At 40.1% G+C, this 72089-nt stretch overlaps 1 protein-coding gene and 1 long non-coding RNA gene across 2 annotated transcripts; both read left to right on the top strand.

The window, feature by feature from the left end:
- Positions 1-30644: 30644 nt before the first annotated feature.
- LOC133818255 (uncharacterized) lies at positions 30645-34936 on the top strand. The gene is made up of 4 exons (XR_009885851.1): positions 30645-30828; positions 30918-31013; positions 32524-34213; positions 34292-34936. It is a non-coding gene; the product is annotated as an uncharacterized LOC133818255 (long non-coding RNA).
- Positions 34937-55876: 20940 nt separating this feature from the next.
- On the top strand, positions 55877-57702 carry LOC133814547 (uncharacterized; the record flags this gene model as incomplete). Its single annotated transcript, XM_062247494.1, has 3 exons — positions 55877-56001; positions 56468-56985; positions 57551-57702. Coding segments are annotated over exons 1-3 (795 nt in total), but the record flags the coding sequence as incomplete, so codon positions are not given.
- Between the last annotated feature and the right edge of the window lie 14387 nt (positions 57703-72089).

Raw genomic sequence — 72089 nt, 5'->3', positions numbered from 1 at the left:
TGATAACCTCGGCTGTGGCGGATGAGCAGGTCGCATATGTACACTCTGACCCTGAAGCTCTCCAACTCATGGCTGGTCAAGCTTTTCCTTTCCTTTACCTACACTATTTAGCACCCGTGAGTCAGGGCTCAACAAGAAAATATAATCATGCTTATAAGCAGTACATTATCAGATCACAGATTCATAATTAGCATGCCTAGCAACAATAACCATACTCATGCATGCAATCAATCCAGATGAGTGACTATAGAGTCACACCAAGGCCTATTTCCCAAATACCCAGTATAACCAGCCTTAGAGGTGGAAAGGCGGGTCTGACGCTTAACATTTCAGATGACCCTAAGGGAGGCCAAGCGTATATCTCGCTACATGGTTGGGTTCACCCTATCGGCTAGTGTTTAGCACAGCATTGCCGATCTCGACTCCTAAGTCGAGCCTTTAAACCCTCGAGTTATAAGCAGAGTCTCTTAACCTTTGACTGATAAGTCGAGTATTTTAACCTTTGACTGATAAGTCGAGTCTTTTAACCTTTGACTGATAAGTCGAGTTATTTATCTATCATCGTATAAGTTGAGTCTTTTAAAAGAGATATGTCCTTGAGTATTAAGCTAAGCTCTTCATCAAATAGCATAGATGAATCCTCAGCTTATAAGCTGAGCTTCCCAATCAGATATAAAGACAAGCAGTTCTTACATAAAGCAGGTAAGTACAACGCGTTTAACATGTTTAATAAAACATTCTCAGCAAAATAATAATCTTGTAATATAACTGGGCCATGCCCTAAACAAATACCGGGTTGTAGTTTTCTTACCTCAAGTCCTGAGTAGATAGTGTTTGACTACCCCTGAGTACGGTCCTTTCCTCCCGAACCTAACGGTTCACCCTAGTAACAACCATAACAATGAATAACTATCAGGAATTGAATTAATAAAGGCCTCCGGACCAAGTCCTAGCCTCCGGGACCTTGCATTCTACTAACCTGGGTAGTAGAATCATTCCCGAGCCCTTAGGTTTGGGTTCCGAGCTCCCAAAACTTAATTTTTCTGATTTCCCCTATTAGAGTCGCGACTCTTCCCAATTAGGGCTGCGGCGCAACAAGTCAGAGAGCCCTGAGCCCAAAACCACAGGGCACGTGCCGAGGCGCAATCTTCCTAGTGTCGCGATGCCAAGACGATTCGAGGCATCTGGTTATCCCTCTAAGTTCCTAAGGGTCGCGCTGCCGAAGAACAGAGTCGCGGTGCGACCTAGAAAACTCAGAAAACCATCGATTTTAAGAATCTTCAATCCTCCAAAAACCATCCTAAACACATTTTTTTCACCTAATTTCGACCATAATAATGGTCCCACCAGCTTAGAGTCGTCAAAACTAATCTTAAAACTCAATCCAAACCTCATTAAACCCAAAATTCAGTCAAGCTCTAAAATCACTTGAAAAAAATAGAAACTCAAACTCAAGAACTAGAATTACCTCTGTTAAACGTGTTTCCCTAGCCTATTCCTAAGCTTCCACAGCTTCCAACTTGCCCTTAATCCCTTTAAATTCAAGAGTTCACAAAGAAACTCACTTGAAGAGATAGAGAGAGAGAGAGAGAGAGAGAGAGAGAGAGAGAGAGAGAGAGTGAGTGAGTGATATGTTGCTCTGTTTTCCCCTGCTTCCTGAGGTAATAACCTCAGTTACATACTAGACTAAGGGTCCAAAAGACCAAAATGCCCTCAAGGCAACTCTCTCCTCTCAACGGCCCTGAGGGAAAAAACGTCAATACACTCCCGTCTCACATAATACTTGAAATTCCCAGTTAATTTTTCTAAACCCGGAATATTACTAACTCTCCCAAAATATGAAGCATACTCTCGTGAGTCCCGGTAACTCACTGAATTACTGAAATGTCCATTGGCTCACCCCGAGCCGGGTATAAATCTTTCGTTGTGACTAAACTGCTATCCTACTCGAAAGGAGCAACTCCTGCCGAATATCTTAAATATATCCACATACTAATGTGGTCCTAATCACATAATACCATATAATTATAATTGGACCCCCAATGGGTGAAAATTACAAATATGCCGCTTTAAATAAAAGTGGGCCTGTTTCGCACATTTAATACACCTAAACATGCATAATCAACTATATAATAATATAACACATGCAATTCACATAATCACATCAATATCCCATTAATCCAAATAATATTACAATATTTCCCTCCTAGGCCCCTAATCAAGGCACTAAGCCTTATTAGGAATTTCGGGACATTACAACTATCCCCTCCTTATAGAAATTTCGCCCTTGAAATTTACCTGAATAGTTCGGGATACTAGTCTTGCATGTCCGACTCTAATTCCCAGGTCACCTCCTTTACCTTGTTGTTCCTCAATAATACCTTAACCAAAGGTATGGTTTTGTTCCTCAATACGTTGTCATTTCTATCTAGGAGCTGGACTGGTCACTCCTCATAGGACAAATCTTTTTGTAGTTCCAGATCCTCATAACTCAGTACATGAGTTACATCTGACATATATTTCTGAAGCATTAAAATATGGAATACATTATGAACCCCTGACAATGATGGGGGTACGACCAACTTATAGGCTACCTGGCCAATTCTTTCCAGGATCTCAAAAGGTCCCATGAACCTAGGGCTCGGCTTTCCTTTCTTTCCAATCCACTTCACCCCTCTCAATGGTAAAATACGGAGGAAAACATAGCCCCTAGCCTGGAACTCTATATCTCTACGCTTGGGATTAGCATAGCTCTTCTGTCTACTCCGAGAGGCGAGCATTCGAGCTCTAATCTTCTTAATAGCCTCATTGGTCCACTAAACTACTTTAGGACCCATATATTTTTGCTCACCCATTTCATCCCGATGGATGGGTAATCTACATTTCCTACCATACATCATCTCATAAGCGCCACTCCAATAGTTAACGGGTAGCTGTTGTTGTAGGAAAACTCAATCAATGGCAAATATTTAATCCAGGACCCTTCAAAGTCCAACACACATGCTTGCAGCATGTCCTCTAATATATGTATCGTCCTCTCAGATTGTCCATCTGTCTGAGGATGATAGGTGGTACTAAACTTCAGTTGCATACCCATAGCCTTCTATAGACTGCCACAAAACTTGGAAGTAAAAATAGGGTCCCAGTCTGATACAATGGACCTAGGAGTCCCATGAAGGCACATTATTTCTTTCACATAGAGATTAGCACACTGATCACTATAAAGTTTGTCCTCACTGGCAAGAAATGGGCTGATTTGGTATATTGATCCACAATCACCCATACCGAGTTATCCTGACCCACTGTCCAGGGACGAAGTTCATAGTAATGTCCTCCCATTTCGACTCAGGGATACCCAAAGGATGTAATAGCCCTACTGGTCTCTGGTGTTTAGCTTTCACCTGCTAACACGTTAGGCACTTGGCCACATATTCAACTACATCTTTCTTCATCCCAGGCCATCAGTATAGAGATTTCAAATCTCGATACATCTTCATGGTGCTTGGATGTAGCGAGTACGACATAGTATGAGATTTATCCAGAATCTCTCATCTGATAGCAGAGTCCATTGGAACATAAATCCGCTCCATGTATCTTAGTAAACCCATCTCTGAGACAGTGTAATCCCTATCCACTCCAGCTAGGATGTCCTCTCTGTGCCTCGTCAATTGAGGATCATTTATTTGCCCTTCTATAATCCTCTCAAAGAAAGTAGACTGCAAGGTGATGTTAGCTAATTGGCCCACCACCAATTCTATGCTTTCTCCAGTCATCTCCACTGCCAACTCTTTTGATATTTATTTCAAGCTAAATAGTTATCCCTGACCTCTCCGGCTCAAGGCATCAGCCACCACGTTGGCTTTCCCTGGGTGATAAAGAATCTCATAATCATAATCTTTCACCAACTCCAGTCAACATTTCTGTCTCATATTAAGATCTCTCTGGGTAAAGAAATACTTCAAGCTCTTGTGGTCAGTGTATATCTCACATGTCACCCCATAAAGGTAGTGCCGCCATACCTTCAAGGCAAAGACCACTATTGCTAATTGTAGATTATGCGTAGGGTACCACTGTTCATAATCCTTCAACTATCGTGATGCATAGGTAATCACCTTTCCAGCCTGCATAAGGACACAACCTAACCCTTGTTTTGATGCATCGCAGTAAATCACAAACTTCTCCTGGTCTAAAGGAAGACTCAGAACCAGAGTAGTGATCAACCACCGCTTCAACTCCTGGAAGTTTTTCTCACAACTATTTGACCATACAAACTTCAAGTTCTTGCATGTCAATTCTGTCAGTGGTGTCGCAATCTTTGAAAACCCTTCCACAAAACATCGATAATATCATACCAATCCAAGGAAAATCCTAATCTCTAAAGCACTCCTTGGCCTTGGCCAGTCCCTGACTGCCTCAATCTTAGGTAGATTCACCATAATTCCATCTCTGCTGACTATGTGACTGAGGAGCGTCACCTGAGATAATTAGAACTCACACTTTTGGAACTTTGCATACAATTTGTGCTCCCTCAATATCTGTAATACCAATCAGAGGTGCTTCTCATGTTCTAACTCCGACTGAGAATAAAGCAGAATGTCGTCGATGAAGACTATCATAAATCTGTCGAAGTAATCCTTGAACACTCTGCTCATCAGATCCATGAAGGTTGCTGGGGCATTAGTCAATCCAAATGACATGACTAAGAACTCATAATGCCTAAACTTGGTACGAAAGGCCATCTTCGAAATGTCCTCATCTTTGATCCTCAGTTGGTGATAACCAAATCGAAGATCAATCTTGGAAAATATTTTTTTACCCTGTAGCTGATCAAATAAATCATCGATCCTTGGTAGTGGATACATGTTCTTGATAGTCAGCTTGTTCAGCTCTCTGTAATCAATACACATCCTTAGATATCCATCTTTCTTCTCTAAAAATAAGGCTAGCTCACCCTAAGGCGAAAAATTGGGCCTGATAAAACCCAAGTCTAGTAACTCCTGTAACTGAACCTTCAGTTCCTTTAACTCTGCTAGAGCCATCCTGTATGGTGCTCTAGATACTGGCTCTATCCCCGGTGCCAATTCAATGAAAAATTCTATCTCTTTGTGGGGCAGTAACTGTTCTGGGAATACATCCAGAAACTCGCAAACTAACTTGGTCTCCTCGGGTGCAACTCGCACAACACTAGTGGTATCCACCACACTAGCTAGGAATCCCATTAACCTACCTCATGATAGGTCTCTAGTTCTCAACGTCGATATCATAGGAATACGAGGTCTGTGCACAGTTCCCACAAATAAAATGGGTCCTTGCCCTCAGGTTCAAAGGTTACCATCTTTTTCTTACAATCTATGGTTGCCCCATACTTGGCTAGCCAATCCATACCAAATATCATATCGAAGTTTTCCATGACCAGCTCAATGAGATCTACTAATAGTTCTCTACTATCCAATTCCACCGGTAATGACCTGACCTATCTCATAGAGGCTACCAGATCCCTAGTATGCAATAAAGTCCCAAATCCTACTGCATAGTATTCACATGGTCTACACAACCTATCAATCACCCTAATGTGTAGCCCCAGAATCAACCAAAGAAGAATAAGAAGTGCCAGCACTAGAAAGTTTTCCTCTCACTACTGAAGGTCGAGCCTCAGCCTTTGATTCTGTCAATGCGAACACTCGAGGTAGAGCCAAGCTATTCAACTTCTTTGATTCTTCCTTCTTCACCCTTGGGCAGTCTTTCTTAAGGTACCCAATTGTACCACATAAAAATTAGGCCTTCACCCTGCACACTCCCAGATGATGTCTTTTGCATCTGGCACATTCTGGATTAGTCCTCCAACTCTCATTTCCGCGCTAGTGGCCAACCTATATACAACGTGGCCTTCTGTCTAGGCCTATAACTGTAATGGTATCTAGGGTCTTCCTCTTCTGGTCACTAGGGCCTTCGCCCCTACCAGCTCCAAGAAAGGGAGGTCCCACCCTTCTAGTGTCCCTTTTGGCCCCATTCTTGCACTAGATCATATTTTAAGCACCCTCAGCAATAAGGGCCTTCTCCACTACCTGAGCGCAAGTCGTCACTCCAGGTACAGAAGTAATTTTAACATCCCGGGCTATCATAACATTCAACCCTTGAATGAATCTCTCATTTCTTATCACATCAGTTGGCACTAAGTCTATAGCAAACTTGGACAACCTATCAAATTTCAGAGTGTCCTCTGTAATAGTCATGATGCCCTACACCAAAATACTGAACTCATCAGCCTTTACAGGCCTGAGTGCATCATTATAATACTTCTCATTAAATAATTCTCTGAATTCCTCCCAGCTCAGGGATTTTACATCCATGGTCTGGGATATCACTTCCCACCAAATTCGGGCGTCCTCCTGAAACATGAATGTGGCATAGGCCACTCTGTTATTACATGCCACCCCCATAAAGTCCAGGATGGAGGTGGTCATACCCATCCACTGATAAGCTCGCAGCAGATCTGGCTCACCCTAAAAGGTAGGAGGGTGTTGTTTCCTGAAGCGCTCGTAGAGAGGCCCCACCTATTTTCAGCCCCTGGCTATTGCTGCGATACTGGAGCCTAACAGATGGCATAACTGGTGCAGCGTTCCCTGCTGAAAACCGTTGTTGTCTGAGTAGGCGGATCTCTTTTTCCTGCCTTTGTATCCTAGCTTGCATATCAGCAAGCACCTGTTGCCAGTTCTTAGGAGGTGGGGGAGGCTTCTGATCCTGGTTGTTATCTCTAACCTGACTTCCAGTGCCAACTGGTTCATTTGATTACCCTGGAAGCATACTTCCAAGTCTATCTGCAATCAATGACTTAGCACATCAAGCAACAATAACGGTTCCTAGCACCACCCCACAGTCCAAGACCGAACAATTAAGCATACACATGCAAGATCAGTGCTAATAAGCAATTAAATAGTTTTCACATACAACAGTCATGCTCATAAGAAGGTCAGTTCACATTCATGCTTAATCAGGGTGCTAATAAGCACATTCTACAGTATTCAAAGCAATAATAATTCTAATAAGCACATCCTTTATCATTCACATAATAGTAAAGAGCCAGGCCCTATTAGTATAACTCATACTTCTTAATCAAGCATGCAAATAAGACATTCATATGTAAAATAGGCATGTAAACACAAATTAATATAAATAGTTACCGAACCTTGAATCGAGCTTGTCTTCAGCGGCGAGTTTACATGCCTAGCCAATCTTCAGGAACCTTTAAATCTAAACACTCTGATAGTAAGTTGTAACGCCCTCCTAATCCAAGACTGTTACACTATGTAATTTAAATAGTGCTTAACTTGCTAAACGAGTCATTTGGACTTAAATAGTGTAATTAAAAGTAACCACAGGTTTAGGTACTAAAAATTTCGGTCAAAAGTCAACCATTTCATTAAAAGAGTTTGACTTCAATACATGGGATCCCAACATAGTTTAAAATAGTTACAAAGCCAAAAATGTATACAAAAGCCGGTCTAGGTGGCAAAATCACAGTCCAACCCTAGTTACAACTAATAACCTCGGCCATGGCAGACGAGCAGGTCGCATATGTACACTCTACCCCTAAAGCTCTCAACCTCATGGCTGGTCCTACTTTTCCTTTCCTTTACCTGTACCATTTATCACCCGTGAGCCAGAGCTCAGTAAGAAAACATAATCATGCTTATAAGCAGTACATTATCATATCACAGATTCATAATTATCATGCATAGTAGTAATAGCCCTACTCATGCATGCAATCAATCCAGATAAGTGACAATAGAGTCACACTAGGGCCTATTGCCCAAATTCCCAATATGCCTCAGAGCAAACCAAATGGGTTTGATGCTTAACATTTCAGATGACCTAGGAGCGGCCAAGCGTATATCTTGCTTTCGGGTTGGCTTAACCCTATCGGCCAGCGTTTAGCACACTATTGCCGCCCTCAACTCCTAGTCAAGCCTTTAAACCCTTGACATATAAGTCGAGTGTCTTAACCTTCGACTTATAAGTCGAGTCTTTTAACTTTTGACTGAAAAGTCGAGTCTTTTAACCTTCGACTGATAAGTCGAGTCGTTTAACCTTCGAATGATAAGTTGAGTCTTTTAACCTTCGAGTGAAAAGACGAGTCTTTGAAAGTATATATGTCCTTGACTATTAAGTCAAGCTCTTTGTAACGTCCTGAAGTTGTTATTAAGGTTGAGTGCCTTGATTATTGTGCCTGGAGGGCCTAATTGGAATAATATGTGCGATTAATGGATTATTCATGTGATTGTGTGATATAAGTGATTTGTGTGGTAATGCGACTAAATATGCATGTTTATGTGTATTAAATATGCATGTGAGCCCATTACTGTAAATTGGGGCATGTTTGTAACTTTGGCACGTTGAGGGCATAAATGTGATTATGTATGTGTTAGGAGTGAGACCCCAGTGTTGTGGAGATTTATTTTAATTGTGTGGTCCAAGACGGTTCTAGGGGGCTGAATAACGGAATAGTCACAACGGGGTCGAATACCCAGCTCGGGGTGAGCCTAGGGGTATTTTGGGAATGTAGCACGTGTTCGGGATTACTAGGTAATGAGTAGTGATTTAGCGATTATTTGGGTCGGGATTAAATGATGATTTATAGGACTATTCGAGGAATTAGCGGGAATGTGGCAAATGACGGGATTGCCCTTGGAGGTAATAAGTGGCTACGGATTTATCTAGGGGTAGTTTATTCATTTTGGAAGCTGAGGATAGACTTGGACTTACATTATATTCTAGACCTAATCAGAAGGAGGAGGGAAACATTTAGATACAACTCTCTCTCAGCAATTCTCTCCCTCGATGCTTACTCTCTCTCACTAGGCTTGGAGGTTTTTGGTGAATTCTTGGGGAGATTGGCTGAGGATTTGAATATCTTGAAGATTGAAGTGATTGGGATCTAGCATAAGGTCAGAATCATCACTGAGGTAAGGATTTATTTTTGCTTTCGTTGAATTTTTGCAGCTGTTATTTAGAGGTTTGCTTACGTTCAAACTCAGGTTTTGATTTTGAGTTTTGATTAGTTTATGTGATAAGTTTTGGTGGTTTTTTACTGCTGATATTGCCTTGATATGAATTCTAGGTTTAAGGTTTGATTTGGGTGGATTTTTTAGAGTTTGGATTGTAGAAATGCATGAAGATTTTTGGGTTTTGGGCTCGAGCCGCAGCCCTGTGCTTTAGGCGCCGCAACCTGTGTGTGTGAAGAGGCTAGGAGCCTCTGAAATTTTGCCAAGGTGCCACAGCGCAAGTAGGGTGCACTGTGGCTCGTTTCCCCTAGAAGAAAGCCCCAAGGCCCTATGACTTGTAGCATGATGCGGCCTTAGGGGGTTGGGCCGCGACTCTGATAAAGGGAAATGGTCGAAACAGATTTTTAACCTCAGGAACTCAAACTTAAGGGCTCAGGAAGGATTCTACTACGCGTTTTAGTAGGATTCGAGGTCTTGGAAGGTAGAATATTGCTCCAAAGTTTTAATTGGCTTAGGGTTTTATGTATATTCATTATTATTGCATTGTGACTAGGTTTTACCGCTAAGGCTTGAGTTTAGGGGATCATGCTCGAGATCGCACTATATGATTAGCTCAGGACTCAGGTTAGAAAACTGTATTTTCCCATAGAGTTATATGTGCTTATATTGTTTCAAATTTTATGTGTAATTGTGTGTAACTTTTACGTCATACATGTGTTTGTGATGAAACGACAAAGGTCGGGAGTGGCGAAGGCTGGGATCGGCAAAGGTCGGGAACAACAAAGGTTGGGATCGGCAAAGGTTGTGAACGACAAAGGTCAGGAAAGGAAAAGGCCATGATCTATATTAAGCATGCTGAATGCAGGCCGCCAGGGCAAGATCCTCAAGGGTGTTGTACTCACCCGGTCAGTTAAGACCGTGGACTTGGGGCCTACTAACGCACCCTGATCGGCGGAGGCCGCTGTTGTGCTGCTGTGCTCTTGTGAATTCTGATAGGAACTTGTAGATTGTTTGACACATTTGATTAATTATGCATTTGTTGAAGTAAATAATTATATGATGTGCTATGAAGATTTCTTGCTGGCCTTCGGCTCACGGGTGCTCTATGGTGCATGTAAGGGCAAGGAAAGGGTCGATCAATCATGAGTTGGAAGGCATGGAGCGTTGCGTACATGTTTGGCCTACCTGGCCACCACAGCTGGGGTTGTTTTGAGGTACACGCTGTAAACGTTCGATTTTGTTGCTTAGGTCGACTATACCAACATTTTTGGATTGTAAATATATTTTAAAACAATATTTTTGGATCCCAATGTAACACTTTTATAATTTTAATGAATGTCCAACCCTTTATACTTAATTTTCGTTAAATGAGTCTTTATTTTGATTTAATCACACTTTTTCAGTCTAATACCTCGATTACCGAGCTAATGGCACCTTTTAAAATCACTTGGTAACAGCTCTAAGGTAGTAGGGCGTTACAACTTGGTATCAGAGCGAGCTAAGGTTTATGGTTCCTGGAGATTGACTGAACATGTACGCTTGCTGCCAGAGACAAGCTTGACTCAGGGTTGGTTGGTATTAAGTGCAATATTTGTTTTAACTGCTTATTTGAATTGTGTTATCTACTAGAATAGAGAGCATGATGTAGATGTATGTATTTTGTGGGAATAATACTTGGTAATTAATGTATGAGAATTATGGACTTGCGCCCTGGTATGCATATTGTATATGGCTATTGTTTTGTTTGGCCTTACTAATGGTATAGTTCTAGATAAGAATGTCAGGGTTGGTAGTTTAGGTTATTAGCTACAAATAGATTTGGAAGTTTTGTATCCAAGGCATTAAACTGGAACAGGCATAGTTAATGGTGGGGTTGCTGTTGATAGTTGAGGCCAGAGTCCTCCATCTGCCCCCTAGGATTAACAACAGATGTTTGCTGGCATGCAAGCAAGATTGCAAAAGTAAGAGGACAAGATTAGGTGCTTAAGATAGCGGGTTCTGTCAGGGAACGATGCCCTGTGTGTGTTGGCAACAATGGCACCAGTTACGGTTCAACCTGAAGGTGGAAATAGATGGGAATTACTGTATGAAAGATTCAAGAAGTGTCGTCCTCCAGTTTCTGAAGGAAGTTTGGATCCGTTAAGATCTGAACAGTGGATGGGCATTATTAGCTACGTCCTTGGCTATATAGAAGTGAAAGGCAATGATAGAGTGGCTTGCACCATGTACATGCTGCGGGAGGATGTCTGAACGTGGTGGTAAGTTGTATACCAGACCCGAAATGTTTTCATGATGGGTTGGGAGGAATTCAGACAAGGGTTCAATGAGACGCACTACTGTGACACAGTTTGAATTGCGAAGACCAATGAGTTTATGAACTCGGTTCAAGGTAGTAAGACAATGACAGAGTGTGCCAGTGAATTTCATAGATTGGCCAATTCGCTTTTGATTTGGTACCAACCAATGTGCCCTAGAGGAGCGATTCATTCAAGGATTGAACTCTAGGATGGCCCAGAGCGTTAAGATTTCTCCAATATATCGCTTGGGCAGTAGGGAGGGCCCTTGTTATAGAGGATGAGAAAGATGAGACATTGAGTGAGAGTGCCATAGGGCAGAAAGCTCTGGCAATGGTATCCCCATTTGTGGGATCTGATAGGGGATGAGGCCCAGTAATCAGGAAAAAAAGAACCCTGATGGTCCTACTACTCCTGGTCCTGACATGAGGAGTCATAGTAATCAAGGCGGTCGCTAGGATGGCAATGAGGTCTGGAGGAGTTACCCAGTATACGCCAAGTGCACGAGACACCATCTGGGAGGATGCCGAGCAAAGGCATGTTTCCTATGTGGAATAGTAGGGCACATCAAGAGGAATTTCTCAAAGTCAAAGACAGAAGAACAAAAGAGTACATATAGCTCGAGTGTCTCAGAGCCTGAGTCTAATCCCTCAGAGGCGGCAGATCAACTTTCCAGTTCCTGTACTTTTATATTAGGCTGATTGAGTCTGATGCTATGTATCTCTTAGTGGAAACATAGATACGTGGTACATACCGTATGGTTATTACACTATGGGGCTTGAGATCTTGTGTCTGCTAAGGAAAGTTGGTAATTTCTAGGAAATGGGTTAGAGTATTATGCGTGGAAAGTTAGTAGTAATAATTGACTGGGATTGTTATATGATGATCGCATTGTGATCCTAAGTATGGATTAGTTTGCCAAGTAAGGGATGACCATGGACTAAAAGAGAGGATGGTGACTTCCGGGTTTAAAAAGGAAGGATTCTATTGCGTTCAAGAGATGTCGAGCTATAGTGCTAGGTACCATTAGGGTTATATCAGTCAGACCAAATGAAAATTGGATCGACTAGTAAGGTTTCTGATATGTTCACAAGGAGTTTTTGGGATCACTGTCGTGTCAAGGAATTGAGTACGCTACGGGATTAAGGAAGGGATAGAACCTGTATCAGGGACATCATGAAGAATGACACTAGCTGAGTAGCAAGAATTAAAGGTTTAGTTGAGGAGGTTATTTAACTTGAGGGTTGATCATACAAAGTATTTCATCAAGGGACACGTCGACACCGTTTGTCAAGAAGAAGGCCAAGTCTGCAATGAGATGTACTACATATGGATAGCCAAACAAAGTAATTGTTAAGAATAGATATCCATTGCCAAGAATGAAGGATTATTTGTCCGGTTGCAAAGTAGGATAGTGCTCTTAGGAATTGACCCTCTTCTGGTCATTACCAGCTGAGGATCAAGAAAAGAGGCATTTTAAAAAATTTCGTTCGCACCATGTTCGATGTGATGGGTTATTAGTGAAGGCTCTCGAACTGATTAATATTCCAGCGGCCCACATAAACTCAACAAGTAGAGAATACATGGATGATTTGGACAAGTCATATCTAGCTTGATCGAGAATGTTTTGGACTACTTCTGGTTAAGAACAGAATACAAGTAATATATATGTTGATACTACTGAGGCTGAGGAAGCGGGGATTACCGGTAAAATTCCAAAAAGGATAAAGTTTTGATTTTTCCAGAGGATATTCAAGGTCACATTATGGGAAGTGATGGGATCATGTATGATGTAAATAAGATAGAAACTGTAAGGAAATTTCTAAAGGAACGCCTTAGGGGTGAGAAGCACGGTGAGACCGGTAAGACACCTCAACTTTTACTTGAAGCATCTTCAGGGATTGTTATACCCTTGATTAAAGTAACATAGGAACCTAAAGTTTGTCTGAATTGATAGTCGCGTGTTGGATTCTCAAAGGATGAAATAGGATTGATTCACATGCCATGGTATTAGGATATGCACATGATGGATTGGTACAGGAGGACAGTGCAATGGACATTGTCCTTGCTTAGAAAATGGAGTATTAGTGCGGTGCGTCAAGGATTAGGGTGTGCCCGCATATACACTGTAAGAGTGATGTTTGTACCTCACAATGGATGAAGGGATAAGGACTTAGATGTTCTACATGGGATGTCGAATTGACAGTACTGCTGGTTTGCCACGGTTAGGGTGGAATAATGACTGGGATTGGTTTGCAACCTGTGATTGATAATTGGCAGAATCCTACCACTTTGGCATAGATAGGTTAAGATATGTGGATCGGATGAGGTGATCCGATGGATGCTGGCGTTGAGGGGAAGATGCGAGATGAGCCTTAGGTTACCCCTTACGATTATTATATCTAGGAAGTTTGAATGGGTGTTAAGACCGAAATTTGTATACTGGGAGGCGCATGACCTAATCTTTTAGTAAGTGAGAGATGATAATCAGAAGCCAGAAAGGCTATTATGACTCTAGGTTATCCTCGAGTTAGTATGGATAAATACAATTATGGACCCTAAGGGTGGATCACCTCAGATGGCAGATGAGGTGAGTGGATGCAAAAAGTTATGGCTTGAGCTATTGGATTAACACACTATGGTTGTGTGAGTGAGATATCAACCAAGGGAGTGTGTAGGAAAGGAGACTGCACATCTCCACTGGACACCAAAGTCGATAGTGTCAGATTGAGACCCTTAGGTTCCTAGGTTCTGGAAAGGGGTCATAGAGTGGCTCTAAGTAGGATATTGTGAGATAGGGAACGAGAAGTGCTTATTTTGGATAATGAACCTAAGGACAAGAAGTATCCTAGTTCAAAATTGGCTCGAGGACCAATGAAATTATTAAGGATCGTTAGGGTAGAAGTGTTTGCATTATTAAAAGGACATAAGAGTTCACAAATCTAAATATGAGAACATGGAGTTCCAGGATTGAGGAATTTGTATTTCCCGGAGTATTATGAACAAACAAGGATAAGATGGTTTGGAAAAGAAAGAAGGGTTTGACTCTAGATTTGATATATTTGTGAGATCTGAATAGGGATTAGGATAATGGCCTATAGATTAGCCTTACCCCAGCATGGGTAGAGGCTCATAAGGTGTTACTGGTGCCATGTTAACGAAAAAGGTGTCGAGTATGACCCCTGATTAGGTGAGGAGACCCTGGAAATTCAGTCAAACTTATTGTGTAAGGAAAAGCCAATGGAAATTCGGATTAAAGAGATAAAATCATATAGATTAAGACTATCCTTCTTGTGAAGGTGCTACAAAGAAATGGCAAGGTAAAGGACCTGACTCTAGAGTTAAAGTCAGGTTTGCAGAATTAGTATCCTGAGATGTTTGAATAAATTTCGAGGATGAAAATTTAATAAGGACAGGATAGTTGTGACGTTCAAAATTTGTTATTAAGGCCGAATGCCTTGATTACTGTGCCTGGAGGGTCTAATTGGAATGATATGTGCGATTAATGGATTATGCATGTGATTATGTGATATAAGTGATTTGTGTGGTAATGCAATTAGATATGCATGTTTATGTGTATTAAATATGCATGTGGGCCCATGTTTGTAAATTGGGGCATGTTTGTAATTTTGGCCTGTTGAGGGCATAAATGGAATTATGTATGTGTTGGGAGTGAGACACCAGTGTTGTGGATATGTATCTGAGATGCGTGGTCCATAGGGAACGGAATAGTGGAATAGTCACAACGAGGTCGAATACCCGACTCGCGGTGAGCCTAGGAGTATTTTGGGAATGTAGCACGTGTTCGAGATTACAAGGCAATGTCAGGATTAAATGGGGATTTATAGGATATTCGTGGAATTAGCGGGAATGTGGAAAATGACGGGATTGCCCTTGGAGGCATTAAGTTGCTAGAGATTTATCTAGGGTTAGTTTATTCATTTTGGAAGTTGAGGATAGACTTGGACTTACCTTAGATTCTAGACCTAATCAGAAGGAGGAGGGGAACATTTAGACACAACTCTCTCTCAGCAATTCTCTCTCTCGATGCTCACTCTCTCTCACTAGGCTTGGAGGTTTTTGGTGAATTCTTGGGGTGATTGGCTGAGGATTTGAAGAACTTGAAGCTTGAAGTGATTGAGATCTAGCTTAAGGTCAAAATCATCACTGAAGTAAGGATTTATTCTAGCTTTTGTTGGATTTTTTCTACTGTGATTTAGAGGTTTGCTTAGGTTCAAACTCAAGGTTTGATTTTGAGTTTATGGGACAAATTTTGGGGTGTTTTTACTGCTGATATTTCCTTGATATGAATTGTAGACTGAATTCTAGGTTTAAGGTTTGATTTAGGTATATTTTTTAGAGTTTGGCTCATAGAAATGCATGAAGATTTCTGGGTCTTGGGCTCGAGTCACGACCCTGTTCTTCAGGCCCCACGACTCGTGTGTGTGAAGAGGCTGGGAGCCTCTGACATTTTTCCTAGGCACTGTGGCGCAAGTAGTGCACGTTGCGACCCATGTCCCTCAGAAGAGAGCCCTAAGGCTCTCTGACTTGTAGCGCCCCGCAACCCTAGGGGGATAGGCCACGACTCTGATTAAGGGAAATGGCCAAAACATATTTTTAAGCTCAGGAACTCAAACTTAAGGGATGAGGAAGGATTCTACTACCCGGTTTAGTAGTATTTGAGATATCGGAGGCTAGAATATTACTCTGAAGTTTTAATTGGTTTAGGGTTGTATGGATATTCATTATTATTTCGTTGCGACTAGGATTTACCGCTAAGGCTCGGGTTTAGGGGATCGTTCTCTAGATCGCACTATACGGTCAGCTCGGGACTCAGGTAAGAAAATAGTCTGTGACCGTAGAGTTATATGTGCTAATATTGTGTCAAGTTTTATGTATATTTGTGTGTAACTATTACGTCATACATGTGTTTGTGATAGAACTACAAAGGTTAGGAACGAGAAAGGCTGAGAACGGTAAAGGCCAGGAGCGACGAAGGTCGGGATTGGCAAAGGTCACGAATGACAAAGGCTGGGATCAGCAAAGGTCACAAATGACAAAGGTCGGGATTGGCATTAAGCATGTTGAATGCAGGCCGCCAGGGCGAGACCCTCAAAGGTTGTTGTACTCACCCGCCCGGTTAAGAGCATGGACTTGGTGCCTAGTAACGCACCCTGATCGGCGATGGCTGCAGTTGTGCTGATGTGCTGTTGTGCTGTTTTGAATTCAGATAGAAACTTGTAGATTGTTTGAGGCATTTGATTAATTATGAATTTGTTAAAGTAAATTATTTTATGTTGTGCTGTGAAGTTTTCTTGCTGAGCCTCGGCTCAAGAGTTCTCTGTGGCACAGGTAATGTAATGCCTCAAATTTCCTAATAAGGTTTAGAACCTTGATTAGGAGGCCGGGAGGGCCATAATTGATTTATTATGGTATTTAATGATTATATACATGTCTACATAAATTATATTATTATATGATGGTGAATGCATGCATATGGGAGTATTTATTATTATAAGGGTATTTTGGTAATTTGGCCGCTGTGGGCGTAATTGTGTATTTTGGGTGCATGGTTATGATTAATTAATATAGCCACATTATAAGGTGGATGGGTTCGAGCTAATCGGCATGAGACGATCGTGAGATGTAAGTGTTCGGTCTAGTCATAACGGGTTTAAGTTCGGGGCTCGGGGTGAGTCTCGGGGTCATTTTGATGACTAGAACATTACCGAGAATAAAAGGGTAATGGGATATGATTTATTGGTACTTGATAATATTGAGAATAGAAGGAATTGGAGAGCGTTAATTATAATTAACGTGATAGGCGGGAAAGGACGGTTTTACCCTCAGAAGTCTTTAGAGGGATTTAATTTGGCCTAGGGGCATTATGGTCTTTTGACCTTAAGGATTTGTATCAGCCTATGAGGTTTAGAAGGCTGTGGAGTTATATAAAAAACAGAGCCCATCCTCATCTCTTCCTTTCTCTCCCGTACAAGAGTTCTCCCTCATCTTTCTTTCAAATTTTAAGAGCCATCTTGAGGAGTTAAGCTAGGAGATCAAAGGGGGAAGCTAGGGAACTTGTCTCAGCCATTAAAAGGGATTCAAAATCGAGTTTGAGGTGAGTTCCAGTCATGTATTTTATGGTGTGCTCTGTTTTGAGCTTTCGTTTTCAACTTGTGAATCTCTTGTAGAAAGTTTGAATTAATAGAAGTTTGGGTGATGTTTACTTTGGGTTTTGATGAGGGTGAGTTGTAGAGGATGTTTGGTGGTTGAATTGGGTGTTAGGTTAAGGTTTGGGACAGGTTTGAAGGGCTTGGTTCCAAGGGAAAACACAGGGGAGGCGAGCTGGTGCGTGCTAAGCTTTTGGCAAAACTGGGTATTAAGCCGCGGCATGGCTGTGGTGCGCCGCGGCTCAAGGCATCTGGCAGAGGGGGTTGCCTCTGTCTGGGGGGCGTGCCGCGGGGCAGCTATGGCGGGTCACGGCCCTTAGTGGCTTTTTGGCCAGAAATGTGTTTTTAGCTTGGGGATTCAAGCCTTAGGCCTCGGGGTTGAACCTAGTACCCGGTTAAGTGGGGATTGATGTCCCGGAGGCTAGATATTGGTTTGGGAACTTATGTTGATCATTTTTATTGATGGTATCCTATATTTGGTTATGACTAGGTGACCGCTAAAGGACTAAAAGTTGATCGTTCTCAAGGGTCGTTCTTTAAATCATTCTAGCTCGAATCTGAGGTAAGAAAACTGCACCCTGTATATATGTGACATGCATGGCTATTCTTGATGCATGTGGGTTGATTATTAAGTATGACATGCATGGTTATTCTTGATGCATGTGGGTTGATTATTAAGTATGACATGCATGGTTATTCTTGATGCGTGTTGGTTGATTACTAAACGTGACATGCATGGCTGCTATTGATGCATGTTGGATTGTTAAGTATGATGCATGTGATGCACGAGAAACATGTGATTAGGACATGCTTTGTATACTGGGTATGATATCGTTCAGAGCTTGAGCCTCTGTGTTGTGCATGGCCCTAATTGTACTGGTACTTGTTAAGTAAGCATGTTGAATGCCTTGTTTATGGGTATTGGACATGTGATATATGTTTGGTGGCATGGCTTACCTGTGTATGGCGCTGGCTTATTAGTCAGAATCGGCAATGGTGTTAGATCCGTCTGTGAAGCTGTGACTTATTAGCTAAGTTCACCATGGGCTGAGCACTGGTCGTGTTTCACCGACCCAAGAGTCAGAAGTGGCAGTGCGTTGTGAACGCTGGGCCAAATGAAGATTAGATCTAATCGAGGTTGGCATTGAATGACCCATATAGGGTATTAATGCTGGACCGACCGGAAGGTCAATGAGAACTATAAGCGCTTACCTGGTCTAAGACCAGATGTTCATAGCCAAGGTATATGACCCCGGTGACTGTTTGTCACATGGCTGGGGGACGTTGTCCTTAGTTACGACTCTAGAGTCGGGAGGATGGTTATGTTGGTGACCAATCACCATGCACCTATCCTGATCAAACTTACGAAGGAACCACTTATCAATTAAGCCCTGGTGACCCTATCGTCACATGGCTAAAGGGAGCTGTACCCACTTCTGTGACTTTTGGCTACTGTCACCTATCTGTTTTGGACCGTTGGTCCTGAATGGCTATTATGATTATTGTTGATATTATATCATGCTTTATTGTGTTTTCTTGCTGGGCGTCGGCTCACGGGTGCTGTGTGGTGCAGGTAAAGGCAAGAGGAAGCTGGACCATCCTTGAGTTGGAGAGCTTAGGTGATGATGTGTACATATGCAGCTGCTCGTCCACCACGGCCAAGGTTTAAAGGGGAACTAGGGTTGAACCCTGTTTTGCCGCTTAGAACGGCCTGTTGTAAATATTTTCTGTAATAGACTCTGAAACTATATTTTCGGGATCCCAATGTATATATTAAACGTTCTAGTGAAACGTTACATCTTAACCAAATTTTTAATCCCTAAACCGCTAATCATACTTAGTACACGATTTTGGCCAAATGACTCAACTAGCGAGTTTAGCACTGTTTACAAGGCACACCGTAACGGTCCCTGGAGTTGGGGCGTTACAGCTTGGTATCAGAGCGAGCCAAGGTTAATGGTTCCTGAAGACAAGCTGGGCATGTACACTCATCATTGAAGATAGCTTCACTCAAGGAATGGTAACTATTTCTGTAGTTATGTGAATAGTTGCTTAAATGGAATATAAATGCTTTATCTGCACATTGTATTAGGGAGCATAAGATTCTGATAGAGCCTGGCTCTTGATTATATGATTATATGCTCCATGGAAATGTTTATGAACATGATCATTTGATTACCTGCTCCATGAATATATATATATAATTGTGATATTTGCATGCTGGAGTTGAGGCATGGCGTGAATGTCGGCGCTGCAATTAGCGCCTCTGACCCCAATAACTATAACGACGAACATTAACTCAGCCCCGAGCTTGGCAGCACCATCCACAGCTCAACTTTCTGGTGATAATTCTTCTAAGTGGAAGAAAAATGAAGGAAATAACCCGAGGCAGATGGGAATAAAAAAAAATGGAGATAAATATATCTCCATTAAGACTGTGTATACCAAGCTCACTGAAACTCGAGAGAATATATACGTGGTGAGTGAGATTCAAGTTCCACTCAGGCAATCTAAAGCAATGCGCAACCAACACACTAAACGAGATCAAAATAAATATTGTCACTTCCACAGGGTCATCAGTCACATGACTAAGGAATGTAGATACCTAAAAGAAGAAATCAATGGATTGATCTTGAGAGGCTACCTCGGTGCAAGCTCTGCCAAACCAGAGGGCAGCTTCATCCTAGCCTGCGCAACAACCTCATGTTGTCGTACCCACTGTAAGGGAGGATAATCAACCTCCCCTAATCGATGGAGAAGAAGTAATAACCATCGTTGGGGATCCCATATAGCTAGAACAAGCATAAATGCTCACAAAAATATATGTTCAGGAGTTGAAAATTGGAGACGAATCACCTTATGTCCCAGAACCTCAAGCTTCCAAGTAGAAAAGGGTCGAAACCCAACCTATTACTTTCACAGAAGAGGACGCCTCTCATGTCCAGTTTCCCCACAATGACCCGTTGGTCATTACCATTGAACTCCCCAACAAGAGAGTTCACCAAGTATTGATTGATAACGGGAGCTCGGTGAACATCCTTTATAAAGCGACTTTGAAGAAAATGGGTTTATTTGTTCGGGACTCAAAAGCCTGTGCAGCCACCTTGTATGGATATCAGGATAATGGATTTCTAGCATGGGGTCAATTGAGCTCCCAATAACATTGGGAGAATATCCATTCTCGATCACTAAAATGTTCGAGTTCATAGTAGTGGACACCCCATCGACCTACGTCGTCCTACTCGGGAAACCAGCCCTGATTAGGCTGGGGGCAGTGACGTTAGTAAGGCACTAAAATTTCTGACACCAAGTGGAATAGGGACGTTAAAGGGAGAACAATTAGCAACCTGAGTGTAACGTCTCAAATTCCCTAATATGGCTTAGTGCCTGGATTAGGGGACCGGGAGGCAATAATTGACTTAATTGAGTGCCTATGTGTTATGAGCATGTTATTATGTGAAATATGTGAATTGTATTATGATATAATTATGCTTGCATGTTTAGGTTTATTAAATATGCATGTGGGCTCGTTTCTTATAAGAAGGGCATTTTCGTAATTTTGACCTGTTAAGGGTATAATTGTAAATATATGTGATATATGAATGCGACCACATTATTATATGGATATATCTGAGTTACTCGGCACGCGAGGAAATCCTAGAGAGCTAGTTAGCGGAAAAGTCATAACGGGGTGAAATACCCAGTCCGGGGTGAGCCTAGGGGTATTTTGGTAATTTTGTAAATTACCAGGAATTATAGAGTAATGGGAATTAATTGATGAATATTTTGGTTTAACAGATTTATTTGGGATTATATGGAGTAATTTGAGATTAGTGGAAATCATGCCAAAGGACGATTTTGCCCTTAATGATATTGAAGAGTTTAGATGAGAGCTAGGGGTGTTTTGGTCATTTCCCTTGCCCATGGGTTAGCTTGGTCAGCTGAGAAGGGATCCTTTCGAGTTTACGAACACAAAATAACAGCCACACTTTTTCTTTCGTCACTTTTTAGTCCCTTTGAAGCTTTTGGAGAATTTGTGATTTTGAAAGGTGGAAAAGCTTGGAATTGGAGGATTGAAGTTGGGTTTGGAGTAGGAGGCGGCTTAGGATTGTGTTTTATCAGAGGTAAGCTGCCATTCCCCGGAGACTTCTTCTGAGTTTTTAGTAATATTGATGTTCTTGAGTTTAAGGTGTGATTTTGGGTTTTATGGGGATTTTGGTTTATCTTATGGTGAATTGATGTTGCTGGTAGTTTAGTTGGGTGGTATGGGGTATTTTGTGATTGAAATCCTGGTAGAAACCCTTACTTTGGTAAAATTCTGGGTCTGATTTCCCAGGAAATCGCAGAATTTGTGCGACCGCACTAGGTCGGGCGCGATCGCGCTAGTGTCCTAGTAAGAGAGGAATAGGTTCCAATTTAGGGGCTCGAGTTCAAAGGTGCGATTGCGCCAAGGGTTGGCACAACGCGCCAATGGTCCAGAAGCCCCAGACTTTCTGTGGGCGCAACCGCACCAGGGGCCCTGAAATGCCTGTTTTCTATTTTTAGGGAAACGCCTGGGGGGCTCGGGAATCTGGTTTGGGAGTTTGCTTGGGAGGCTCAGGAATCTAGTTTGGGAGTTTGCTTGGGGGGGCTCGAGGGGTATTTTTAGTGCCCCGTTAACTGGGAACCATGGTTTTAAGAATTAGAGTTCGGTCTAGAACTCAGGGTCTAAGGTTAAGTCCTGATGAACGTATAATTGTGTTGTGATTAAGGTTTCTGCCAGGCTCGGGTCAGGATTAGCGCTCGGGGTCGTTTTGCTATTTGCACGAGGATTGAGATAAGAAATCTGCACCCAATACGTGAAATGTATGATTGGGGCTCGACCCAACTATTAATGTAATATGATTAGGGCGTGACCCATTTGTTATGTGTAAAGGTGGTTAGGGCTCGGGCCCAGATAATGAGCATGATTATAATTGTGCTTGTGCATATCTGCTTGGTGTACATTTTTGCATTGTATCTGCATGTATGATAATTGTATTGTGTGGTTGTTTGTTCTTGCTAGGAAGCTCAGTTTATTAACCGAGAACTCATCTTTTGTGTTTGTTCAAAGCTTGACCTGCTAGTCAAGGGAGTATTTGGTTAAAAGAGGACTCGAATTATAAGTCGAGGGTCTGTAAGACTCGACTTATAAGCCATGGTAGGCGTTATGCACATTGAGTGCAGGCCGTTATGGCTAGGCCACCCTGGGAGTGCCTTAGCACTTTACTGGCTCGGATGCCATATGAATAAATGGGAGTGCAACATGCGCTTGTGTGCCGCTATGGTCACTTATTTGTTCAGTGTATATGCTTGGTTTTGGTTATTACTAATAAGCATGGTATTGTATCATGTGAATGGTTTGATTATGATTTCTTACTGAGTCTTTTGGCTCACAGGTGCTTTGTGGTGCAGGTAAGGGTAAAGAGAAGCTTGGTCAGCCATGAGTTGGAGAGCAATAGCAGTGACGTGTACATATGCAGTCCACTCGATCGCCACGACCGAGAAATTTTGAGGAAGCTAGGGTTGGACCCAGTTTTGCCGCCTAGGTCAGCTTATTTTGTAACCTTTGAGTTGTAACCGACTTTTAAACTAGTGTTTTGGGATCCCATGTAAATACTAAAGCTTTGTTAATGAAAATGTGTATGTCTTGACCAAAATTTTAAATATATGAACCCTTAGTGGCTTAATAACATGTTTTTGTCCAAATGACTCGTTTAGCGAGCCCAACACTAATTTTAAACATAGTTGGTAACATACCCTAATTAGCAGGGCGTTACACCGAGAGTGCTACAATTTCTCCATGAGGGGAAAAGGTCTATAACGACCCAAAATTACTAATAAGGCTTAAGGGCCTTGATTGGTGTGTCGGGAGGGCATAATTGTTATATGTGTGATTAAACGATTAAATGCATGATTTTGTGGCTTGCATGATTATATGATTGTATGGATATGTGAAAATGATGTTTATGAGTATTAAATATGCATGTGGGCCATTTCTTTCTTATAAGGGCATATTTATAATTTTGGCCCGTTGATGGCATAAATGTGATTATGTGTGATAAATTGTTCAGACCACATTATTATGTGGATATATTTGCAGCATACGGCTCGAGACAGTCCTAGTGAGCGGATTGGAAAAATAGTCATGGCGGGGACTAATACCCGACTGGAGGGGAGCCTGGGGATATTTTCGGGAATTTAGAGGATATCTTGGGAATTATTACATAGTGAGTAAATAATTGGTAATTAATTGGATGACGGGATTAATTGGAAAATGTTAGGAACACTCAAGGAATTAGCGGGAACTGGGAGCAAAATGACTAAATTACCCTTTTAGTACCCTTGGAAGATTGGTAAGTTTCGAGGGGCAAAAGAGTTTTTTTTTTCTATCAAGGGATAAACTCAGAAGTTACTTGGGCTTAAGGCAGGGTAGAAACTTCATGCTCATTTTCTTATCTCTCTTATGATTTCACACTCTCTTTCTCTCTCTCATTTGAGCCTTGAAGTTAAGGAAGAAAAGGGCAGGGAACTTAGGCCTAATTTGTTAATTCTCTGAAGGAAAATTGAAGGGGAACTTGGGCTAAGCAGAAGGAAAAGGCTAAGGGGGAAAGTTGGGAATTAAGCTGGAACTTGGGAGGATTCAGCCATTGTTGAGGTAAGCTCTAGTCTTTAATTTCTTGAAGAATTTAGTTCAATAGGATGGAATTGAGCTGAGTAGTCTTGAAGCTTAGAACATGCTTAATTCTGGGTTCTTGGGTGAAAATTGAGTGATGAATTACCACTAATTTGGGATGGAAACTTCGGTCTGTTTTGTGGTGATTTTATGTTTAAGTATGTGATTAAAGGTCTTAGTTCGTATTTAGGTTTGGTTGTGGTTTGGAGGTCTAATTAGGATGAGGTTCTGGAAAAAAATTGGCTTGGAGAAGCATGTGAAAAACCTAGAATTTCTGGGCTCGAAGAGGGCGTACCGTGACCTAGCCCTAGGGTGTCGCGGTGCGTGTGGCCTTTTGGCCCTGGGGATGCTCTCTGAGATGGGGGCGCACCGTGACTCACTAATCCAAGTCGCGACCTGCCTCCCCCTTTTGGCTTAGGTCTTGGTCTCTGGCTTGGGAGCAAGTCGCGATCCAATTAGCCAAGTTGCGACCCGCGCCTGGGGATTTTAGCCTTAGAATTGTTTCTAGAATTGGTAAGTCTTGGGAGTTCGAACCTAGGCGCTCGGGACAATTTCTACTGCCCAGTTTAGTAGAAATTGAGGTCCTAAAGGCTAGTTTCTGTCTCCTAAGTATTTATTTGGATTGGCAGTTAACAATTACCCATTGGACATTGTGACTAGGTTTATCGCCAAGGCTCGAGGCTGAGGATCGTGCTCGAAACCATTTCATTTCTCCGTTTGGAATTAAAGGTAAGAAAACTGCACCCTTGTGTGGCTGTGTTGGGACTGAGATTCCATGTATTTGAATACAAATGTTGTGTGATTGTGATATGCCATGTGAGCATGGAATAAACGACCTAAGAGAGTCGGGGCTGATAATTTGTGCACAGGAAGCAGCTCGTCCTCTGAGAGCTGGGGTCAGCTAGATAAACACTGGACTTGGCCTATGCGAGCCGGAGTCAGTGGGTTTAAACAGAGGGTGCGGCCTAAGGGCGTCGAACTTGAGCATTGTATGATGATTGTGATAAACTGTTGAATATAAATATGTATATTGTTGTTAATCTGATGCTTATGGCTTGTTGAATATCTGGATGATTGACTTGTGATTCATTGACTGTCATCACTGGTTATGTGCCTGCTATACTGTTATGGTATTCTTGTTGGGCCTTGGCTCACGGGTGTTTCGTTGTGCAGGTAAAGGCAAGGGTAAGATGGATCAATGATGAGTTGGATCGCTCTAGGGGTGAGGTGTACATTGTCAGCTGCTTTTCCGCCATGGCCGAGGGATTGTACAGGGACCGAAACCTAAAATGTGCATTTTTCCATTAGAATGGTCATGATTGTATATAACTTTTGGAAGTTTGTAAATTTTTCCTTTAAACCCTGTTTTTGGGATCCCATGTACTAAATATTTATTTGAATGAAAATTATCTATTTATGGCCAAAATCTTTTAACCTAACTTGATTATGACTTTAGGATCACATCTTATTTCAAATGACTTGATTAGCAAGTCTTGCACTATTTTAAACACACAGTGTAATGGTCTTGGTTATCCAGGGCATTACAACTTGGTATCAGAGCCGTCTAGGTTTAAGGGTTCTTGAAGACTGGCTAGACATGTACACTCGCCGCTAAAGACAAGCTCGACTCAGGGTTTGGCAATTGCATACATGTGATTATATGCTTAAGTGCTTGAATGAAATATGAATGCTTTACTATATGATTAATAGGGAGCATGAGATACTAATAGGGCCTGGCCCTTGACTGATGTGTGATGATATTAAGGCATGATTATTAGCATTGCTATTGCGTGTTAATGAATATTTGAATGATTATTTGCATATTGGTTGCTTGTGGTTGGTTGAGTTCCAATGGTGGATCATGGAAAGATTGTTACCCTGTCATTATAGTTTGACCGTCGAGTCGTTGATTACAGATAAACTTGGATAGCTATGCATCCAAGGCGATCCATACGACTAGCCAGCATAGGGTTGAGGCTAGAGATGATGACCATGACCAAAAACCTTTGTCAGTCCCTGAGAACTGGCAGCAGATACTTGCAGACATGCAAGCTCGATTGCAGAGTCCGGATGAGCAGATTCACTTATTGAGACAGTAGACACCGTCAGGGAGTGTTGCACCTATTGTGCCACCTATTATGGCACCAATTGTACAGGAACCTGAGATCGGGAACAAGTGGGAGCCACTGTATGAGCGGTTCAAGAGATAGCTTCCTCCAACCTTTGAGGGAGGACCAGATCCACTGAAGGTTGAACAGTGGATGAGTATGATTACTTCTATCCTAGATTTTATGAGGGTCGAAGGTAATGAAAGGGTGGCCTTTACCACCTATATGTTGAGAGAGGATGCTCGCATTTGGTGGGAAATGGCATCACAGACCAGGGATGTCTCTATTATGAGTTGGGATGGGTTCAAAGACTTGTTCAGCCAGAAGTACTATAATGTTGTTGTCAAGGCAATGAAAGTAAATGAATTTGTGGGATTAGTACAGGGCAATATGACAGTTATAGAATACGCCCTGAAGTTTGATAGGCTTGTGAAGTTCGCACCAGATTTTGTGCCTACTGATGCAACTAAACATTACAGATTTATTAGAGGCTTAATGTTGTGATAACCCGAGATGTGAGAATTACAACAGTACTTGAGGGGACGACCTATGCCCAGGCTGTTGAGAAAGCTCTTACAGTTTAGGAGGCAGAGAATAAGGTTTGGAGGGAGAACGCTGCGAGACGAGAGGTTTGCAGGGAAGTGCCTCCATATTCAGGATCTGGTAGAGGTGGAGGCCCCTGTGATTTTAAGAGGAAGACCCCTAACCCACAAAAATGTTCCTTTAGGGTATCGTCGAGAAAGTTCCCAGGATTCATAGTGAACGCTCGAGGCATTGAGGCGAATCTAGATAATATCAAGGACTTAATAGATATTCCTTCACCTCAAACGCATAAAGATGTCAAGAATTTAACTGGACAGATGGCGACCTTAAACAGGTTCATCTTGAAATCCACTAGTAAGTGCCTACCCTTCTTAAATTTTTTGAGAGGGGGCAAGAAGTTGGAATGGACGGAGGAGTGCGAGCTTGCCTTTCAAACTCTTTAAAAAGCACTTCGCCGAACCTCCAATCTTATCTAAATCAATCTTGGGAGAAGTATTGTACTCATACCTCGCCACAACCGAGCATGCAATCAGTGCTGCACTAGTTCGGGAGGAAAAAAAAAGTGCAAAGACCGGTCTACTATATCAGTAAACAGTTCTCAGGGGCTGAGTCACGGTACCCTCTAATGGAAAAGCTCACGTTGTGCCTAGTACATGCATCTCGAAAGTTGCGACCTTATTTCCAGGCACCTTGTGCCTGGTACATGTGTTGACTGATTAGCCATTAAGACAATTTCTGTCAAAACTTGAGGCATCCGGTTGACTATTGAAATAGGCAGTTGAACTCGGGCAGTTCAAAATCACATATCACCCAAGAACGACGATAAGGGGCCAAGCCCTGGCTGATTTCATAGTAGAATGTGTGGGGGGATATCCAATCAAGAAGTCATAACCCTAGATCGAGAGCTGTGGAGACTTTATGTTGATGGGTCCTCCATTAAAAATGGATCAGGGTAGGTATTATATCAATTTCCCCATCAGGACATAGGTTTCATTCAGCGTTGATATTTGGATTCGAGGCACCCAACAACGAGGTTGGATATGAAGCATTACTAACATCATTATGAGTAGCTTCCAAGTTAAGCCAAAGACATACACTGCTACAGTGATTCACAACTTTTGGTCAACCAATTACTAGGAAAGTATTAGGCTCGAGGAACCAAAATGGCGGCATACTTGGAAAATTTCAAGTCAGCATTCGAACATTTCAAATTCTACACAATCAAAAAGGTCTCAAGATAAGAGAATTTGAATGCAGATGCCTTGGCTTGACTTGCAACAACCAGGGAAGTCAACATGCTTAATGTGGTTCTAATAGAGTTCTTACCACAACCTAGTATAACCGAGCAAGGTTCGACTGAGGTTGAAATGATTGATTCAAAATGTACATGGACGACACCTATAATTGACTACCTCAAATCCAGAAATCTCCCTAAAGACTGAAATGAGGCACAAAAGTTGATGTACAATATTCCAAGACAGACTATATTGGAAGGAAAATTGTATCGAAGAGGGTATTCCATGCCTCTGTTGCGATGTGTAACTCCACCTGAGACAAAAAAGATCCTTGAATATATTAATGAGGTATTTTATGGAGATCACACTGGGGGGGGGCATAGCCTCTCAAAAAGGTCATAAGGCAAGGGTATTTCTGGCCTAAAACCTCCTTGGCTATGACAGTGGCCTCTTCTTCCTCCAACCGAGCCTACCACTTCTCCAGGTATTCCTCCACTTTGTTGGAAAGGAAGCTGATATCAAGGTCGGGGTTCCTAGACCAAATCTGGTACATGGCCAGGTCAATGGCGCTATCTTTTTTGACTTTGACTCCTCCCAGAAGATAAGCCTTCTCACTCTCCATGAACTCGAAGGTGGTCATCTTTTCCTCCTTGAGCTTAGCGTTAAGCTTCTGAACCCTTTTGAGCTCAGCTGTTTTGGAGGACAGCTACAGTGTTTTTGTTTCTAGCTCCAACGTTCTTGTTTCCAACTCTTTTTTTGTCTCCTTAAGTTCTTTCTTCACCTCTTTGAGGGCATCCTCAGCTCGGGTCTGAACAACCTTGGCATTATGAACATGCCCACGATTGGTAGCTGCCTCATAAGCTCCAACGTTCTTGTTTCCAGCTCTTTTTTTGTCTGATCAAGTTCTTTCTTCACCTCTTTGAGGGCATCCTTAGCTCGGGTCTGAACAACCTTGGTATTATGAACATGCCCACGATTGGTGGCTGCCACATAACTCAGGATTTAGTATTGGAGAATGAAGGTTAAAAGGATCTACATCAAGAGGAAAATGTTAAAGGTAGCAAAGAAGATTAAATATAACTTCAAACTCGACAAGCAATAATACTTACTGACATGTACATCTCTTTGGACTTATCTAAAAGAGTGGTGGCATCGTCACAACCCCACAAGAACTCCCAGTGGTGAACTTGGAGGTTGCTGCAAGCGCGTCCCAGATGAGTAAGGGCCTCCGAACCAAGCTCGACGTCAGAAGTTGCTAGGATTAATGCCCTAAAAACATGTAAAGACATTTTATTGAATTAAATAAAAGAATAATTTTACTATATTTGAATATTATAATTATTGTTTGAACTAATTATATGATAATATCGAGAAAATTCTTTAATCATTCATGAGAATATGATCTTGTATGGAATTAAGATCATATATAATGAATAAAATAGTCAGTAACATATTAAAGTATTGAATCTTTAATGAATGGTTACTAGTGTGGTTTACTAAGCATATGGGATGCAAGTGATCTAAATTTAGATTACTGATGTGGATAGACATCTTAGTAAAGTATTGTATATAATAAAGATTATATATGACAGGGCCGAAAAGAATTAATTATCTTAGTAAACTTGCCATTTGACATAAAGATTTGATTCTTATCATAGTAGATGATCATTTGTAGATCAATCTAAATCTTGAGTATTCATGAACTCTTATTTGTGTATATTAGATCTTTTGATTCACTCGTTAAGGTTTCTTAGTATAATGAGGCTAATGACTTTTGTTTTGAAGATTCAATATCATGATTGGCTGGGAACATGAACATGAATGGCTGCGTCGCTGATTGTTCTATAATCCTCCTTCATTTATATTACATAAGGATTGTGTATACAAGAATAGTGATTCAACATTATGAATTGCCTCTCCCTATTTCTATCCCATCTCCTCTTATTTATAGTGAGGAGTTTATTGTTACAATTAGATAATGGGCCTAAGTTATTGGGATTGGCCCGTAAATAATACAAATACAATTATATTTGATAAATAACAACTCTGTACTCCTTTGCTAATTATGTTAGTGTAGATGTTGTGTGTTGAACGAACATGATCCTCCTGTTAACATGTAATGGTTTACCTTGTGCGAGCAGAGGTTGAAGAATGTGACTACACGACCGAATCCCTTATATTAGAGCTTGGTAGTTTGCTTTGTACTTTGTGAGAACAGGAACTACTTTGCACTTCATGATAACAGAAAGGCAAAGTGTTCTGTTCATCATCCATTTATAATGCTATTTTTTTAAATGTCATAAATGCCCAAAATTGGGTATAACATTTGTTCCCCAAGTTAATTTTCATGCTTTGCACAATTCTGACGTAGTTATGTGAACAATTTCTCCATTCTTTTGTTGTTATGCATTTTAAAATACATTTAAATAAAATAACTTTTTTCTTTAGAAAGGAACACTTCTTAATCGATCCATAAGTACTCTTTTTTAACAACCATATTTTTGGGCTTGTTTACTCTTGCATTCCTTAACAGCAGTAGGCCCACTATTTTTACAAGAGTCTTAGGCCAAAACTTTGCAAACATGAAGCCCAAAGTTCTTGTTGTTCTCTTAGAAAATTTCACGGTAAGCAAGAGCAAGCAGCGGCCGACCCCTTTGTGCACTGATAAGATCCCGACGCCGTGGGAGGAAAGGTTTTCTCAGCTTGCCGAAGTCACACTGACGTTTCCGGAGAGGAAGAAGGGTCGCCGAGGAGCACCATCATCTATCCGTTCGTGCTTCTAGTGAATTCTAGATTTCATTTTGTCATTTTCTTTTCACAAATCTAAATCAAATCTAAAGATAGTATTCTAACTAGGCCTTCGTCATTCAGCATCTTTGGAGCCCCAAGTTTGAACTTGTTGAAGGTGCTGTAGTTTTTAACTCACTTTGTCGATTCCATCCTCGTTGTTGCCAAGAGTCATCTTTGGTAAGCTTCTGATATTTGTTGTATAGCAATAAACAGTCTTCTGTGCCATTAGCTTCGAACAAACTGATTTTTTTATATGTATGCACAAGCCGACGAACAATTCTTCTTCTAATCGTTCTTCGAACAAGGTGTAGCTTCTAATTAGGCCTGATGCTTTGTTCGTTCCCTTTAGTTATAGACTATGGCACATGAATATATTCCCTTCTTTTTGTCTTATTATCAAATAACTTCACACCAACCTGCTTTTCCATTTAAATACTATATAAACAAACAGGAGTCTATATGTATTATAAGTAATCAAATGCCTTTTGGACACCATATACATACAAACAACATAATGATATTTGTCGTTTATGCATGCTGTTGTCTCCACCTATCACCAAGAACATATATAGTTATCCTTCTTTTTTTTTTACATATATATTTAATATACATATATGCATAAGTACATAAATTTATATATATATATATATATATATATATACTTAAAAAGTCTATATATGCCTGGTGAACACACTTAATTTGAACTTGCACATTTCCTTAATAATGCGCTTGTCTACACAAGCAAACGAACAAATCCTCTTCTGCTCGTTTCTTAAATAATTTGCTATTGTTTGTTGCTTTGTTCATTTCCATGAATAGGAATAAAGATTATTTATCATCTCCCATTTATTTGAATGAGTTGATGCCACTAGAGTGGAGGTTTCAAATTCTTGCTTGTTCCTAGGTGCACAAACAAACAATTAGTCTCTGTTCGTTCCCACACAAAAATTAAAATCTCATCTGGTATGTGTAGGTAGGCTTTGCGCGAACATGATCCTAAGTAACTCCACGTTGCCTTATCCAAATAGGTTCTCATAACCCATATGATTCGTTGCTTGTTCACCCAATCATTGAACGATTCGAATAGAGTAATACAAACGAACATGACCCTATGATTCGCAACCTCTACCTCTTTTTCGCACCATTTATAGTATAGGCAGACAGATAAGCTCTTCCTTCATAGCTATAGGTAAATAATTTGTATCTTTGAATATTTGAACAAGCCCACCTAAGTCTTGGTCCAATCCACCTTTTATGAATAAAAATAAGCAAGTACTCCTCTTGCCAATGAATGTAAGCACACCCTTAGCAATTTTTTCTCAATTACTCGAACAGTCATCACTCGTAAATGGAATGTTTGAATCACCCATAAAGGAACAGGTTGCTTGAACTATCCCATTAAATGAACAAGATGCTTGAACTAACCCATACACGAACAGGTTGCATGAACTAACCCATTAAACGAACAGGATGCTTGAACTAACCCATAAACAAACAGGTTGCTTGAACTCCTTTTATGAGCGAGTTCCCTTGTTCTTCCCAAGTATAGATTCTTTTGCAAGCAATCTCATTTCTATGTTCTAGTGTTTTTTTCGGTTCCATTCGCCCTAGATGTACACTTATGGGCGAACAGGCCTCATATTGAGTATGTGCGAACATAATCTTACTCTTTCCTTTCCTTTTTCAGGTACTTGGTTTTACTTGGTCTTCGAGGAGTCCGGTTTCTTTTACAATCCGGTTAGGCCTCGTTCTTCGAAGTATATAGGGATCTGTTTGTCCCTATTTGCTTCTAATCTAGGACCAAGTCCATGCCTCCCAAGAAATCAAGAGTGTTAAGGAAGAGGAAAAAAGTGGACTATACTGGAAAAGAGCTTGGAGAAATCTTTAGCCCAGATGGTTTTGTAACACCGAGATATGTCTTTTCTACAAGTGACTTACCAGTTTAATAGATAAATACAGACTTATTGGCGAGCTCAGGCTTAGAGTCCCTATTAACGATGAGCAAGCAGGCTCCCCACCAGATGGGTATACCGCTTGGAGTCCCATGCATTGCCAAGCAGGTGCCTTCCTGCTGCTTCATTCATACTTTGTGGAAATATGTGACTATTTTGGAATAGCCCCATTCTAATTGACGCTGAACAACTACAGACTATTGGTACTACTGCGTATTCTGTTTAGAGTGTTAGATTGGCCTCCCCTTGATGCTTTGGAGGTTCACTTCTTATTCAATATCAAGTCCAACCGTGTGTCAAGTTATGAAGGATTCTACCACTTGTGTAGCTATTCTGGTGGGGAAGTCCTTAGGAGTGGTGTCTCCAACCCTAGTCGCTACTCTAGTCAATACTTTTTTACTAATGCCCTCTAGTCCGAGCATAGGTCATTCCATGATATTGTTAAGTATCTGATCGTTTTCCTTTCAATAGTTGTTTGTTCGCTTCCTTCACGTTAAGCTTACTCTGCTCATCTAACTTGTTGTTTTAGGTCGTTATAGGCAACCTGATCCAACCTCTGAGATGCAAGAGCATATTTCTCAGTTGAGTCTCGATTGGATGGCAAGTATAGGAATGTGTCTTTCCTTATTAATGATGACAATTTTTTATTGGTCGATCTACTCGAACCACACCAGCCATTAGATCATCTATCACCACCTTCGGAGTTTGACTACATTCCTTTTTTTGAAGTTCGAGATTCTATACATGAGAGGCGATCAGAAGAGGTTTTTGTTGTTTGTGACAAGCTTGAGTCAATTCACTTCGAGGTTTCATCTGCTTTCCCTTCCCCAAGCAGTCTTTATTCTAGGTTGCCCAACTGTTCTGAGTTTGACTTATCGCAAGTGCCTCTCCCTTCTGAAACTTTTAGTGACATGGGAGGTCTTGGTCTATCACTTATAAATGAGGAACTACCCCTCCCTCATTGGTTAAATGAATACTTTCCAAAGGAAACTTTTACTGATAGTCCTTCTTGTATACTATTTTTTCTTAACAATATTATGACTGATGTAATTTTTTTGCAACTTATCTGACCATTTTTCTTTATGCATGAGAGATGAATGCTCGAGCTTTGTTCAGTGGCCCTGAGGGTATAGGTGCAAGGGCTAACAAGAGGAGGAAACAGTTAAAGAACAAGAATAAGGGGACCCTTGCAGAGCCTTCTTCTGTTCGTTCATGCTAGAGCCGACTTCTAGCTGGGGTTACACCGTCAGCCACTGCAGCGACTGCTAGTGTGGTTCCAATGATCCGGTTCTCATCTCCTATATTACCTTCTCGTGTTCAAATGCTGGTACCTAGATTTGAAGAGGTCATCAAGAGTGACGAAATACGGGAAAAATGGTCTTTCTCCGGAGTGTGCGTCCCTATTCTATTGGCAACACTATTCATGTATGGTTCTTCTCTTATTATTGTACTTGTTATCTTTTCGCTTAATTTTCTGTATTGATCTATTTTTATCCCTTGCAGACAATGATCACCTTGACCAACCTATCTGAATCTATCGGGCAGTTGAAGAAGGATAAGGAAGTACATGTTGTGCCCTCATGTCTGAGATAGACACTGTTCGTGGTGAGAGGAATAGTTGTAAGACTGAGCTCGAGCAACTCAAAAGTTCTTCTTGTACCGAGATAAATCAACTAAAGGCTGAGATTGATCATCTTCAGAAGTCTCATACTGCTAAGGTTGAGCAACTTAAAGCCAATGAAGAAGCTGATCGCCTTCAAACCCTTGAAGAAGAAGGAGATATCTTAAATAACATGTTCTTTCACGTCTGGAAACACAACCGCAATATTGATTTAAGATTTTTGAATGGTGAATAGAAGTCCCTACTAGAGGCTTGTGAACAGACACTTGTTGATGAAGAAAACTCTTATGTTTGTACCTCCTTAGTACAGTCGGGGGATGGTGATCTTTCAAGGCATGAAGATCTTGCTACCAACACTTATGCTGACCCTTTAGCTACCTCAGGTGACTAGACCCTTGAGCCAGAGTCCTAATAACTTAGTCTCTAGCGTGCCTTATGTTGGAGTATTTTGTACTTGCATACTCTTGACTCTCTGTTTTCTTTTGTAGTATGTACTTTCATGCCAAGGAACAAACCATTTTGCCTTTTGTTCTTAGTGCGAACATACTAGTTGCCTTTAATGCATGATACGAACATACTAGTTTGCCTTTTGTGAATGGTACGAATAGCTTGTGTATTTTTATATCTGCTTTCTCTCTTTTCATGGCTTGTATTTTTCTCACCTCAAGGCTCAGGCGAGTAGACACAATTTTGCCTTTGTAGGTAGAACGAACAGGACACAAGCATGCACATTTTTGCCTTTTTGGGTAGAACGACCATAACACTTTTTTTTTGGAAAATTTGCAAAAAAGTTTCTTATCTTGTGTGTTCTTACACCCCATATGCCCCCCAAGTGATTGAGGAGTCTTGGTCCTTGATCACTTGATAGCAGAATTCATGTTTCGCCACTTTAGGCTAACATAATCATTTTGTTCGTTTCACATATATAAACATAGTCAAACAAGCTATGTTATGCGAACAAGTCACTAACAGTTATTCCTCAAACTGGTAGGAGACCAGAATTGGAGGTTGTCCTTTAATGGTGATCAATCGTGGTTTAAAATTTTCCTCTTTCCTAACAACGATTAGAACCTGGGGTTAGCTTTCAAGCTAGCAGAATTTGAAGTTATCCTTGATCAAAGTTCAACGTTATCTTCTTTTCTGAAAATGGTTCCGAGTTTGTGCATCACTCGGTTCAAATCTGGTTCAGCTAGGCTTAATTGTTTTCTTAATAGCTACCTGTTAGTATTCAGGCCTTCTTCCTGGTTAGGACCAGGATTTTATAACTTTGATTTTTCATGTTAGTTTATTAAGTTTTATTTGGAATCATTTTTAACAATCCGAGCTATTGTTCTAGCTCGATTTTTATTTCTAAATTTCACTTTTATACTAACTTGAATTTTTCAAAGCTTGATTGCGTTATTTAAACTTTCAAGTACGTCTACTTGTTTTGTTTATGTCACAATCATTGTGCATACTTATTTAAACATATAAGTACGATGAGCTTATAACTGCTCGAAACCCATACTCCTTTATTCATAGAAGCATGACAAGTTAGAATATTTCTTAAAAAAAATTTGCACAAAAAATTTGTAATATTTTTCCTTTTATGCTCGGTCATCTCTATACTTTAACCTTTTTCCAAAAGTTTGAGACAACTTTTTTTATTTAAAAGATGTATAGATATTTTCCGAGATTGTGGTATGGTTATATCCAACACCTATATGCCCCCCAAGTAACCAAATTACAAGTCTTGGATTACTTTCTCCTCGGGTTCGGGATGGTTTTATAGTGCAAAATTCGAAGTTATCCTCTTTTGAGGTTATCTTCTTTTCTGATAACGATTAGAATACAAAGTTGTCCTCTTTCATGATTAATCTGAATTTGAGGTTATCGTCCTTTATGATAACGATCAAAATTTGAAGTTGTACTCTTTCATGATTACTCCGAATTCAAGGTTATATTCCTTTCTGTTAACGATAAGAATTAGAAGTTTTCCTCTTTCATGATTACAACTGGGATTTGAGGTTATCTTCTTTCCTGATTGTGATCACTTTATAAATAAATCTTTAACTGTGATTCCTTTGAGAAGAATCTTTGTTCATACCCCTAGCAGGTTTGGTTACACCGGTTAGGCGACCATAATACCCCTTAAGGCATGTCTTCATTGTTCGGCTAGCGAATTGATCTCTGAGGAACATCTCCATTTATTCTCTTAACACCTCCAATCTGGCACCTTTCTCTAGCTCAGGGTTCACCAAGCTATATAAAGATAACTCTAACAGAGTTTTTAAAGCATGCTTTGCCATTTTTTATCCTTGTTCATATCGTGGAAGTAATCTCAGGCGAACAGGTTCCTTATTGACCTTACTCCATTAGTCTGTTAGTACCAAAGGTAAACGAACAGAGATGGACTATCAGTTGGTTCCTTGCTAAGGCACATGAGCGAACAAACTCTATTTGTGGATGTCGAACAGAATGTCTTCATACCATAAGTGAGTAGGATTATTCCTCATTCTTGTTCATTCTCTATGTATATCATAAATGGAATATATGCATAGTTAGGCGAACAGACTCGTCTTTGGGTTGGTGTGGTCATGACTCCAAGGTGAGCCTTAAAATTCTTTCTCCTTGCTTTCTTTATGTAGATGTGTAAATAAGTGAAAATGTGCTCCAACCTACTTGTGTGCAAACAGTTAGTGTTCTGTTCGTGTAGTCTCTTTAATCTAGTTATTTCTTGCTTAGTGGTAGTAACTTTTCCTCATCCTCGAGCATGGTCTCAAGGTTGCAAGGTTGAAACTATTTTGCGTAAAATTCCAATTGTATTGATTTATGAATATTGTTGGCTAATCTATAATTCCAACTTTATCATTATATCGATATATTTGTGTTGGTTAATCCAGACTTGTTACTTAGTCAAGCTCGTGCCAACAAGCTCCTTTGATTCCATGTGTTTGCATCATGTACACATTATTTCAGAGACAACTTGCTCAAGTCAACTCGGAAGTTATCTTGATAATGCGTATTGATAAGCTTGAAATCTCATCAACAAAGATTACATGCTTTTCCTTGAAATGTCTTTGATATATCATGTTTGCCCCATGTGTGGATGTATGGGCGAATAGGTTTCATTCAAGGATCAAACGAATAGGCAAAACTTCGAGATGTCTCTAACTCTTTTTTGACCTTGAACTGGTTCTTGCATAATCTTTCGAGATGTGGTCCCTTATTCCTGTTTGCCTCTTGTAAGAATGCATGGGCGAACATGTTTCATTAAAGGGTTATGAGGGATGTGAACAGGCTTCGTTGAAGGGTTAAGTCATGTTGTCCCTTGTGTGTGCAAACAGGGTTTTGTGGCGACCTCAAAATGATCCCGGGCATTATGCTTTGAGCTCAGTTCCCTTATTCCTGTCCGCGTAGCATGAGCTTTTAATGAGCAAATAAGACCTCGAAATCCAAGTCATCCCGAATAGGCATTCATGTCATCTCGAAAACCATGAAATTGCTAGTTTGATCACCATCTCGAAAACAAGTATGATTGAGAACGAAAATTTATGTTGTACTTTTAGCTCGGGTGATTACTGTCTTGAAGATGAATTTTGTCCCCAACTCGGAGATGGACTTAGTTCGAAGATGGACTTTGTTTATGGCTTGAATGAATTTTGTGGAGTGATGACCAGCTTGGACTACTTATATGAGTTGACTCAAAGGGTACATATAAGTTAGCTTCGAAGATAAATTCTGTCTATAGCTCGAATGTCTCCCACCTCGGAATTTTCACTAATGATATCGATCTATTATTTCCATAAGATCCCTTTGTTTTTGAAGCTCCATTCACTCCTAATAGTTTTATAGGCTTATAAACGAACTGATAGACCTTCTTTTCTATTTTGAAGCTTACGAGTTGATGTCCTTGATAGCTTGTATACGTCATCTCAAAATTTCTTGTGATATAGGGTGAACAAGATTCTTGTACATATGTGTGAGAACAAGAATCTCTTAAGCACGGGAACAGGATTCTCTTAGGCATGAGAACAAGGCTCTCTTAGGTGCAAGAACATGATTCTCTTAGGCATGAGAACATGATTCTCTTAGGCGCGAGAAATGGGCTTTCTTAAGCACGAGAATAGGATTTTCTTAACATCTTGGAAGAATTTTAAACGTATATTTACATTCTTGTTCGCCTAGTATAGGCTATAATGGGCGAAGATGTTCTCTTTCCGCGTGCAAACATAGAAATAAATAGGTTATTTACATGCATTTGGCATGTTATTATAGTCTTTCTTTGGTTACTCTTGCCCCTAATAAAGACATAGAAGCAAGTTAAATTCCCCACAGTAGCCTTGCAAGGATTTTGAGCCCTCCTAACTTCCTATTCACCTAGTATAGACCATTATGGGAGAACATGTTTCTTTTTTAGATAGCTGGGATTGCCTACTCCTTGTTCTCCTTAGGAGTGTATGCATGACCGAACATCTATTTTTCGAGGATTTATAGTTTATAATCATAGGTGAACAAGTTGCATACTCATACTTTCTGTTCCCATGTGTTGTATACAAGTGAACAACCAAGGGATTTTTTCTAGGTTTACAAGCATTGTTGTGATATCCATTGTTTCCATAAAAGCAATGGTTTTATCACTGTTCACAATTTTAACAAGCCGCCGCCATAAGTAGATCTATCCTTGAATCGTCGTGATTGCTCCACCTTGTAACTCGGAATCGCTGGATTTTTAATTTCAGCATTGTGCCCACATTTGGATACAATTAAGTAAAAAAAAAATTCACAAAGATCTGCGACTTGTTTTGACAAATATGGTGTTTTCTTACAACTTGCAATTGCTCCACAGATGGCCTGGATAAAAATGAACAAGCGACTGATATGGCCCTTGAAGATGTTGGGAGTCTTCTGGAAATAATTTCATCAAAGTCTTTAATCATAGACTTCGTTAGATTGAACCTCTTTTTCTTGAATCTGCTCTCTCAATGAAAGCACCAAACTGTTGACATCATTTTTCATCAACTTGAGAACATGAGAGCATGGATTTAAGAATAGAGATATAATGAAATAAATAACACCATATTTTATAGTAGTTCGGCCCCAAAAAGTTGACCTACATCCACTTAGTCACTTTTATTAATATTTATGCTTGAAGAACCATAGTTTTCGATGAACTTGCATCGCTGGTTATTCTATAGTCCTCCTTCGTTTTACATTACATAAGGATTATGTATAGAAGAATGGTGATTCGGCATTATGAATTGCCTCCCCCTATTTCTATCCCATCTCCTCTTATTTATAGTGAGGAGTTTAGGGTTACAATTAGATCATGGGCCTGAGTTATTGGGCTTGGCCCGTAAATAATACAAATACAATTATATTTGATAAATGACAACTTTGTACTCATTTGCTAATTCTATTAGCGCAGATGTTGTGTGTTGAATGAACAGGATCCTCCTGTTAACGTGTAATGGTTTACCTTGTGCAAACAGAGGTTGAAGAATGTGGCTACGCGATCAAATCTCTTTTGTTAGTGCTTGGTAGTCTGCTTTGTACTCTGTGAGAACAAGAACTACTTTGCACTTCGTGAGAATAGGAACTACTTTGCACTTCGTGAGAACAGGAAGGCAAAGTGTTATGTTCATCATCCATTTATAATTGTTATTTTTTAAATGTCATAAATGCCCAAAAAATGGGTACAAAAATATATGTGTATGATCTTGGCTGGTATTGATAAATATTAAAAAGGGCACATTCCCCACTGCATATCTTTGATTTGCTCTTTTAATACCAACAATTGGTACAAGAGCAATCTACATATATATATATTAAATGTTGTGTGGGTTTCTTTCATTTGTTATATGTATGTTGATATGTATATTGAATGGATGGATATGTTTTTTGAATGTATGGTTGAATGATGGATCCTTAATAATATGGTGCTATTGGGTTAGGAATTTTAATTTTTTAGATCTTGTGTAAGCCATAAAAGGCATAGGATTTTTGTAATTTTTATTTCTTGAAATTAAAAATTAAAAAATTTGTACACAAAGAGAGAAGGACACGAGCCACTAGCCTAGCCGATGGCCTGAGCACCTTGGCCACCAGCCCCGCGACTGCCTCACCATGTCTGCCTGGTCCCTGCCTCATGCACTCATGTGCCTAGGCGAGCCACCTACGCGCACCCGTGTGCCTGGCCGAGCCTCCTATGCACACCCATGTGCCTGGCCGAGTCCCTTGCACACACCCAGGCGCCATGCCAAATGGTTGTCTTCGACAGCCACACAACCCGAGCCTATGGCTAACCCAGCCGTCGACCCTAGTGTTCCTAGGGTACCATTTTTTGTGCCCAAACACTAGATCCTATTTTTGTGCATTATTATCTTTTATTTAATTAATTTTTAAATTGTTTGAATTCAAAAAGTTTAATTATCTTATTTTATTTTATTAGATAATAAACTATTTTTTAGTTGGTTAAGATTTTATCTTAAGGTTAAAAATTATTTGAATTTTAGTATTTAGTTATTTAAAGTCAACTAAATTAATGATGTAACAAAATGGTTATTTAAATAAAAGTTAGTATTAATTAAATAAATTAGTTAGAAAGTTAGTTTTTAATTAATTGATTGAGATTAACTAAATTCCTAAAGATTAGAAAGAAAGCCTAAAAGAGAGGAGATGCATTCTTGGAGTCTTGCAAACTACATCAAAGGCTATTTTGTAATTTTATTTCTATTTTTCAAATGGTTGTAAATTTAACAATACCCAATAGTACTCGATTGATCATTTATTGTTTATTTATTTAAATAAATGTTAATTAACGTTTGATTGATAACATGATCATGCATTAATTGATAACATGTGATTCATGAAACCCCACACAATTTTCATTAATCATTCATCTTTTAGAAGCCTGATTATTTAGGATTGTTCTAATTGTTTATATGAATTATTTTGGTGAAAACAATTGCATGTAAACTACTAAGTATTAAATTAGTTAAAACTTGGTAACTCACACCATAATATAGGCAATAGTTTTGATAGGCCTTTAAAATAACCAACTTTATTTAAAAGATGTTTTAGTAAAGTTAGATGAATGTAATGGGCAATTATTTAGATCACATTAATTATAGAAATATTCTCTTTTATAATTATAGTTTATTTTCTAATTAGTTACAGTTATAGGGTTATTAATAAACTAGTAATTAATTTTGAATTAATTGAGTAGTTTAATAAAACATATATTTTTTTAAAATAGTAAGTGAGAGAAGGTGAACATCTCAATGTGGCCTATGGTCTCCATTATTAGTACAACACTATGAGATATGAATAGGGCATTGAGGTGTCTTTGTTTCCGTCCCCCTAAGGAAGGTTTCTAGACATATCAATACCAAGGTTGGCTTCTTACAAAGATCAAAAGGATTGATATATTTTAGGCTTGACCGACCCTAAGGCGGCACTCTCTAAGTTAAGTCATGAATTCCGAAAAAATAAAGAGTTATTTTAAGTTTTAAGTAATAAAGATAAGATTGTCTTATAAGCTATCTGAATTTAACTTTACCGACCCTAAGACAACACTTTATTTATTGGGTAGTTTTATTTTGGAATAGTAAATGTTTATTTATGTGTTTTAATTATTGCATTCATGCATCATATTTACTGTTGACGCAGTTTTTCGCCAACAGTATATTAAGAAATAATAAGGCAGATTAGTGCTTAATAATAAACCGTAATGAAAAATAAAATGAATTCACTCAAGAAACACAAAAATTTTATGTGGTTTAGTGGTTAAAACCAACTAGTCCACAAGTCAATATTATTGTTGTTTCTCTCTCTCTATTTTGACAGAGTTTTGGTATTACAGAATAACGGTCCATTTTCCTGTCCAATATTCCCAGTATTTATTGAGGAATTCCATGGAAAAGTTTTGGGTAACCGCGTGAGCCAATCACGCATTTACATAATGATTACATTTAATATAAATAATTCTCATTTATATTAGGATATGATTTGATTCGCAAAGTAAATGTACTCCTAATATCTGGGATATTAAATATGGCAGCCTGGCCATAAATAACCGTATAAAGGAATCCCGAGTCTCTGGGGATCCTTGAGTATGCAATATACTAGAATTACCACGAGTTGGTTATCTCCTCCAAGCTCGTGCTTCGACAGCTATTTAATATTTTGAGCTCGCGCTTCACAACCATTGTATCCCTAGCTTGGGATAAACTCAAGACGGCTATATTCACGTATGGCCACTATGAATCTTAAACTGTCCACATGGATAACAAACATATATTATCCCTTGGTCATTTCTCCGTGTATTAATTTTCCAATTGTACCCGAGCTGAGTGAATGAACTCGTGATGAAATCAGGGTACAATATTTTCCGCCCAAGTCCCTACTCGTGTTTGATGTCGTCACTTTCTGACCTACACAGTAGGGACTTTTAGACTTCTGTTGCATAGAATTATGCCTGCCTACTACTCGAGTACTGGACACGTGGTGTACCACAATTGGCATCTGTTTGGGTTTCGAGGACTACAATAATTGTCTTGTCAACTTTTTTCCACCGTTTGGACTATTTAATCTTGGTCCTTGGATCTTGAATTAATCCAATCGGATGGCCCATATTAATTTCCATAATTTATGTATAAATAGGATGGCCAAATTTCAAACCTCACCACCTTTGCATTTAAAAATTTTCCTTTTATGAACTTCCAAGCTCCCTTCCTTCCTCAGAACCCAAAATCCGTTCATCGTGCCCAACCATTCAAAAGCTCTCCAGGAGCTTCCCATTGCCGAGTCTATTCCCTCCAATCTACGAACACACTTTCCTGTAAGTATCTATTCCTTGGTTTGAAAAGTTCTTCCTCTTTTTTTTTTTTTTTTTTTTTATATATCCAATGGAATTTTTGTTTTTCACAATGTTCATCCACAACACTCACTGTCGTTACTGATAGGCTATTTCTAAATGTTTATAGGGAATAGGTTTTGATTTAGGTTCAACGGGCGAGTCCAAACATGTCTTAGAAGTAAGAAGTTCATAAAACTGGGGAAATTTCTAGGTAAATCTGGGTAACCCTAATGGTGACTTGATCTAGAGAATACTCGTTCGGGGTAAAGGAAATGAAGGGTTTTTAGGTTTACAACCAGATAGCTTAGAGGTTACGTTTTCTTGGGTGGTTTTGCTCTAAACACCCTCCCAAGGAAAATAGTGGTCTGACATTTCTGACACACGGATCCCTAATTATCAGGGGACTGTTAGGAAATCGAGGCGCGTAGCATAGAATATCGTGTGGCCTCACGCGATTATCGCGTGGCAGCACACGATGGGGGTGAGGCTAACTTTAGCTCGTATAACAAAACTAATCCATTTCATTCGTACTCTCACGACATAGTTTTAGATCATCATAGGTCGCCTACTAACTTGGTTGTTTTGTCGTTAGGCGATCAGATGGCTCCTCAAAAGAATAACTCTTCGAACAAGAATACCTTAAGCTCGTCCTCTCAACAGAAGAACAAGGGGAAGCAGGTCGCCCCCAACTCTCCCATCCCCCACTTTGGTCCTGTGGTGGAGAAAGAGCTCATGGTCGATCACAACTCGTATTTCGAGGCTGAGCGTATCATCTCCAAGATCACGACTCAAGGGAGAGTGAATAAGATTATGTTGAGCCACAACATAGAGGTCGGAGCTGGAACTCTCCTCGTCCGACTTGTGTTTGAAGGGGAAAGGAGTTGTTCCCCTCTCCAATATGACTACGCGACTTGGAGTGATGAGCACCTTAAGGTTGGAACCTTCCTTCCCCTGGACCAGTACTTTGCAGAGTTCTTGAATTACATGAAGCTAGCTCCATTCTAGCTCCCCCCAAATTTGTATATACTTTTGGCGGAGCTGAAGTACTTGTTCTTGAAACACGAGTGGGAGGTCCCCACTCCGGCAGACATACTATATTTCTTCTGCTCAAGGCAAGCCCCAACTAGAGGGGATGTGGTGATAGATTATACTACCTCACGTGATGTAACGCCCTAGATAGCCAAGACCGTTACACTGTGTGTTTATAAAGTGCCAGACTTGCTAATCAAGTCATTCAGTTAAAATCGTGTTATTAAAATTGTAGAGGAACTAGGGTTTAAAATGGTTTGGTCTTGAAAGCCACATTTTCACTAAGAAACATTATTTGTTTACACGGGATCCCAAAAATATAAGTTCAAAGATTGTTTACAAAAGTTATAAGATTTAGATACAATGACTAGCCATACTAAGGCAAGACAAGCGGTTAGGTAATCCCTGTCCTGATCCACTCCTCGACCATGATGATCGAACGGCTGGCTATGTACATTCCACCTCGGAGCTCTCCGTCTCAGGCTTGGTCCAGCTTGCCTTTGCCTTTACCTGCACCACGTAGCACCCGTGAGCCAAGGCCCAGCAAGAAAACACAACAACAGAGCATAAGCAATAAACAGACAAATCCACATCTCACATTATATCACAAGTTCTCGAACATATAATCATTCAGCATGACTAAGTATTCAACATACTAAGCATATCAATTCTTATCGCATATCATTGCACAAATGATAACTAGGGCTAGCGCTCTCAGGCTGCTCCCTTCGTTATCCCACTGACACCGACTTGATTAAGCCGAGCTCAGCGAATATTCTCGGCTACCAGTGGCCAAGCCGCGCCCTGTGCGCAAATACTATGTACGGCACCCTTAGGTCGCTTTACATGTCCCATGTCATAATACCATCATTGACACGATACAATTCTCGGGAGCACTTAGTCCCATCACAAACATATAATCGGGTACAGTTTTCTTACCTTTAATCTGTGTGGTTATAGAATTACGAGCAACGCCCCTCAAGCACGATTCGTTCTCGAGCCTAAGCCTTTATTACCTAGTCACAACCAAAACATAGGGTTTCATAAATACTCAAATATAGGTTCCAGTTATAAAACTAACTCCCGGGATATCCAATTCCACCAAGCACGGTGGTGAAACCAAACCCGAGCACACTAGATCACTCCCCCATGCTTAAAACCCTCAAAATCCCAAGTGTCCAACCAAGGGTTGCGGCCCCCAAAGCCTAGCCGCGACCCTTCCCCAAAACAGAGCCTACTCCCTCACTGAACCACACACGCGCCACGACCCTTGCCTTGGGCGCCGCGGCGCGCCCCCTTGGCCGAGCCCCCTTGGCTTCCTTGCATGCTAGGGCTGCGGCACTCTAGAACAAAGCCGCGGCCCTCCCCTCCGAACCCAGATTTTACACCATTTCAAAGCTCAAAACCTTACCTTAAACCATCCCAAAACTTCCCAACTCTTAACCAATTAATTCCCAACTTCTTTAGCATTTCTAACCCACCTAACTCCCAAGAAAACATAGCCTAACACACTCCAATCTCTTCCTTTCAATTTCTGAAACCCAAGTGCTAAAACACACACAAACCAGCCATCAAACTCAATGAAAAAACCTCTAAACTAGGAGTAGAGACTCACCTTAGCTGTAGAATCACTTCACCAAGCTATAGCCAAGCTAGGTTCCCAAGTTCCCTTCTTTAATTCTGCCTTAAAACACCAAAGCTAACTTTGTTTCAACACTTAACCAAAACCATAATCCTAACCACAGAGAAGAGAATTAAAGGCTTACCTTATCCCTGTTTTAGTGCTTGATCAATCCCTGAGCTAGACCTTTAATTCCTCACCTCAAATCTCAGAATTCCAGCTTGTTTCTCCCTTATGTTTTCTGTGTTTTTCTCTCCTTAGTTTCCCTTGAACGTGTAAGTGGGCTGGGACAAAATACTTAGTCAGTTTGTGTTTTTTTTTTCTAAAGGCTTCCTTAAGTCTAACTTATCTGTTAAGTTAATCCCGAGGCTCGGGGTGTCAGAACCGTCCCCGAGGCCAAAATGGTAAAATCCCCCAATATTCCCGCCTAGACATCCTAACCTCGAATATATCTCCATATATTTATTTCCGTGTCCCGATAACCCAAATTACTATCCGCTATCTAAAAGTATCTCCGACTTCTCCAAAGTCTTATCTTAAACCCTCATTGTGACTTTTCCCACTATCTAGCCCTAGAATAGTCTTGAGTCGTGCTCAGCGAACCTGTCCACATAATAATGTGGTTCTCACATATATCACATATCATATTACCACATAATATAATAGATTATCATATACGCATTATTAATCATATAATTACTCTTTAAATCACAGTTATTCCATTAATGCCCTTCTGGCACACTAATCAAGGCCCTTAAGCCTTATTAGCGAATTTGGGTCGTTACACGCGATTTCCCAACTTGGCCTCCGTTATTGAGCTCCCCAGTCATCCAAACAATTATAAAGATTTATTCTTTATGTCGAATGGCTTCAGAAACTGTGAACATCGTTACTTGAACCAACTTCGTAAGTCCTCCATCCCTGTAAATCCAGCTCGTGAATTTTGTTACTTTAAGATATTTCTTTTTTGTACATGTCTTAACTAAATTTGTTTCACATGCAGCCATATTTGTGAGGACGGAAAAGTCTGTGACCCTCAGAGGTCAGTATGAGAAGCTGTCTAAACTTCCCCTCAGTGAGAAAGATTATCACCAGGTCGTGAATGACATCACGATGCTGGCCTACTAGTTGATCAACGAAGGTCAAACGCTGGCCTTGAGGACCCGAGCTCCTCTTCCGGTGATCCCCGAGCTCCCCTCCTCTCAAGAGACCTTGCCAGCCACTGAGGATGATGAGGAGGAAGAGGATGAGGTGCCTCTCATGCGAAAAAGACGAGTTCCCGAGGCTGTCCAGGAACCTGATCTGGACCGAATTGCATTAAGGGAAGCAGTCGGCCCCTCTGGCCAAGGTAACCCATACCTCTTTAGGGAATTAGATAGGGTTGTTGCCGATTTTAGGTTAGTTCACTATAACCCATATCAGCTCGTTAACCGTCATCCTTCCAACCCAGATCTAAATGTAACCCTGCTCCAGTGCGTAGACCACCTAGTGGTACGCCATGACAATAGTTATCAATCTTTGAAAATACGGTCGCACCTCAGAGTTGATCAAACAAGTCGTCAATCCGGGGTAGCAGGTACTTATTCTTAATCGTTACCTTGTTCAGCTCGCGGTAGTCTATGCACATCCACATACTTCTATCCTTTTTCTATATGAATAGCACCGGTGCTCCCCATGGAAAATGGCTCGGCCTAAAAAAACCCAAATCTAGGAGTTCTTGCAGCTGCGTCTTTAACTCCTTGAGTTCCGTAGGTGCCATCCGGTATGGTGCCTTGGAGATAGGCTCGGTGCCCGATACTAATTCAATCGTGAAGTCAATTTCCCGAGTAGGCGGCAACCCTGGCAAGTCATCGAGAAATACTTCTGGGAATTCTCTTACAATGCGGACGTCTCCAACCTTAAGTGGTGTTTCCTTTACCACATCTGTGATGCTGGCTAAGAATGCTTGACACCTTTTTTCTATCATTCTTTGAGCCTTGAGAGATGATATTAGTGGGGTGCGTAGTCCTGAAACTTGTCCCATGAAACATAATCTCTGGCCGTCAGGAGTCTCGAACATCACCTTCTTGCATTTGCAGTCGATGGTTGCGTCGTGCCGTGCTAGCCAGTCCATGCCTAGTATCATGTCAAAGTCCTTGATCTCCAGTTCTATCATGTATCCTTCTAGTTCTACGTCCTTAATCTTGATCGGTACGCCTCGTACTATCCGTGATGATAGAACTACTTTACCCGAAGGCAACTCGGTTATAAACCTAGTTCTAAATCTTTCACAAGTTTTGTCTAGTTTTTCTATCATTCCTAACGAGATATACGAATGAGTGGCTCCTGAATCAAATCATACAGAACATATATTATTGAGGATAGAAACCTGACCTGTGACCACCTTATTGCTAGCATCAGCCTCTCCTTGGGTTAAGGCGAAGACCCTGGCAGGAACCATCTTATCTTCCTTTTTCCCTTCTATCTTGAGCTAAGGACAGTCTTTCTTCCGGTGTCCTTCTTGACCACAGTTGTAACATCCCTTGGTGTTTGCCCAGCATTCACCAGGATGTTTCTTCTGGCACTTAGCACATGGCGAATATTCTACATAACTCGGCCTACTACCTCCATTATTTGTCCATGCCCTTTTATCGCTATTAGACTGCTTATTATCAGGATGCCTTCTTTTCTGACCGTTATTGTTGTTACTGGACTGATTGTGGTTGTTGTGGATGGATTGATTGCTACTGCTATGGTTGTTGTTCCGACTAGTCTGAGGTTGATTTATTTTTTCTGTCTAGGCTCAGGCTTACTGGCTTCTTCTTTACTAACATTAGCCTACAACCTTTCTACTTCTATTGTCATTTCTAGAATGTCGGCATAAGTAGTGTTTCCTGGGTTTGCTAGCTTATCCCCTAGCTCGATCTTCGGTCGAAGTCCTCTAATGAACTTAGACACCCTTAGATAGTCAGTTGGAACCATTTCTGGTGCAAACTTACCTAATTGGTCGAACTGTCGAACATACTCTGCCACTGATAAACTCCCTTGCTTCAAGACAGCGAACTCCTCAACTCTTGAAGCGAGTACAACCGAATTGTAATACTTCTTCCGGAACAACTCCACAAATCGAGTCCACGTCATGGTGGCAACATCATGCATCTACTGGACTAAGTTCCACCATATCCTTGCATCTTTCTTGAGTAGAGATGAAACGCAGGATATGCGGTCCGCGTTGCTGAGGTTCGTGTGTGTCAGGATTAGCTCCACATTCCTTAGCCACTCTTCTGCCTCAAAGGGGTCTGTAGTCCCTTCGAAGTTTGGAGCGTGCTACTTACAAAACCTCTCATAAACTGGCTCCATGTGTTGTACTGGATACGGTGCATAATTCACCACTGGCCATCCCCCATATGGACCAAATTGTTGGGGTGCTAAGGCCATTTGCTGTGGCTGCGGCGGAGCCGGAGGCTGAGTCTGTGGCTGAGCCTGTTGTCACTATTGTTGTAATAGCTCCTCGACTTGTTGTCGTAGTTTGGCGATCTCCGCAGTGTTGTCAGCTGGTGGCGGCGGCACGTTGCGGCTGGCAATAGCACGCACTCCCCTTCTGCAAACCGGAGGGGCTTCATTGTTCACAGGAGCAGCGTTAGAGGCATTTCCGTTGGTGCGAGTATATCTTCGGAGCGACATTGCAGTAGAGTTCTAATAGTTGAGAGAAACATGTCAGAACTTCACCCTAATAGGCTCTAAGGAAAAAACTTAATCTAAACAAACATATCTCGGACCTATTGATTATAACTTCTTATGAAAATTATATAAGTCTTCTTTATTATTAGAGTGGGTTTCTATACTTAGAAAAACAAGCCATCTTTATTATTTTCTAAGTTTGTTTCTAATCATCCTATATGACTTAATTCTCAGGCTCGAAACTCATCTTTGTTCCAAAGTTAACCATATTTAGGGAGGGCTGGGATCAGTAAAATCGTTCCCACTACTATGGCCCCCTAACTCTCAATATAGAAACTTGGTTCATTGATTTGTATCTACCCTCACCGAACTTAGTCATTATTCATTTTATTTATTTATTATGATTGCGAAAAAAAAATCAAACTCATACATGTTAACAAAATAACATGATATTAATTTGGAAAATAAAGTTTTCACTATTTACAACCATAAAACAAATAATAAATAAAACAAACAATGAAACTAACTATGTAAAAATTGGGATCTTCTATATCTGATCCTTCATCTAGCATATCATCTTCTATTTCCTCATAGTCCTCATTATCATGTGCCTCAAAATGCCCTCGAGGAAGGTTCTTAAAAATTCTATGCTTTTGCTCATTTGTAAACTGAAACTCCATTTTTGAAGTGAACCTAACTAAGAGAAAATAATATCTCATTGCTACCGGCAATTCTTCTTCATTGTCCATTGTCTCCCATATCTCCTCTAAGAATGCAATTATGGTACGATAATCTCTAAATAATCTTATTACTAAAACATATTGCTCTGTTGCTCCCATCATGATCTGCTTAGATTCTTAGAGATGACCTATTTCTTGTGGAGTAAAACCAGCCTCCGAGTGATTCTTTCTAGCACCCCTACGATGTTTCTCAGTTCTCTAATTCTTTTTAAAGCCTTAATGGCTCGGATATCCCCATAGGTTAATGCTCTGTTCATTCTTAACTGAAAGATAAAGACTAAACTTGTTAGCTATACATATAAACATAATAACTATAACTTAAACACTTACTTGGCAGTCAGATTCGGAGCTTTGAGTGTGTGTATCGAGGAGAACTTCATGCGAATGAACCGTTGCTTTGATACCAACTGTAACGACCCAACTACTCTAGACTTTGGACCATTAATGACTACTATACATAGACACTAATCTTTAAGAAAACGTACATATGAAATAAACATTACTTTATTAAAACTTGTAAAACAAATGTTAAACTACATAAAATTCAAAGTAGGATATGGGATCCAATTGTTTTGAAAATAAAAACATAACATAACTTAAATAAATGGGTTACAAAATTAGATGCGGAAATACATAGAAATCATAATTAAAAGACTAAAAAGCAACTTCATCCTCGAATCATTCACGCAGTCCACCGATGTCATTCTCCCTCAATAACATTCCCAAGCTGCTAAGAACCTTCCCGCCGCCAAAGCTATTTTCCTGCACATATAAAACATAAAGGAATAAGCCTAATGCCCAACAAGGAAAATCTACTACAAGCATGAAACATAATCATACAAATAAACTATAAGCTATAAACATATAACATAGATCTATAAAGATGTACATCATATAAGACTATACTATTAATGGCCATTAAAACATGTGATAAACCATCCACGTCTCCTTTCTAATATCTGAGGTAGGTTAGATCACATGGTAGGTTTATGATAACCCATCTATGTCCCCTGTCTAATATTTGAGGTAGGACAAATCATAACCATGAAACATAAGAAGACATATCATAACATATTATAGCATAACTTATCATAACATATCAACATAACATATAAGCATATAAAACTATCCTATTTTCCTTACCAATATATCGGGATGATGAGAACAAAGTCGTGATTTTGGAACACTCCTAAATACCATAACGAAAAGGTGAGTATTTCTAAAAGAAGAAGATGAAGAGAATGAACTAAACCATTTGAGAAAGATACTTACCAACAAGAACCTCAAGTTCAAAGAACTTAGATGCCTAACCAAGAATAAAGAATACTGAGTTAGGATTTGAGTAGAGATAAACTATAAAAACTAATGGAATGATACAGAAAGGAACTTTAAGCATAGGAATACCTTTAATGTATTATGACCGAACTATACCTCGAAACCGAAATACTCTATTATCCTTACTTCCCAAGTGTTTGATAAGCTTATAATGATTAAGCTTATAGCCCCAACCCAAGTGTTTAACACTCTAAAGTAATCCTAGCAGCTTGTAGGCTCTGAACTCAACTTGATGAATGAAGAAATGGCTGGGTACTAGGTCCTATTTATAGAGTTCAAGAATGAAAAGATCTTCATTTAGCTTGAATAAAATAATGGCTTTTTAATTGAGAAATATTTGAATAATCGTTCAGCAGAGGCTGAAGACTCGGTCAGAAAGATTCTAGACTTATCAAGAGGTTAAGGAATAAAATGAGCTCGGTTTCAAAAATGTTTGAAAAACTTTCCCAAGGGCCGATATATCGCCTACCATAGGCGATATATCGCCTGGGCTCATATACCCGAGGCTCGTCGAGGTGGTTGTGCGAAGCTACGTGTTTTTTGTATCCCCGTATGGCTATATATCGCCCCCTAGAGCTGCGATATATCGGCATACGCTGAAATATTATACACGTAATTACACTTTTTCAGCCTAATTTGAATTGAGTAAATAGCCTTGACTAAGTCCTTTAACGATTTCAAAGCTACTGGCAAACTCTAGGATTTCAAATATTACTCTGAATAAACGTATTCCTCAAAAATACTTAATTTCTTCATTAAACATACTTATGACAAGTGTTAATATCTTATTGGGTTTATCTAAACCTTATAGTATAATAAATATCCTCTTCATAATCAGTCATATTAATTAAACCTTAGGTTATAATTAATATTCTTAAACTATAGGTTAAACTTATAAAATCTACAAGTGTTTCTACGAGTGTCCAACTAAGCCCCAGCTTGAACCAAAATCCAAAGTAATAACATACTACTACTACTGCTACTACTACTACTGCTACTGCTACTGCTACTGCTACTACTACTGTTACTGCTACTGCTACTACTACTACTACTACTACCCAAACCGCCCTGACTACTACTCAAGAAGGTGAGCAGGCCAGAAGAACGAGCATGATGCCAAAGCTACTCTTGCCTCGTCCCAAGAAATTGAGCAAGCTGCAAAGACTGCACTGTCTTCCTCCTAAGCTCAAACGGCATAACTTCAGGCTGAGATTGATGAGGTCAAAGCAAAATTGCTCGAGGCCAAAGTCACATCCAAAGAAGAAAAGGCGGTGTCATCATCGGCCATGGAGGAGATGTTGTACCATTGCTGGGCCTTCAACCCGAATGGGAACTTCTCTTTCATGAAACCCGGGCTGTGGGATCCGTACCTTGCAAAATTCAATGCTCGGCTCTTGCAAGAACCGTCAGAAACTGGTGAGGCTTTTGGAGCAGCGGAGGGAGATGGCGAGGAGGTCACCTCGGTGGGGAGAGCTGATGGGTCCCAATGATCTTTATTTATTTTATTTTATTGTAGTTGTTTAACTGTTTTTTGATATGAAACAATTGCTTTCGGGCTCAGTTCGAGGTTTTTTCTCCTCGTGTAATTTATTTGTTTTATTTTAATATATATCAAACTTTTGATCCATTTATCTTTCCTTTATTATCTCTTATGCTTATGAATCCTTATACTTGTACATTCGAGATTTTATGAATCGATTCTTAGATCAGGATAGATTTGATCGAGCTTGGTTATATCCAAGTTTTTGTTTGATTATTTGCATCATTCCTGTTATGAATCAGGACTCGAATCTGGTTATATCTAGGGTTTTTAATAACTTAGTTCGTGCTAGGTTTATTGATAACTCGAGCTTTAACAAGCCGTTGAATAATCAATTTTCCCAAATTTCCAAGTTTTTTTTACCTAGTTATGTCCAGGGTTTTATATGCTTTAAACTTAGTTCGCAGTAGGTTTATTGAACACTCGAGCTTTAAAAAGCCATTGAATACTCAATTTTTCCAAGCTTCTAAGTTTCGGACCTGGTTACGCCCAAGGTTTTAAATGAGTTAAAATTAGTTCGCGCTAGGTTTATTGAAAACTCGAGCTCTTAAAAAGCTGTTGAATAATCAATTTTTCCAAGCTTCTAAGTTTTTTTAATCTTATCAAGCAAGCTTAACTTTGCCAATCTCAGGTTATGTGCCCCCTATGTGACCAGAATGTATAAACTTTCTTGGTTGCTTTTACAAATATGAGAACACGAACTAATACAACCTTAAAAAAAATTATTTAATAATCCATCTATTATTTAATCAAATGGCTTTTATAAATAAGCCTTACATTGATTGTGGTACTACTGATAACATTTTTTCAAATGTAGGGCATTCTAGGTCCGCGGGTCTACTTCCCCGTTCAGCCGAGTTATTTTGAAGGTTCCTTCACACAAAACCTCAACGACCTGATATGGTCTCTCCTAGTTCGGGCCTAATACACTGTCCTTGGGATCCTTATTCTCTAAAAAGACCCTTCGGAGAACCAGGTCGCCCAGTCCAAATCTGTGCCTTCTAACTTTAGAATTAAAATAGAGAGTGATATTTTGTTGATAATGGGCGAGCTGTAACTGCGACTCTTCTCATTTTTCTTCAATCAGATCGAGAGATGAATTAAGTAGTCCATCATTCTGTTCTTGACTAAACGACCTTTGCTTGTGGGTGGCTACCATGGCTTCAACTGGAAGCACGACCTCGCTTCCAAAAGTTAAGGAAAAAGGAGTATGCCCTGTGGAAGTTCTGTAGGCCCAAAGTACTTGCCGGAGCTACTCGAGCCATAATCCTTTGGCTTCATCTAACCTCTTTTTCAAGCTCACCTTAAGGGTTTTGTTCACAGCCTCGACCTGCCCGTTGGCCTGCGGATATGCTACTGGGGAGAAACTCTTAGTGATGCCATATTTTTCACAGAAGTCAGTGAAGAGATCGCTATCGAATTGTGTCCCATTGTCTGATATGATCTTTTTAGGAAGCCCAAACTAACATATAATACTCTTCACCACAAAGTCTAGGACTCTTTTTGAAGTGATGGTTGCTAGAGGTTTGGCTTCTACCCACTTCGTGAAATAGTCGATTGCCATGACTGCGTAACCAACTCCTCCCTTTCGCGTAGGTAGGGAACCTATTAGGTCGATTCCCCATATCGCAAATGGCCATGGGGGTGAAATCATTGTTAGCTCAACTGGTGCAGCTTGGGAAAATATGGCGAAACAATGGCATTTGTCGCAGTTCTGACATATGAGATTAAGTCTTTCGTTAAAGTGGGCCAAAAATAGCACTGCCTCAGTATCTTCAGTGCTAGGTTTTTCCCCCCAGCATGATCTCCTCAAAATCCTTCGTGTATTTCTTGTAAAATGTTCTTGGCTTCCTCGGGAAAAACACATCGTAGGAGAGGCAATGAATGACCACACCGATACAAGGTCCCATCCACTATTACGTACCGTAGAGCTTGATAAAGTATTTTTCTTGCGTCTTTCCTATCATCAGGTAGCCTTCTTGTTGTGATGTACTCCATTATTGGAGTCATCCAGGTCGGTCTTGTGTCGATCATTTTGACCTTTATCATTTCTTCTGTCACACTCGGACTCTCCAAGAACTCCACTAGCACTACATTCAAGGTCTCCGCTTCTTTTGTGGTAGCAAGTCACACCAAAGCGTTAGCATTAGAATTCTGCTCGCGGGGGATCTGTTCAACAGAATTGTACTCAAATTCAGAGAGTTCTCCCTTCACCTTAGATAGGTAGGCCGCCATCTTGGTACCTCAAGCTTGATATTCTCTCAATACCTGATTGGAAACGAGCTAAGAATCACTATAGCATTGGATGGCTTTCGCTTTGAGCTCCCTTGCCACTCCCAGCCCAGCTAGTAAGGCCTCATATTCGGCTTCGTTGTTGGATGCCTCAAATTTGAATCTCAGATTTGTATGAAATCAATGCCCTTCTGCTGAGATTAAGATGATCCCAGCTCCCGATCCATTCTCGTTTGATGATCCATCCACGAAGATTTTCCACAACTCCTGCACCGGCTCCTTCAAGAGCTCCTCTTGAAATCTGGTGCATTCAGCCATAAAATTAGCAACGGCCTGACTTTTTATTGAGGTTCGTGGCACGTACAATATCTCAAACTGGCTAAGTTTGATAGCCCATTTTAAAAGATGTCCCGACGTTTTAGGTTTTTGCAAAACCTTCCTTAAAGGTTGGTCGGTCATGACGTTGATTGAATGGGACTAGAAATATGGCCAGAGCTACCTGGAAGCCAACATCAGATAGAATGCCAGTTTCTCTCTATTTTGGCAGAGTTTTGGAATTACAGAATAACAGTTCCTTTTCCTTTCCAATATTCCCAGTATTTATAGAAGAATTCTATGGACACATTTTCGGTAAATGTAGTAGTAGAAGTAGTAGCAGCAGCAGCAGCATTAGTAGTAGAAGTAGTAGTAGTAGTAGTAGTAGTAGTAGTAGTAGTAGTAGTAGTAGTAGTAGTAGTAGAAGAAGTAGAAGTAGCAGTAGTAGTAGCAGTAGTAGCAGTAGTAGTAGCAGTAGTAGCAGAAGTAGCAGTAGTAACAGTAGTAGCAGAAGTAGCAGTACTAGTATTTTCGGTAAATGTAGTAGTAGTAGTAGTAGCAATAGCAGCAGCAGCAGCAGTAGTAGTAGTAGAAGTAGTAGTAGCAGCAGCAGCATCAGCATCAACATTGCAGTAGCAGTAGTAGTAGTAGCACCAGCATCAGTAGTAGTAGCAGTAGCAGCAGTAGTAGCAGTAGCAGCAGTAGAAGTAGTAGCAGCAGTAGCAGCAGTAGGAATAGTAACAGTAGAAGCAGTAGTAGCAGTAGTAGTAGCAGCAGTAGTAGTAGCAGTAGTAGTAGTAGCAGTAGAAGCAGTAGAAGTAGTAGCAGTAGTAGAAGTAGCAGTAGTAGCACAAGCAGTAGCAGTAGCAGTAGTTGCACCAGCATCAGAAGTAGTAGTAGTAGTAGCAGTAGCAACAGTAGTAGCAGTAGTAGCAGTAGCAATAGTAGTTGTAGTAGCAGTAGTAGCAGTAGTAGTAGAAGCAGTAGTAGTAGCAGTAGCAGTAGTAGCAGTTGTAGAAGTAGCAGTAGTAGCAGCAGTAGTAGCAGTTATAGAAGTAGTAGTAGTAGCAGTAGCGGCAGTAGGAGCAGCAGTAGCAGTAGCAGTTACAGTAGTAGTAGGAGCAATAGTAGTAGTAGTAGCAGTAGTAGTAGTAGTAGTAGTAGTAGTAGTAGTAGTAGTAGTAGTAGTAGTAGTAATAGCAGTAGCAGAAGTAGTAGTAGTAGCAGTAGTAGTAGTAGTAGTAGTAGTAGTAGTAGCAGTAGTAGAAGTTGCTGTAGTAGCAGTAGTAGTAGCAGTTGTTGCAGTAGCAGTAGTAGTAGTACCAGTAGTGGCAGTAGTAGCAGCCGTAGCAGTAGTTGCAGGAATAGTAGTAGCAGTAGCAGTTGCAGTAGTAGTAGTAGTAGTAGCAGTAGTAGCAGTAGTAGCAGTAGCAGTAGTAGTAGTAGTAGCAGTAGCAGTAGTAGTAGTAATATGAGTAGTAGCAGTAGTAGCACAAGCAGTAGCGGTAGCTGTAGCAGTAGTAGTAGTAGTAGTAGTAGTAGCAGCAACAGTAGCAGTAGGAGTAGCTAATACTACTACTACTACTACTACCACCACTACTACTACTACTACTACTAGTAGTAGTAGTAGTAGCAGCAGTAGTTGCAGCAGTAGTAGAAGTAAGAGCAGTAGCAGTATTAGTAGTAATAGCAGTAGTAGCAGTAGTAGCACAAGCAGTAGCAGTAGTAGCAGTAGTAGCACAAGCAGTAGCAGTAGTAGTAGTAGTAGCTGTAGCAACAGCAGTAGCAGTAGGAGTAGCAGTAGAAGTAGTAGTAGTAGCAGTAGCAGTTGCAGTAGTAGTAGCAGCAGCAACAGCAGTAGTAGTAGTAGTAGCAGTAGTAGCACAAGCAGTAGCAGTAGCAGTAGCAGTAGCTGTAGCAGTAGCATTAGTAGTAGTAGTAGTAGTTGTGGTAGCAGTAGCAGTAGCAGTAGCAGTAGCAGCAATAGTAGCAGCAATAGTAGAAGTAGGAGCAGCAGCAGTAGTAGTAGAAGTAGTAGCAGCAGCAGTAGTAGCAGCTGCAATAGGAGAAGTAGTAGCAGTAGTAGTAGTGGCTGTAGCAGTAGTAGAAGTAACAGTAGCAGTAGCAGTAGTAGTAGCAGTAGAAGCAGTAACAGCAGTAGTAGTAGCAGTAGTAGCAGTAGCAGTAGCAGCAGTAGTAGAAGTAGTAGCAGTAGTAGCAGTAGTAGTAGTAGTAGCAGTAGTAGTAATAGGAGTAGCAGTAGCAGTAGTAGTAGCAGCAATAGCAGTAGCAGTAGCAGTAGCAGTAGTAGAAGCAGCAGCTGTAGCAGCGACAGCAGCAGCAGTAGCAGTAGAAGTAGTTGCAGCAGCAGTAGTAGAATTAGTAGCAGTAGTAGGAGGAGTAGTAGTAGTAGTAGTAGTAGGAGTAGCTGTAGCAGTTGCAGTAGCAATAGCAATAGCTGCAGCAGCAGCAGCACCCATCAGGCTGTTCTATCTCATTATCATGCGTTGAGTGAGTTTGCGCCATGATGAGAATCGACTGGGATTTTGGTGAAACACTAATTTTCTCTCAATGAAAGCACCAAACTATTGACACAGTTTTTCACCAACAGTGTATTAAGAAATAATAAGGCAGATTAGTGCTTATTAATAAACCGTAATGATGGAAATTTATGTGGTTCAGTGGTTAAAATCCACCTAGTCCACGAGTCAATATTATTGTTGTTTCTCTCTCTATTTTGGCAGAGTTTTGGAATTACAGAATAACGCTCCCTTGTCCTATCCAATATTCCCAGTATTTATAGAAAATTCCATGGACACATTTTGGGTAAATGTAGTAGTAGTAGTAGTAGCAGCAGCGGCAGATCCATTAAGAGCATGACACTTGTCATAATTATGATTATTAAGGAATTAAGTATTTTGATGAATAGTTTGAATAAAAGAAAGATCTAGAAGCTCTAGAACCTTTTAGCAACTGTTAGGATCATGTTTAGACTCAGTCAAAGTTGTTTATCCAATTCAAAATATGCTGAAAAAGTGCAAATACGTGTTTGATGTATCAACGTATGTCGATATATCGCAGCATAGGGGCCGATATATCGCCTACAGAAGATATGGAAAACACGTCGACTTTGCACGAACGTACGAATGAGACTCGGGATTTAGGGTAGAGCTGATATATCTATATCGCCCCTGGTGCATGATTTTTGAAAGTTTGTGATTTTAATTTTAAAAATACCCTTAATCACTTAGACATGCTTTTGAACGATTTTGACCGAGTTTTGAGCATCTGTTGAACGCAAATTCAAATATTTTTCATTTTATATTCATTTATTTATTCAAATTAAAAGGGTTAGTGTCACTCCTTGAAATCTATAAATAGGACCTAGTACTCAGCCATTTTCTTCATTCTTCAAGCATTTGATCAGAGCCTCCATGATGCGAAGAACACTATAGAGAGAAACATTTGGGTTTTGGGTTAAAAGAATTATCATTCTAAGCTTTTCTAAACACTTGGGAAGTGAGAAATAGTGAGATTTCAGTATTGATGTTTAGATCAATCCATAAGATCATTCAAGGTATTCTTATCCCTAAGTTGAGTTCTTTGTGGTTCTTTAGTTTTCTTTTATTCAGATCCTAACTCTTGTTTATGATTCTTGATTAGGTATTTAAGTTTCTTGAAACTTAAGGTTCTTCTTGGTAAGTTTCTTCTTTGATGGTTTAGTTCTCATTTCATCTTTATTCTTTAGAGATACTCCCCATCTACTGTTGGTTTATAGGAGTGTTCTTATCCCATTCTTGTTCCCAAATATCCCGGCTTTTGGTAAGGAAAATAGGGTAGATTATATATGTGTTTATTTTTATGCTATTATATGTTTTATGATATGTATATATATATGTATAAATATGTCTTGTAGTCATTTGGGGCTTATAGTTGTTTAGATAGCAAACCCCAATATTATTTATCATTTTCATGGGTTAAAGTTATGATTTACCCTACCTCGACTAGTAGAGGACCTAGATGAGTTATCATATACTACCATGTGATCTAACCTACCTCGATTAGTAGACAGAGGACCTAGATGGTTATTCACATACCATGTTAATGAGTTAATGGCCATTAATATTGTAGTCCTATATGATATATGTTTTATAGTCATATATTTATAGTATATGTTTATGATATAGTCTTATGCTTATGATTTATGATGTATGTTGTTAGTAGATTTTCCTTGCTGGGCATTAGGCTCACTCCTTTATTTTTAGCTTGATGTAGGAAATTAAATATGGAAGGTGGAAGGATTCTTGGCAGCTTGGCTTGTGTGTTAAGGATGAATGGATTTAATGGACTGGGAGTCGATCGAGGATGACGTTATTTATTTTTAGTCTTTTAAATTATGTTTTGATGTAATTCCGAAATTAGTATTTAAATAATTAAAGTTATGTTTTATGTTTTATAAACGATGGGATCCCATACCATATTGCATTTTATTTTATATTTTACTTTATTTTGTATTGGTACAACATTTTGGGTTTTCAATAAAGTTATGTTATTTCTTATGTATGTTTCCCAAAATAGTAGCTATATCTAGTAGTTTTAATGGTCCAACTCTTAGAAATAGTTGGGTCATTATAGTTGGTATCAGAGCAAACGGTTCATATGCATGAAGTTCTCATTGATACACACGCTCAAGCTCAGAATCTAACCGCCAATGTAAGTGTTTATGTTATAGTTATTATGTTTATGTGTATAGCTAACGTTTTAGCCCTTATGTTTTCAGTTAAGAATGGATGGAGCCTTGACCTATGAGGATATCCGAGCCATTAAGGCATTGAAAATGATTAGAGATCCAAGGAATACGGTAGGAGTGTTAGAAAGAATCACTCGGAGATTAATCTTATTCCACAAGGAGATAGTTCACCTCCAAACTACTAAGCAAATCATGATGAGAGCTACGGAGCAATATGTTTTAGTAATTAGGCTTTTTAAAGATTATCCTTCTGTAATTTCAACTCTAGAAGAAATATGGGGACTATAGAAATACCGGTAGCTATGAGATATTATTTTCTCATACTTAGGTTCACCTCTAAGATGGAATTTCAATTCACTAATGAGCAAAAACATAGAATCCTTATGAATCTTCCCCGAGGAAATTTTGAGGCTCAAGATAATGATGATTATGAGGAGATACATGATGATATGTTAGATGATATGTAGAAGATCCTGATTTTTAGATTAGTTTATTTCTCTATTTATTTATTCATTTATCTATTATCTTTGCATTTATGATTGTACTTAGTGAAAACCTTTTCCAAATGAATATTATTGTTATTTTTGAATGACATGTATGAGTTTGATTTTCTTTTACAATCATAATAAATAATAACCAAGTTCGGTGAGGGTGGATACAAATCAATGGACTAAGTTCTATATTGAGAGTTAGGGGGGGCATAGTAGTGGGAACGATTTTACTGATCCCAGCCCTCCCTTAATATGGTTAACTTTGGAACAACGACGAGTTTCGAGCCTAAGAATTAAGTCATATAGAATGATTAGAAACAGACTTATAAAATAATTAAGATGGCTGATTTTCTAAGTATAGAAACCCACCCTAATTATAAAGAAGATTTATATAATTCTTCATCATAATTAGTAGGTCCGAGTTATGTTTGCTTAGATCAAGTTTTGTTTTAGAGCCTATTAGGGTAAGTTCTAACATATTTTTCTCGAGTGTTAGAACTCTGCTAAAGATATCGCTCAGAAGGTCTGCACGCACAAACGTCAATGCCTCCAGCGTCGTTAATGAGACTTCTGAAGCCCCTCCTGTTTGCAGAAGGGGAGCGCGTGCTACCAATGTTGCTGCTAACCGAAGTGCACCGCCACCTCCAGTTGACAACACTACATAAATTGTCAGGCTACGACAACAAGTGGAGGAATTGCTGCAGCAACAGTGACAGCAAGCTCAGCCGCAGCCGCAGCCACAGACTCAGCCTCAGCCGCAACCGCAACCTCAACAAATGGTTCATGCGCCCCAACAAGTAGGTCCTTATGGGGGATGGTCAATGGCGAACTATGCGCCCTACCCAGCTCAGTACATGGAGCCAATCTATGAGCGGTTTTGTAAGAAACACGCTCCAAACGTTGAAGGGACAACCAACCCCATCGAGGCGGAAGAATGGCTCAAAAATGTAGATCCAACCCTAGCACACATGAACTTCGGCAACACGGATCGCATATCTTGCATTTCTTCTCTTTTAAAGAAGGATGCTAGAATATGGTGGGACTTAGTTCAGCAGACTCATGATGTCACCACAATGACATGGGCAAGATTTTTGGAGCTGTTCCACAAGAAGTACTAAAACTCAACAGTCATCGCTACAAGGGTCGAGGAGTTCACCAGTCTGAAGCAGGGCAACTTGATGGTACCAGAGTATGCTATATATTTTGATTGACTAGCCAAGTTTGCTCCAGAGCTGGTCCCAACTAATTTTTTGAGGGTTACCAAATTTGTAAGAGGACTTAGACAAAAGATTGAGCTAGGGGTTAAGCTAGAAAACCCTAGAACTAATATTTATGCCGATGCTCTAGAAACGGCTATAGAAGTAGAAAGGCTTCAGGCGAATGTTAGTAAAGAGGAGGTCAGTAAGCCTGAGCCTGAACAGCAGAGTCAACCTCAGAATGGTCGGAACAACCACCCCAACAATCATCAGCCTAGCAACAATAATGGTCAGAAGAGAAGGCATCTTGATAACAAGTAATCCGACAACGATAAAAGAGCACGAACAAACAATGGAGGTAGTAGGTCGGGTTATGTAGAATACTTGCAGTGATCTAAGTGCCAAAAGAAATATCCTGGTGAGTGTCGGGCAAACACCAAGGGATGCTACAATTGTGTTCAGGAAGGTCACCGAAAGAAAGAATGTCCACAACTCAAGCAAGAGGAGAAAAGGGACAACATGATGGTTCCTGCCAGAGTCTTTGCCTTGACCTAGGGAGAAGCAGAAGCTAGTAATAAAGTGGTCACAGGTCAGATTCCTATCCTCAATAATATATGTTCAGTATTATTTGATTCGGGAGCAACACACTCATATATCTCATTAGGAATGATAAAGAAATTAGACAAACCTTGTGAAAGATTTAGAACTAGGTTTGTGACAGAATTGCCTTCGGGAAAAATAGTCCTATCACCACAGATAGTACGAGGCGTACCGATCAAAATTGAGGACGTAGAACTAGAAGGAGACCTAATGGAACTAGAGATTAAAGACTTCGATGTGATACTGGGCATGGATTGGCTAGCAAGGCATGGCGCAACCATCGACTGCAGACGTAAGCAAGTGATGTTCGAGACTCATGACGGTCAGAGACTATGCTTTATGGGGAAGGTTTCATGACTATGTACGTCGCTTATTTCATTTCTCAAAGATTGGAGGATGATATAAAAAGGGTGTCACACATTCTTAGCCAGCATCGCAGATGTGGTAAAAGAAACACCACTAAAGCTTGGAGACGTCCGCATCATAAAAGAATTCCCAGAAGTATTTCCTGACGACTTACCAGGGTTGCCACCGACTCAGGTAATTGACTTCACAATCAAACTAGTACTGGGTACCGAGCCTATCTTAAAGGCACCATACCTGATGCCACCTACCAAACTCAAGGAGTTAAAGACGCAGCTACAAGAACTCTTAGACTTGGGTTTTATTAGACTGATCTATTCGCCATGGGGAGCACCGGTTCTATTTGTGAAGAAGAAGGACGGAAGCATGTGGATGTGTATAGATTACCGCGAGCTAAACAAGGTAACAATTAAGAATAAGTACCTGCTACCTCGGATTGACGACTTATTTAATCAACTTAGAGGAGGGACCGTGTTTTCAAAGATTGATTTACGGTCTGGGTACCACCAGCTCAAGGTACAAGACGAGGATATTCCCAAGACAGCTTTTAGAACTCTTTATGGACATTACGAGTTTTTAGTTATGTATTTTGGTCTTACCAATGCTCCAGCCGCATTTATGGATTTAATGAATAGGGTCTTCAAGGATTACTTGGACAAGTTCGTCGCAGTGTTCATCGATGATATTTTGGTATACTCAAAGGATGAATTCGAGCACGAGGAACATTTAAGGTTGACCATGTTGCGATTGAAAGAGCATCAACTTTACGTCAAGTTCAAGAAGTTTGAATTTGGGCTTTCGCAAGTAGCGTTCCTCCGCCATGTAGTTTCCAAGGAAGGAGTTGTTGTAGACTAACCTAAGGTAGAGGCTATGAAAGATTGGCCAAGGCCTAAGAACGCGTCAAAGGTAAGAAGTTTTCTGGGGCTAGCAGGCTATTATTAGAGGTATGTAGAAGGCTTCTCTAAGATAGCCACTCCGCTTACCAACTTGACCTGGAGCAGCAAAGGTTCAACTGAACGGATAAGTGTGAAGAGAGCTTCCGGTTGCTTAAGGATAAGTTATGCTCAGCACCAGTACTTTGTGTACCAACACCCAACGACAAATTTGTAGTCTACTGTGATGCGTCATAGCAAGGTTTGGGTTGTGTGCTGATGCAGAATGACAAAATGATAGCCTACACCTTAAGGCAGCTGAAGGATTATGAGCAACACTATCCAACACGATATGGAGTTGGCAATGGTGGTCTTTGCATTGAAAATCTGGCGCCATTATCTTTATGGAGAACGGTGTGAGATTTATAGGACCACAAAAGCTTAAAGTATTTCTTCACACAAAAGGAGCTCAACATGAGGCAGCGCATGTGGTTAGAACTAGTGAAGGATTATGACTGTGAAATCCTATACCACCTAGGAAAAGAAAACGTAGTTGCTGATGCGTTAAGTAGGAAGAGATGGAAGTCTAGCAGCGTTAGCTGGAACAGAAAAGCCACTACAGTAAGAGCTGATCAATGCCGGAATCGAAGTAGTCATTGGTAAACTGGATAACTTGTCCATCCAGTCAAGTTTGTTAGAAGATATAAGAATCAGACAAGGGCATGATGACACATTAGTATCTCACATAGCTGCAGTTAAAGAAGGCAAGGCTACAGATTTCTCGATATCAGGACAGGGGCTCTTGAGATATAAGGACCGGGTATGTGTGCCGAATGATCATGGAATTAAGAAGAATATTTTAGAAGAAGCGCACAATACCCCATACTCAGTCCACCCAGGGTCGACTAAGATGACTCACAACCTTAAGGCGTTATATTGGTGGCCAGGAATGAAGAAAGATGTAGCGGAATATGTGTCTAAATGCTTAGTATGCCAGCAAGTGAAAGCAGAACATCAGCAGCCTGCAGGCTTATTGCAACCGCTTAGTATTTTAGAATGGAAGTGGGACGACATAGCCATGGATTTCTTAATGGGATTGCCACGAACAAATAAGTAGCACGACTTGGCTTGGGTAGTAATAGATAGACTAACCAAGTCAGCTCATTTCGTGCCTGTCAAGACTACTTACATAGTAGATCAGTATGTAAACATTTATGTTCAAGAAATTGTAAGACTGCATGGAACCCTAAGACTATAGCATCTGATAGAGGATCGGTGTTTACATCGAGATTTTGGGGAAGCTTGCAGCAAGCTATGGGTACCAAGTTAAGTCTTATTATGACATTTCATCCTCAGACCAATGGTCAGTCCGAGAGTACCATACAAATTTTAGAAGATATGTTGCGCACTTGTGTACTTGATTTCAGAGGACCATGGAGTAAGTATTTGCCGCTTATATAATTCTCCTACAACAATAGCTATCAGTAAACGATCGGGATGGCACCCTATGAGTTACTTTATGGAAGGAAGTGTCGATCGCTGTTACATTGGGACGAGGTAGGAGAAAGGAAACTTCTTGGACCCGAAGTTGTTAGAGAAGCTCAGGATGCAGTAGCGATGATTAGAAATCGTATGCTCGCTGCTCAGAGCCGACAGAAAAGTTATGCGGATGCCAAGCGGTGTGATGTGAAATTCAAAATAGGAGATCAAGTCTTCTTAAAGATATCTCCTATGAAAGGTGTGAAGCGGTTTGGTAAGAAAGACAAGCTTAGTCCATGGTTTGGTAAGAAAGACAAGCTTAGTCCATGCTTTTGAGATATTGGACAAGGTGGGAACAATTGCATATAGATTAGCCCTACCGCCAGCTTTAGCAGATATCCATAATGTGTTCCACATCTCGATGCTGCGTAGATATGTATCAGACCCATCTCATATCCTCAAATATGATACGATAGAACTCTAGAAAAACTTGAGTTATGAGGAACAACCGGTTAGCATCCTAGATAGAGGGATGAAGGAATTACGGTCTAAGAGTATTCTGATAGTCAAAGTCCTATGGAGTAATAGTTCTGAACATGAGGCAACGTGGGAGTTGGAGGAACACATGTTAGCACGGTATCCAGAATTGTTTGGTAAGTAAATTTTGGGGACGAAATTCTTTTTAGTAGGGGAGAATTGTAGAGTCCCATAATATTTACTTAGCTAGCTAGTAGTAGTAGTATTAGTTTGTAGTGTGTTAGTTACCATGGATTTCGGTTCAAGCCGGGTAGTTGGAAACTCATAGCAACAGTTATGGATTTTATAAGTTTAACTTATAGTTTAAGAATATTAATTATAACATAAGGTTTGATTAATATTGCTGGTCCTAGATATATTATTTATTATAACCTAATGTTTAGATAGAACAATTAAGAGCATGACACTTGTCATAATTATGATTATTAAGGAATTAAGTATTTGGATGAATAGTTTTAATATAAGAAAGATCTAGAAGCTCTAGACCCTTCCAGCAGCTGTTAGGATCGCGTTTAGACTCAGTCAAAGTTGTTTATCCAATTCAAAATATGCTGAAAAAGTGCAAATACGTGTTTGATATATCAACGTATGTAGATATATCGCAGCATAGGGGCCGATATATCGCCTACGGAAGATACGGAAAACACGTCGACTTTCCACGAACGTACGAACGAGACTCAGGATTTAGGGTGGAGCCAATATATCACCCAGGGTAGGCGATATATCGCCCCTGGTGCATGATTTTTGAAAGTTTGTGATTTTAATTTTAAATATACCCTTAATCACTTAGACATGCTTTTGAACGATTTTGACCGAGTTTTGAGCGTCTGTTGAACGAAAATTCAAATCTTTTTCATTTTATATTCATATATTTATTCAAATTAAAAGGGTTAGTTTCACTCCTTGAAATCTATAAATAGGACCTAGTACTCAGTCATTTTATTCATTCTTCAAGCATTTGATCAGAGCCTCCAAGATGCTAAGAACACTATAGAGAGAAACACTTGGGCTTTGGGTTAAAAGCTTTATCATTCTAAGCTTTTCTAAACACTTGGGAAGTGAGATATAGTGAGATTTCGATATTGAGGTTTAGATCAATCCATAAGATCATTCAAGGTATTCTTATCCCTAAGTTAAGTTCTTTATGGTTCTTTAGTTTTCTTTTATTCAGATCCTAACTCTTGTTTATGATTCTTGATTAGGTATTTAAGTTTCTTGAAACTTAAGGTTCTTCTTGGTAAGTTTCTTCTTTGATGGTTTAGTTCTCATTTAATCTTTATTCTTTAGAGATACTCACCATTCTTACTATTGGTTTATAGGAGTGTTCTAATCTCGTTCTTGTTCCCAAATATCCCGGCTTTTGGTATGGAAAATAGGATAGATTATATATGTGTTTACGTTTATGCTATTATATGTTTTATGATATGTATATATATATGTATAAATATGTCTTGTAATCAAACCTGAATCTTATGTTAATATGTGAGAGCCATAAAATTTTCCTAACTGAGGAATGTTCTGAATAGGGATGCATATTTTCCCCATGGGGATGAGGCACCACTGAGGATGAGGCACATTTTCAATCCCCAAATGATAAATGGGGCGGGGATGGGGATAGCACTCCTCGCCTCGGCGAGGCCCCGTTTAAATTTTTTATATATTTTTGTAATATTTTATATGTATTTTATATCTTTTTTTTATGTGTTATTGTAGTATAGTAGTAACTTTTTTAATATTTTAAATTTTATTTCGGATAATGTTTAATATTTTAAATAATAAATATTGTGAAATATTTTAATTTACATATAATTTATGACGTTTAGTTTAAATTTTATTTTTTAAATAAATGGGTTCCCTGTGGGGATTCCCCGCCCCAATAGGGGATTCCCCACCCCGCCCCCGACAAAGAATAAGCGGGGATGGGGTGGGGACAGGGATTGAAAATATAAATGGGGACAAGGATGGGGGGAACACTCCCTACCAATTCCCCGCCCCGTGTGCATCACTAGTCCTGAAGAGCCCGCTACCACTGCCTCGAAGAATGTTCGGGACAAGTATGATGCATGGATTCAATCCAACAAGAAGGCAAAGTGTTACATGCTTGTGAGCATGAATGATGTTCTGAGAACAAACCATGAACCCATGGAAACTGCGTTTGAGATAATGGATTCTCTGCAGGCCATGTTTGGGTAGGAATCTTATCAAAGTAGACAGGAGGCTACTAGAACCTACATGACTACTAAGATGAAGAAAGGTGTTTATGTACGTGAGCATGTCTTGAGCATGTTTAACGTGATGCATAAAGCAGAAATACATGGGGCCATCATTCATGAGCATACACAAGTAAGAATCATACTTGAATAGTTCACTCCTGCCTTTTCTGCATCACCACCAACTATATTATGAATAAGTTGGAATTCAACATGACCTGATTATTGAATGAACTGCAGACATTTGAGTCTCTTAACAAATCCATTACAAAAGAGGCTAAGGAAAATGTGGTAGATGAGAAACCTTCAACCTCTGAGGATAAACTCTGAGGATAAATCCAAGAATAAGGACAAAGGAAAGGGCAAGAAGTCCAAGAAAAGCAAGAAGACACGAAAAGCGAAGGAGAACAAGAATGACAATAACTCTAAAAAGAAAGAACCAAAAGGAAAATATTTCTACTATGGAGTTGAAGGTCACTTGAAGAGAAACTGTAAAAAGTATCTCTCGGAGATGAAAAAGAAAGGTAAATCAAATTTACTTGTACTTGAAGCTTGTCTAGTGGAAGACGATATGCCATCCTAGATTTTAGATTTAGGAGCCACTAACCATGTTTGTTCTTCTATGCAAATACTTGAGTCATCAAGGGAGCTGGCTGATGGTGACGTGACCATGCAAGTTGGAAGTGGAGCGCTCGTTTCTGCTAGAGCAAAAGGAACAGTCCGTTGCATTTTGGGAACAATTATCTTGTTTTAAACAATTTTTATTTTATTAGTGGATGCTCTAGAAATTTAGTTTCTTTATCAATGTTGCATGAGCAATATTTATATATTTCTTTTAATAATAATGCGGTTGTTATATTGAAGAATGGTTTCAAAACTTGTCAAGCAGAACATACAAACGAACTGTACATGCTCAAACCTAATGAACAACCACTTAATAACTTATAATTATTTAAAGTAGCAAAACCGCAAGGAAACAAAAGACAAAAAATTTTAAGTGAAGATGACACATATCTTTGGCATCTTAGACTTGGTCATTGTAATGCCCCAAAATCCCTAATGAGATTTAATGGTCAGATAAATAGGCCGGGAGGGACATAATTGACTTATTATGCCATTAAATGATTATGGGCATGTTTATGTGAATTATATTATTATATGATAATAAATGCATGCATGTGGATCCACATTTCATTATAGGGGCATTTTGGTAATTTGGCCCGTTGAGGGCATATTTGTATATTTTCATGCATGCTGGTGAACTATTGTTGAGACCACATTATAATGTGGATTTGTTCGAGCCATTCGGCATGAGACGATCTTTGAATGCAAGTTATCGGTTTGGTCATAACGGGAATTGGATGGCGTTAATTATGATTAACGAGATAGGTGGGAAAGGACGGTTTTGCCCTTGGAGCTGTTAAGAGGTGAGTTAAGCATAGGGGGTATTTTGGTCATTTGACCTAGGTTATATATAAATGGATGGCTATAGAAAACAGAACCAAAATAGAGACTCCTTTCTACCTCCCTCACGGTCATCATTTCCCTTCTCCTTCCTTTGAAATTTTGAAGCAAGTTTGGGGATTCAAACTTGGAAATTGAAGCTTGAGGTCTTAAGCTAGTGTTCAGCTGTTGAAGAGGATTCAACCTACGTTTAAGGTAAGGTTTTAGTTCCATTTTAAGGCTCCTTGCTCTGTTTTTATGTTGGTTTTCAGATTGGGGTTTTGATCATAGAAATGGGAATTTGATGAAGTTTTGAATGATTTAAGGCTTAGGTTTTGTTGGTTATATGGTGGAAAAGTTGTGGTAATAAGTGGGAGCTTTGCCTTGTGATATTGGGAGTGTTTTAATGGGTTTTTGAAATGAGTTCAAAGGGGGAAAACAGGGGATTTTGGCTGAGTTTCAAGTGGGGTCACGGCTCTGTTCTAGAGCGTTGCGGCCTAAGCTTGTCGAAGAGGAAGGGTGGAGCTGAAGGGCCGTTGGGCCGCGACATGGTGAAGGAGGTTCGCGGTGCGTGTTGGGGGTTGAAGTGTGGCCACTTTTTTTGAGGAGGTGGGTTGTGGCACGGTGGTGTAGGGTTGCGGCCCTTAATGGCATTTTGGCCAAGAATGAAGTTTTCAGCATGGGGATTCAAACCTTAGGCCTCGGGATCTTTCCTACTACCCGGTTTAGTAGGATTCAATGTCCCGGAGGTTAGGTTTTGGTCCGGGAACCTTTTGTGATTCATTTTATTGATGGAATCCCATAATTGGTTATGACCAGGTGACCGTCAAGGAACTAAAAGGCTGATCGTTCTCAAGGGTCGTTATTTTACTAATTCTCGCTCGAACCAGAGGTAAGAAAACTTCACCCCATATGTGACATGCATGGTTATTCACGAGGCATGTTGAGTGTTTAAATGTGGACATTGATTGCATATCAAATGCTTAGCAAATCTTGCTTACTTGTGAATGGCACTGACTTATTAGTCATTTTCGGCAATGGTGTCAGTATTAACTGTGAAGCTGTGACTTACTAGTCAAGTTCGGCAGTAGTACTGAGCACTGGTCGTATGGTGTTGGCGTAAGAGTCAAGAACGGTATTAGCGTGTTTAATGCAAACTGAAAAGATTAGATCTAGGGTATGGAACCCACACTAGTAACTCCATGGTCACTCATTTGCTAAGGGTGCGAAACCTGTATTAGTGACATTCACATCAGTCACTCATTTTTTTGGGGCTATAAGCTCTAGATGATTATCATAATCATCGTTTGATATTATATGCATGCAGTAATGAGTTTTCTTGCTGAGCCTTGGCACACAGGTGCTATGTGGTGTAGGTAAAGGGAAAGAAAAGCTCACCCATTCTTGAGAGGAGAGCTTAGGTACCAATGTGTACATATGCGGCCGCTTAACCACCACGGCCAAGGAGTTTCTCGGAGGAACTAGGGGGTTAACCCTATTTTTGCTGCTTAGGTCAGCGGGTTGTAATCTTTACACTATAATGACCATTTTGAATTGTAAATAACTTTTAAACGCTTTTATGGGTCCATGAACAGTTTTATGTTTTAAATAAAATATATCCTTCCCTTTTGATTGAGTTTTTTACCTTAGCCTATTGATAACACCTAGATGCACGTTTATAACCAAAGAACTCGATTAGTGAATTAAGCACGGTTCAAAGCTCACAGTAACGGTCTTGGAGTAACCAGGGCGTTACAACTTGGTATCAAAGCATGCCAAGGTTTAGGATTCCTGTAGACTGGCTAGGCATGTACACTTGCCACTGAAGACAAGCTCGACTCATTATTTGGTAACTATTTATGTGGTTATATATTTAACTACTTAAATAAAGTATAAATGCTTTACCTATTTGCATGAGATACATTGATAAGGCTGGGCCTTAACTACTGCATCATCAGCAAGAACGTGCTTATTAGTACTGATATGGCTAGAACATGCTTATTAGTATTGTTCATTGTGAATTATTATTTAATACATGTTAAATGCTAAATGTTATGATCATGTATCCATCTGTATATTTGTATAACTGTGGAATATGGTGAATATTTGTGATCTTGGATCGTGAGGCGGCAAGAGGATTAGTTATTACTGCCTAACTAGCCGCATTGACTATTGCAGCATAGTATAAGTTGATCATAATTATTCCAAGACAGACAGATCCATCAGCTGCCCAGGATGATCAAGGCCAGAATAACAGGCAGGGTCATGAAAATGACCAGAGTCAGATTCCACAGCCAACTTCTGATAATTGGCAGTAGTTGTTTAATGACCTGCAAGCCACAATATTCAGGTAGGACGAATAACTTTGCCTCCTGAGACAACAGTAGGTCCCTGCAAGGACCAGTGTACCTGAGGCACCACCTATATC

Source organism: Humulus lupulus, chromosome 2 (assembly GCF_963169125.1).
Source record: "Humulus lupulus chromosome 2, drHumLupu1.1, whole genome shotgun sequence".
In the NCBI taxonomy this organism is placed as follows: Eukaryota; Viridiplantae; Streptophyta; class Magnoliopsida; order Rosales; family Cannabaceae; genus Humulus; species Humulus lupulus.
The sequence above is the reverse complement of the archived record's forward strand: the minus strand, read 5'-3'. Positions and strand labels throughout refer to the sequence as shown.